We start from the raw sequence: 66,548 nt of genomic DNA, 5'->3' as shown, positions 1-66,548 counted from the left end.
GACGACTCTATGCCAAGCCAGCTAAGTGTATCGTTCCATTCTGTCCTATGGTGGAGACACCACTACCACTACCCATTTTATAGACAGGAAAACAGAGGTCAGGGGAGTTTAGGTTGACCCACCTCCTGGAAGCCCCTCCCAAGGCCACCTTTGCCCAAAGTCACCGCTTTCCCAACAAGCCCCTTACCATCCCCAACCTCAGGGCTTCAAGGGGTGTCTTGGTCTTCTGTCATCAGCCCTGCACCCCTGAGGAGTCCCTCTACCCAACTTTGGTGCATATTATGCCATAATTAATCTGCTTCCTCATCTCTTATTCATTAAAGCCATACACAGCAGCAATCGGAACCATTATAGGGAAGTGGATGACAGCCTGACCCCTGGCAGCATCCCAAGGTATCCCACCAGTCTGCTCGTCTCCAAATACCTCCAACCTCTGCATTGAACAGGGGCTTCCTCCTACAGGACAGAGTCCCAGATTCTTTCATGCTAGGTGTGCCCCTTAAGCCATGTGCACCCTGACCTCCAGAAGGCTGCTGGGGATTGCGGGTGAAGCATGTACAATGCACAGTGGTGACTCTTACCACACCACCTTGCTCTTCCCCTTGTGGCTGACCCAGAACTCCTGTGGCCAGACTCCAGGATAGGAGCCTGAGCCTGAAAAGGGGAGGAGACTCAGGGTGAGTGGGACATATATTGATGGCATTTGGCTCCCAAGGCTAGATTTGCCCAGTCTCCTGGCTTCCAAAGGGAAGCATAAAATCCCAGGGCTCCCTGGTGGTCACCGAAGAGTGAACTCAGGGTCTTCTCCTAGCAGGTACAGCAGATTGGTGGTCTCTCAGCTAGGGATGAGTAAGAGAATTCTGGTCCCTGAGGACCCAAAGTCTGGTGCGGGGCAAAGTTCTGGAAGATGGGGTACCCAGGCTTTGCCCAAAGCATCAGCGTTTGATTCATGCCCCTCTTCCACCCCTGCAGGGAATGTGGATCCTTCCAGAGCCACCCACCCAACAGTGACATCTAATTTGGGAGCACTGTTCGTACTAGGAGCCCAGGAAGTGGTCAAAACCGGGCCGGGGGTACACCTGGTAAGGGGACCTGGGGGCTGGGGAAGGTGGGACTAGGCGTGGCACCAGCTGTCAGCTGGAGTGGAAAGGAGTGAAAGGCAAGGCAGGCATCACAGATCCATTCTGGGACCACAGTGAGGGGCCTTCGTTGGACTCAGACTCAGTGCCCTTTATTGCTCTACCTAGGGCTCCCTGAGCCCCTCCTCTGGGCTGCCATGATCCACAGACAAGCAGATGTACTCCATTTCCCAGATGGAGTGTTTGAGGGCAGAGAAAGGTCAGCCCCACCCAGAGCTCAGACCTCCCACCCATAGGGTGATATGGAGGACCCTTTCACCTTCTTCCCTTCAATGCCTTCATCTGCTCTCTTGCTCAGTAATTCAGTCATTCAACACACACTCAACACACTGGGAGGCCAATTCCAGATACCTTCATAGATCAGCTAGATTCCCATTCCCCTCACCCTCACAAGATACACGTAGGGAAACTGAGCCCCGGGGAGGAAGGCTTTGTTCTGCATCACTGAGCTTGTTCTCTACGGCTGGTCTTGGAGACTGGGGATTGGGCTGGGGCTCACCGGGCACAGGGCCCAGGTTTTCTCATCTGTTCAATGGGTCCCATTGCCAGTGTCTTGCACAGGGTTGAAGGGCACGTTTTTGGTGCCTGGTGTGAGGAGGGGTTCTGAGGCAGTGGCAGCAGGTGGGCCTCTGAGACTGGGGTATTTTTAGCCAGGATTCCTGCTGACAGTCCAAGCTGGCCGAGGTTTGTTGCCAGCTGCAGAGACGCTTCTCCAGCCTACATCAGAACATCTGGGGTCTGCCCACCCCAGCTTAGCCCCTGCTCAGTGCCGTTGCCTCACCAGCCCATCCAAGTGGCTGGTTTCTCCCAGGTGAGGCTCTCCCAGGTCAGCCACTATGAAAACTGAAACTGGGCCCCAGGGGATGCAGCTGAGGAACAGGTAAGGGAGTCCTCGGTGTAGAACCATTGGCTACCCATGTCCTGGATGCAAGTCTCCTAGTTACCACTCTTGACCAGCCTGGGGGGCAGGTTCCTGGAAGGCTCCAATCAGTGCCCAGGCCCCAGGTCCCAGGCTCCAGGCTCTGGGCTGAGCATGCACAAGTTCATACTGAGGGTATACTGGCTGCTGCCTCCCACCTGCCCGTAGGCCTTTTCTGGAATGAGTGTTGAGTGGAGTGACCAGAGCCACCTTCCAAAGGCCGGGATCCTCACCTGGACCTCCGTGCCCAGTGCTGCCCACCTGCTCTGGCCATGGGGCCTGGCTGACTCTGCTGAGGGACATGTGACAGAACGACCCACATTTGGGCCCAAAGAACCCCACGACTACCTCCCTTTCCATAGGCAAGTGAGGACATCCAGATTTTAGGTCCTGAGCCTCTGCTCTTCTGTTGAGACACTCTTCTTCCAAGGCCAGGGGCCGAACCACAGCCCAGCACCCTGGACAGCACTGCGCCTGCGCACTCCACCCCCGGGCGTGGTCGGCCTGGAGAGCGGGGCGGGGGCGGGGGGCGTGCACAGGTCAGCTCCAAGAAGCCGGTGCTGGTCCCTGGGTGCTGCGTTTCCTCTGGCTTTGCTGAAGTCCTAACTGCTTGTTCTCTGAATAAATCAAGAGGCCCTGCCAAAGCAATTCTGAAGTTCACATGAAAGAATATGTGAGCAAAGAAACCCAGGAAAAATTTTAAAAATAAGCTAACCGAGGTAGACCAGCCATGTGGGATCCTAAAATATGTTCTAGAACCACAATAATTAACACAGCCCATGGACAGTCAGATGACAGGAAAGAAAATCCAGCAAGAGACTCTGGTGCAAATATGAGAAGGGAGCAGGTGAAATCCAGGAGAAAACAATGGATAATTCAATAACTAGTTCAAAATACATAATATAAATATAGGGTCTTGGGACAACTAAACATAGACATTTGGGGGAAATCTACCTCACTACTTGACACTAAAATAAGTTCCAAATGGATCAAAGCTTTAAAAGGAGAAACAAAACTGTAAAACTACTAGAAGGATTTAAAAAAGTCTGTAATTTTGAATCATTCTAAGAATTACGCAAAACCTAGAAGCCATAAAATAAAAGATGGATATATTCACTCTCATGAAAATAAAAGGCAGATGCCTGGCAGGGGGCACAGAATAAAAAGATAAACAACAAACCAGGAATACAGGCAACTCATTTCTCAAAGGGCCACTGTTCGCTGTAACAAATTTTTACAAATCAGTAAGAAAAAGACCAACTACCCAAGAGAAAAATGGGCCAAGACCTGAAATGAACCCAAAAGACAGGCTCAACTTCACTTGGAATGAGAAAGATGCAAATTTAAATTACAATGAGATGCTGTTACCCCATGCCCTGATGGGGCAGCAGAGTTCATCAAGGTGGGGTACTCTCTCTGGTGAGGGGCGCTGCTCCTGCAGCTACTGTTAGGAGGGAGGAGACAACTGTATGTATGGCTGGGGGGGATGAGTGAGGGGACACCTATATGTATGACTGGAGGTGGTGAGGGAGAGGATATTTGCAGGTAGGGCTCTGGGAGTGATGAGGAGGACACCCACTTTTATTGCTGGTGGGGGGAAGTGAGGGAACACCTGAAGGCAGGGCTGAGGGTATCAGGTGACTGGAGATGGGGAGGGAGGGAGATGCTTCTTTGTGCTCCTTTTATTCCATATCACAGGCCAGGGGATCCAAAATAGGAAATAAAGCATTATTTTAAAATAAAACAAATGACACCATCTTTTCTGCACCAATCTGGACAAGGCAGCACGCAGGGGCTCTCCTGGCTGTCCCAAACGTGGGGAGCTGCTGAAAAGCACCTGTAGGCACCTGCTCCCCCTTTGTCTTCATTTGGTGCTGTGCTGGCAGAGGCCTGCTTTAGTTGGTCTCTTGTTTTGCTTCTGGGGAGCAGTACCACGTTCACGTGGAGTTGCCCTGGTTGGCCTCTAGCCCTCGGTGCTCCTTGTTGGGTCCTCCAGCCCTCGGTGCTTCTCCTCGCCCACATCACATTATCAGCCCCAGCTGTCGCCAATTGTCACAGATGGCCAGCAAATCCCAGGCATCCCACAGACTGGCCACGTGTCCCTGAACAGTCCCTGTCCCTCCTAGCCTCAGTTTCTCTCATGGCAAAAAGGGCTGAGACCTATTTCATAGGAGGGAGAATTAACAGGAAAAGGGAGGACAAGAGGAGTGGAACATGGAGGGGAACAGCACCCCCGAGGGGGAGGTGTCCCAAAACAGGTCAAGAGTCCTTGAATTTGCAGGGCCTACCTAGGGATGTCTCTGTGGAGGTGCAGAGGTATAGATCAGTTGGGAGAAGGAAATGGTGATCTAGGGAGGGCTGCCTGGAAGATTCGGATTGCTAGCTCCTAAGCACCGAGCAAGCTGGCGAAGGCTGAGTGTCCATTCTGCAGGGATCCACATGGCTACCCTTTATCTACTCATGTCCAAGGTTGGGGGGAGTGCCTGAGGAGCTCTGGACAGCCCTAGGGCTGAGCTTCTGGGACCAGAGATGGGAGAGCCGCTCTTGCCGAAGCAGAGCACATGGCTCTCCCCTGCCCCATAACTCACCAGCTTGTCTTGTCCTGGCAGAGCTTTCTGGGGAAAAGGTCACCTTTTCAGTGGAGGGTGAGCTGGAGGTGGGAGGATGGCGGCACTGATTGGGGGGAATAAGAACTGGGGGAGGTACCTCCAGGAGCTACTCCACCTGCCAGGTCAGGAAACACACACCTCCTGTGTGGCCCTGCGAGGAGCAGGCTGGGTGCTCCCCCCTCTCCCAAGCCCCAGGACAGGGACACAGTATCTGGGGGACCCAGACTCTTGGAAGTGGAGAGTCCAGCCCCCAAAAGTATCTGGCCACAGCCAAAATCAGAAGGAAGGCTCTGCTGCCTGCTGGATCAGGGTGGGGATGTGACAGCAGCCTGGGCCCATGTCACAGATGAAGAAACTGAGGCCTGGAAGGTCTCTTGGGAGTAAGGAGTGGGGAAGGGTACCAAACTAGATGTGCGGTGAGTCCCTTTCTTTATTTTGTCTAGGCCTGCCTCTTGGGGAGGCTGAGATGCCTGTGGCCCTGGGGAGGGGGGTGGGGTGGGTGCTGGGGGAGGTATGAGCTGGAGGCCCCCCCAGCCAACCACACTTCCATGTTCCTTTGCTCTTGGGGAGTTTCAGTGACTAAAACTCAGGCAGATCATGGAATAGAAAGAGGACATCAGGTAAAAGCTAAGGAAATAGGAATAAAGGATGGGTTTTTGCTGATAATCACATATTAACATTGGTTCATCATTACAGATCCTAACATAAAATGTTAACAATAGATAAAACTGGGTGTGTGGTATATGGGATCTCCCTAGACGACTATCTTCCCAATTTTTCTATAAATATAAAACTGTTCTAAAATAAAAGTGTATATATATATATATACACACACACACACACACACACATATATATATATATATATATGTCTGTTAGCAAAAAATCTGGGATATACAGAAGAGAGCAGTGAGATCACACTCCCTCCAGTGGTGACCCAGACTGTGGCTCAGGCGGTTTGTTTGTGCCCATTTTTTCTCCCTGTGGGGCCTAGTCCCATAGCACCCTCCTCTGCCCCCCTCTCCCCAACACCTGTCCTGCCTGGGACCCCCTCTGAACTGCACTTCCTGGTGGTGGGTAGGCCCCATGGGTAGAATCCATTCACCCATTCCACACTGTTGGACATGAAAGTGAGTTCTGAGCTATCTGGCTTTTACTCTCCAGAGGTCCCCTGTCCGATGGGTTGAGGAAATGGCCGCTGCGCAGATGGCTGAAGGAGGGGGTGGCCCCATCTGAGCTCCCGGGTGGGGGGAGGGCGTGAGTGGTCAGTGGACTCAGACCCAGCTGGCTCTCTCTTGTGGGCTGTGATGGGGTCTTCCAGACTCTCTGGCCTCCTTCCATTTCTTCTGAGGAAAGTAGAATGTGCTGGGGGACCCCCAGTCCTGACGTTCGGACAGGCTGGGTTCAAACCCCCACACTGTAGCCTTAACCCTTCCTGACTGAGTGATGTGGATGGAATAAGCACCCCTTTAGCTCCCTTGAAGCAATAGGGGAGGTGGATCCTGGACAGGGCCAAGAGGGGTTCTGCTCATTGGTCTGGGGAGCCCAGATTAGCCTTGGTGATATCTGATGGCTCGTGTTCGGGAATGATGGAGCACTAGGGGGTGAGGGTGGGAAAGGCCTAGCTCTTTTAATGACCTGCTTTGTTCCAGGCCCTAGGATGGACCACACCAGAGGTCCCGAGAGTCTGACCCAGCCTCATCCCTTCCAGACACGTCCTAGGGCCCGGGCTCGGGCCCAATGGAGGCTCTTGCCATGGAGAAGGGGAACTGAGCCTGTCACAGTTTGTCAGGCTCCTATAACAAAACACCGCTGGTTTATAAACAGCATAAATTTACTGATCACAGTTTTGGAGGCTGAAGTCTGAAATCAGGTGTTAGCCCTGTCAGGTGAGAGCCCTTTTCTGTCTGGGTCATAGGCTTCCTGTGTCCTCCCATGGCAGAAAGGGTAAGGGACCTCTCTGGAGCTTCTTTTATAAGGTCACTAATTGGGGCGCCTGAGTGCCTCAGTCGGTTAAGTGTCTGCCTTCAGCTCAAGTCATGATCCCAGGGTCCTGGGATTGAGCCCCACATCGGGCTCCCTGCTCAGCAGAGAGCCTGCTTCTCCCTCTCCCTCTGCCTGCTTCTCTGCCTACTTGTGCTCTCTCTCTGTCGAATAAATAAATAAAATCTTAAAAAAAAAATAAGGTCACTAATCCTATCCATTAGAGCTCCACCCTCTTTGCTTAAACACCTCCCAAAGGCCTCACCTCCTAGTACCATCATCTGTGGGGTTAAGATTTCAACCTATAAATTGGGGGGCAATCATTTCGACCGCAGCAGAGCCTCCGAGGAACAGAGCCCAAGACTCAGACTCAGGTCGAGAAGACGGCAGCTGCACACCTTCTTTCTCTCTATGGAGTCTGGAGCCCTGACCCAGCCCTGAGGCACCCGTGTCCACTTAAACACCCATTTTTGGACCCAAGACACTAGCAGGCAGTGCCTGGAGATGGCTGTGGCCTCCTGTCTGATAGAATTGGGCCGAGTGGTGTCATCAGACACCTTGAACTTGCGTTTTGGACACTGTCTGGTCATGAGGGAACTCTGTATTGCAAAGGGACATCCAACCATCCCTAATTCCTTCCAGGAGTGGGAACCTACTCCTAGGAGGTTAAGGTAAAACACGGAGGGTTGCCTAGCTGCTGTGCTGGGACAGCCTCTAGGAAAGCTGCCCAGCTTCTGCTGTCCCCTGTCACATGGCCCTAGCTTGCACAACCAGTCCTGTTCATGTCCTTACCCCTTGACAAGGAAGATGGGTGCAGCGCCGAGGCCCAGGGCAGCTAGCCCAAGGTACAGCCAGCTCTTCTGCCTTTCTCTGGCTTCCTTCTCTCCATTTGTAAACTCCTAGGGAAGTGCCTGGTTGGTCCAGCCTGCCTGGGTTTGGGGGCAAGAGGAAGGTCTATGGCTGGCCCCCCTCACCAGAGTTCTAGGATTGGAGCAAAGGGCCAGAGTCTCCCCAAATAGATGGGGCATCCTGTTCCTGGGTCCACACATCTGTGGATATTTGTTAAAGGGTGGACGGCCACTTCCATATGCAGGAGAGGAAACTGAGGATTTAAGTCGTCCCAGATGTGCCCAAATGCTGCATTGAGTGGCAGTGAATCCCAAATGGCCACCTCTCCCTTCGCCATGCCGGAGTGGGTGGGAGGGAGTGGCTGCAACCAGCAAATTCTGCTGTGGATTTTTCTAGTTGCAGGAGTCAGAGGAGATGATTAAAGGTGGATTGCGGGGAGATAAAAAGTATGAGTGATGCACAGGACGTAGAGAAAGGGAGAGAGCCTCAAAGACCCTGCTATGCTCTCAATGGGGTGACTCAGAGACAGGCTTCCCACAGGGAACGTGGAGGAGTGGAGGGATGGGCTTGGTCCTGGATCAGAGGCCCCGTGGAGCCCAGCCCCCCTGCCAGCCCCAGGCCCTCTTGTGCTATGGGCATGGAGGAGGGGGCAGCGTCTCTGCGAGCTTGTGTCCCAGAGCCTCGGGGACCCTTGGGGAAGCCCAGGCAGACAATAGCCCACTGTACAGATGGTAAATGGGGCTGGATGGTGGGGAGGGTGAGTCCGGAGTCACACGGCTGCCGCTGTGTGATGTTGCTACACCCTCCATGTGCACCGGCGCCAAGCACCAGGCCAAGCTGCAGAGAGACCAAGGGGAACAAGGTCTCACTGGGGCTCAGCATACTTCAGGTTCCCCATGATAGCCAACTCTGAATAAGGTCCCTGTAGGAGCGCACCTGTTCCTGGGTGGGCCAGTCGGCCACCTGCACTAGAGTGAGAGGGAGTAGGTGCCCTAGCCCAGTCAGGGCTGAGCCTCTAGCTGGACAGAGAAAGGGGAGGGCATCTGCAACCATTCTGGCTACCCCTGCCCCAGCCTGGCCCACCAGGAGAGGAGGGAAACCTTGAAGTGCCAGGCCTTTGGATTGCTGTCTCCATGGCAACGCGTGGGCACAAAGGGCCGGGCCGACAAGCAGGCAGCGGCTGCGCAAAGCTAGAAGGAGGAAGGGAATCTTTTATTTATGGGGTGGGAGCGTCGGGGAGCTGGGCTGCGCCCACACCCATAGCTAGGCCAAGATCTTGAGGCTGTGCTTTCCGCCCCATAGCCAGGCCCCTGACCCAGCACCCTCCCAGCACCACTGAGATACTCTGTCTGGTTGGGAGGACAGAACATGGGCAAATGGAGGGCAAAGCCAGGCGCAAGAGTCCATTGTGCACGCAGCCTGAGAGATGACCCCAGAGGTCCCCCAGGGGGAAGGGAGTCTCTCTCTCCACTGCACTGAAGTCTCTATAGGGCACACGTGCTAGGGCAGGTGCATGCCAGGTGCTAGGGCAGGGGCAGGCAGTGAGGAAATACAAGTGAATGGGATGCTACAGAAACAGAACTTGGGGGGTGGGAGGGCTGCTTTACTAGGTACTGAAGAAGGATCTCTCAGAAGAGATCAGAAGGAGCCAGATAAGAGCAGGAGAACCAGTAGTGTGAGGACCCTGCGTCAGGACAGAGTTGGAAAGGCAGGAGTGAGAGGAGGCAGATCTACCCACTGCTGCCTGTCCTTCCCCCACACCTGGCCACTGGCTCCATGCCGCGGGCATCAGAGGTCTTGGGCACCGGGAGGGTACCTTGGGTCCTGACTACTTCAGACGAGTGTCATAACCCCATAGATGCTCCCCCAATACCGACCGACAACAGTCTCATTTCCTTTCCTTGTAAATGTCTCTACTGGGGTATTATCTTGTGAAATCAGAGGAACCACACTGGAAATCAAAACCAGCCATACGGTGAGCCATGCACACATTTTCTGGTTTGAGCTGAGGGAGGGAGGTGGGAGGGTGCCCACCCCCACGGCCTTCAGAGCTTCTTGACAAGCCAAATCATGGAGCTTAAGAGGGGCTTGTAGGAAATGCTCTGCCTGAGACCTGGCGTCAGGGTTCCTGAGAAGCTGCAAGTCCTTTGGGGAGCCTGGAGCCTGAGACCTGTGTAGCCCGTCTAAGCTTTTGGTACTTTCCACAGTGTTCTCCCCAACTCCTGTCTCCCCAGACATCAGCCTCAGGGCAATTTAAGGCACTTGGAGCGGTTTCCTTCCATCACATTTGCAGACAACACTCTTCCACTCCCACCTTTGAGCTGAGCTAGGCTGCCTCCCTTCCTGTGGGTCAGTTTGGTCTCTCATGTGTTTGACTTTGGGGTCTGAACCATGAGGTGGGGGAGGGAGAGCTCCAGGGGACCAGGCAGGACGAAAGAGAAAGGGAGAAGAGAAGGCAGCCTACAGGCCTCGGGACACGTGCTCAGTGAGCACACACCTGCACACACACACAGGGGGAGGAGGATGGCCAAGGTGGACTGGGAAGCTAGCCCAGAGCCTATCCTCCCCATGGGCACTGTGTCTGGAAGAGCACCCGCCTCTTCATTCCAAAGATGGGATCCTACAGCCCAGGGAGCCTAGAGGTTTGGTTCCCCAAACTACACTGCCAGTGGCAACAAATGGTGTATACCAGTTGAGCCACTGCCCACCATGGCAGGACCCCAACCCAGACAAGCCCAGCTCCTCCTGATGCTCAGAAAAAAAGGCTTGTGGCTACCAAGTGCGTCCCCTCCCTCAATCCCCCCACCAGATCCCATCCACCCTTCTCCCATCCCCACTGAGGGTTTTCTCTTGCCAGGTCTGCAATGAGGCGGGGACCCTGCCCACCTACAGATATGGTGGCGGGGGAGTGTCCGCATCAGAGCCACCCAGGGCTCGTCACACCTCTGCTGGTCTCTGGGTGGCCAGACTCACCCTTGTTCAGCTGCAGGCCCCTCACACTTCCTCCTCCAGAGGGGCTGCTCACAGGCTGCCAGGGTGGGCCGTCTTGCCTCCTGTCCACCCTCCCGGAAGCCACTGCCCGGAGATGCTCTCGGCTGCAGCCAGTGCCCCGCACCAGCCAGAGTCCCCATTTGGTAGGGTCTGTGGAGGAGGACAGTAGAGGAAGGGGTCCAGGAAACCCAGCGACAGGATAAGAGAGCCAAGGCTGGCACCAAGGGCAGGGGAGACAGCAGGGTTCCCTTACCCCCTCCCAGGAGCAGAGCCTGGTAGGAGGCCTCTGTCTGCACACAGAGCCTGCAGCGGGGCTCTTCAATTTGTTGCAAGTGAGAAGTTGTTTCTGTTACTCATCAAATGCTTTCATTACAAAATGCCCTTGTCCTTGAAAACACTGTGCTTTGGATGGAGCAAAGTGAAGCTGGGTTAGACCTGTTCCCTGTGGAGAAGGCTTGAAGTGACCATCCTGCCAAACCCTCACTCCATGGGGCTGACTGAAAGCCTGGTGTTACCAGGATCAGGGTTCTGGGTTGGGCCCCCAGGTGCACCCCAAGGCTCATTCACCACCATGGGCTGTCACTTACTCTGCAAATATTTGCTGAGGAACCCCATGTAGGGTGAGGGTATTAATCCCAACACCCTGAGGAGGGAGGCTGGCTTCGGGATTTGTTTGTACCCTTTCTCAGAGGGACCTCATATGTTTGACCAGCTTCTCGAACTCATCAGAGACCCAGCCGCGGCCACTGCTCTGCTGACCTGCCCAGCCAGAGACCCAGTACCACACACAAGTCACATCTGGCCTGGCCTGTCACCCTGGTGCTCTCCATGGTGGGTAGGGGGTTGCTCACGAGGGTGGACAAAATGTGCTGTGGGGCTGCGGGCCCTTGAGGAGGAGAGTGTGGACTGGGAGTTGGGCAGCGGGCACGGCCAGAAGGGTTTGGAGGGGCAGCCTCCCCTGCGTAATGGAGTAGGATGGGGGGAATGGTAGGGGTCCTTCCAGAGTCTGGACCTGAGGGTCTGGGTTGGGGGCATTCTCCTCTTCTATGCAATGACTTCCGGATGGATATCCCTGTTGGTTGGCACTGGGCCCTTGGGGGCCAATGGGCACCTCTGGGGCTCGTTGTGGGCCAATGTGATTGTTCTCAGGTGGGCACCACCCAGCCCGCCCCTCCCCTGTTTCCTCTGGAGGCAGAGGACCTCGCAAAGAGCTGCGGGGAGCCAATTATCCCCAAGGCAAGCGGGCTGCAGATAATTGGGAAGACAGGCTTTTAACGAGGCGGGCCCGTGGAACCGAGCGCTGGCGTGCGTCCTCCCGAAATGGGACTCTGGGATTCAGTGGCTTGCTGTGCCCCACAGCTAATTGGAAGCCCTGGTGTACCACTGTCAACCTAGGGAGGTGGCTTTTTCTTGGCGACTGAGGTGTGGCAGAGCAGATACCTGGGGACTCTCTTCTTTCTCTGAGATCTACAGTGGTCCTTAACCCAGAGCTCACCATGGCCAGAACAGCCCCTTGTCTGTGAAGGGGATATTTGCATTTTATCCTGCAGGCCAATAGGGCCAGCAGCCACACTCCCTCCTGGGCCTCCTCACTCCTGGTTGGGAAACAGAAGAGGAAAAACTAAAACACGAGTTTCCTATCAAAACAGAAGGAATGCTTGTGCCCTGCCCCTAACATGATTCCCCTGAACTGTCACAACAACCCCCCATGCCCCCAAGAAAAGAGAAGACCAGTGTGGTGAATCCTGGCATGGGTTCGGGGTCCTCTGACTGCAAACCCCAGGGCTCCAGGGTGGGGGGGCGTAATTCTCCAGCTCACTCTACCTCCTGGGGGGCATGGTTCTCCCAGGGAAAATCTGGCCACCTCTGACTTGAAAGGGATGTACGAGATCAATAATGAGGGACCAACACTCAGCAAAGATCCTGGCCAGAGTCAGGGGACAGTGGGCATAGAGGCAGTAGGGTCTTCGGGTACACTCCAGACAGGAATAAAAACTGCAAAAAGTTGCAGTTGGAGTCGGAACTCATTTGGCCTGCTGCAGAGGGCAGCTGTGTCCTGGGGTAGAGGCGATGGGGCAGGAGCGGGGGAGTGGACGGTGATGATACATCCACAGTGAGTCTTCGGCTCCAAGGAACAGAAAACGCACAGCAAACTGAGTGGGATTGTGAAAGGAACTTGCAGGCTTATGTAGTTGGGAGGATTTGCAGCAAGTTGGGCTTCAGGTGATGCTTGATCAAGGCTCTGCTTGATCAGCTCTGCTCCTTGGGTTCCCCTCAGCTGTGTTGCCCTATGGGCCCAATGCATCCCAGTTGCCCTCAGTCTCTATCTCTCACCTAGCCATCCAGTGGCCACCGTGGGCTCTGTTCTTATTGCACCAACCTGGACCATCAGCATATCCAGGGCAGGACACAGTGTCTTGTGTAGCCTGATCTGGACCAACTGCTATGGCAGGGACAAGTGTGTGCTGATGAGCTGAGCCAGCCAGGCCCTGGTCCTCATACCAGGAAAGGTTCAGGCCCAGCTATGTCCCAACTGCTGTAAGCAGGGAAGGGGTGGTGCTGATGCGGTTGGCAGGGGGGCAGCCGAGGTTCATTCTAAGTGCAATAGGTGGCCCTGGGAAGTTCCTCAGACATAGATGGGGGCAGGAGGACAGTTAGAAGCTTCTGTCCAGAACAGAAGCCAACCAAATGTGGAGGGGGGCAGGGAGGGGGGCAGAAGAGGGGGTGGTTGAAGGAGAATGGGGGGCAATATCTCTAGGGCCAGTAGTGCTGTTGAGTGGCTAGGGAGGAAAGGGCCAGGGCTAGTTTTAGAAGAGTCAGGAGCAGGGCCAACTGAGCCCAGGGGTGGGTCCTTCAAGTGGCCAGGCTAGAGATAGGACCATGGACCTCGCTAGTATTGGTGGTGGATCCTAGTTAAGGCCAAAACACTGGACGTGTTTGCCACAGAAAGAAGGTAGACATCGAAGGGAAGGGCCTGGGACTGAGGCAGGGTCAATGGTGGAAGCAGGGAGGAGGAGGGCTTGAGGTTGTTAACAGCAAATTCTGGAACACCCTCCCTGAGGCTGCTCTGCGAAGTTGCACTCCTGTCTGTGGGGGAGGACCAGGTGTCTGTCTACAAACACTACTGTGAGTGCCACCGGCTCACCTGCCATGCTGTCTCTGGGCTCTGGAAGTTACATTCTTCGGGATGTGTGGCACAGCAGCAACCTAGCTGGGCGGTACGGCCCCTGGGATGTGTTTGTCATGAGCACCACTTGAAACATTCTGGAGACTCAGCCCACCCTCTGGGGCTCAGGAGTGGAGAAGGAAAACCCTGAGTGGGGCTCCAGGCTTGGCCAGGACAGTGTCCAGGAGGGTGATTCGTGCATTGTGTGTGTGCGTATGTGTGTATGTAATGGGGGAGCGAGGCAGTGGAGAAAGGATCCCAAGAGCCTGGTGCTGGAGGCAGGCAGCAGAATGGCCTAAAGGAGAGGTAGTCCCCAGGCTACCAGCTTGCCTGGGATGGGGAAAAGGAAAGGTGAGCCTTGACATCCCCCTGCAGCCGTGGGTCAGGGTCTAGGGGTGGCGGAGGAAGGGCAAGGTCCCAGTGGGCAGGGGTGGGGCTGGGGGCTCTCTGCTCTGATGGCTCCATAACCCTCTGCTGCCCTCTGCTGGTCAGCTGTGCCATTGTAGGCTTGGGACTCAACCCACGGTGGGACTGGATCCTTGAAGCTGGAGCCCAGGCCCTGCTGGGGGCCAGCATGGGGTTGAACTGCTGAGTTCTGAGGGGGCTGGGAACCTGTGCTAAGCCCTGTACCCAGCCTCACTCCCAACAGGAGCACCAGGATGGGTTCTCTCTGGCAGACCGCAGGGACCAACCTGGCATGTGCCCGCTGAAGAGATGCAGCATCAGGAGGACCTCTTCAGTGGCCGCAGCCTGGGGACAGGAAACAGTCACCTTGTCTGCTTTGTGCTACGGCTCCCCATTCTTGGTCTTTGAGCTGAGGTCTAAAGGGAGGAGCCGCCCTCCCACTGTGGCTTGTTCTGGGTAGCAGGCTGGTCGGCGTGAGGACAAGGTGCTATGAAAGCAGCAGGAGCACAGGAGCTGGGAGCCAGGAGGGGTGGGAAGTCCCAGAAAGGAAGGTACGTGTGCACACACGAGCACATGCGTGATGTGGGGTGAGTGTGTTGGGTGGGCACAGGCAGGTGTGTGTGGATCTGTGCACGTCCATGCACAATGTGCGTGCATACATGTATGTCATGCCTGCAAAGAAAAGAGATTGGTGAGAGATACCCCTGCATTTCAGCTCTGGCTTCCCACCTCAGGTGCTGGGGTCTCAGACAATGTCATTGTGTCCACTGCCTTTCTGTCTGTTTATCAAGATGTCTACAAAAAGCTACCTGCTAGTTCTATAATCAGAAAGGAAATGAGCATTTTCAAAACATCTGGAGAGGGTTCAAAGCAAGACAAGGCCTCCGAGAGGCTGAGGGTGAGGCCTGGGTGATCCAGCACCAGGTCCCTGGAAAGTGGGATAGAGATTAAGGCTGAAGTGGGGCGGTACTGCAGGGCTCTGTTTTAGAACCATGTGTTTATATATTATATTTCTATATAGAAATATAATATATAATCTATAATTATATTTCTCCACTAGCTACCCTACAACCTCTGGGCTGCCAGTCTCTGCCAGGGCTCCTCTTGGCTGACCTTCTTATGGCCTGGAGGTGGGACATCCCCACTGTGCCTCACAGCCCCACACTGTGACACCTAAGACACCCACCCCAGTCCTCCAGACCCACCCCTGGCCCCTGGGGTTTGCCTGGGGTGGGCACCGTCACTCCCCAGGTTCAGGCCCCCCCCCACCCCAAGAGGACATGGGTGGGACCGTGGTTTCCTGCTTTCCCTTCAGCCTCACCAGTTGATGGGCTCTGGGCTGGCCGGGGACACAGTTCTCCTCCCTGCTACCTCCCCTTTTCCCCCTGCTTTCCCTTCCTGCCCCATGTGTGTTTAAACATTAATGGTGGGTGTGGGGAGGAACTGCACTGGTTTCTGTGATAACAGAGTCTAACACGGATTGCCAGCTGGACGGGTCTTATGCGTGGATGCTGGTTGCAGCCTCTTTGGGAGAGTGCCTGGATGCACAGGTGGACGTCAGCCATGTGCTCTGCCGGGGCCAAGGGGGCCAAGGTCATTGTCGCTCAGCACCTGGAGGCACAGTGTGTACCAACATCAGAGTGTGGCTGGTGTGGGGAATGTAAATCAATGTTGGGCTGGGAGACTAACCGTGGCTTCAGATGCACTAGTGCAGGAATAGGAGCAGGGGTGGGGTGGGTTGGGGAGGGTGGGGTTACGGGGGATGGGGTGCAGATGCAGAGGGGGTGCCAGACCAGCCTGGGCTCCTCATGCCCTGAGAACCTTTCCACGGACCCTGGGCGCCTGCAGAAGGGGCAGCCAGTGAACCGTCCTGGGAGAACCCATCCACCTGCTGGGTGTGGCTGGGCTTCTGCAGGGAGCAGAAGTGCTGATTGTGCACTGGGGCGTTTCCCAGAGATCAGCCAGAGGCCTTGAATAGCATCCAGAGACATCCTGGACAGAGTCAACCAATCAATCACAGATAAGGGACGAGAGCCTGGGTTGAAGGTCACCTGCTTGGGATCTGCCTGGTGACCCATATCTCCAACTGATCTGAATGATCACATGTTAAAAACCAAGCTGTAGGGTTATTTTATGGTGTTATTACCTTTGTAAAGAAAGGGTCATCCATAGTCTTGCCTTCCTTAGTTCGCGTGTTCTTCCTCCATTCCCACCACCTTTACGGACACACGAGTTCCCTCGTAAGGGTGTTCCTTCCCTGTGTATCAGTGACACGTGCCCGCAAGGCTAACAGCCAAATAGATGCTCATGTTCTCATCATAAGGATGCCCCATGATGGCCCCTGACCTTCAACCCCAGCAGTGACATTGATTCTATTTTATTTTTTAAAGATTTTATTTATCCTTTGGAGGGACAGAGAGAGAGTGAGAGCACAAGTGGGGAGGAGCAGAGGCAGAGGCCAAGGGAGAAGCTGACTCTGCATAGATCTCAGGAGCTTGATGAGGGGCTCAATCCCAGGACCCCAAGATCACGACCACAGCTGAAGGCAGATGCTTAACCGACTGAGCCACCCAGGCACCCTCAGTGGTGACATTTAGGGATGGCCTGAACCATCTTTATCAGGGGGTACAGGGTGAGTCCCTGGTCCAAACCAACCCCAACCCCCACTCCAAGGACCCAGTGGGCCAGGCCTGCTCTGCCCTGGTCTCTGAGCGACCCTCAGCCAGACCTGGGATGAAATGCCTCCCATGCAGCCCAAGGAGCCGGACCTACAGAAGGCCTGAAGCCCCTGGGAAGCTCTGGGGCAGCAGGCAGGATCAGAGGCCTCAGCCATGCTGTGTACAACTCCTTTCCATCCCTACTTTATCCAGGGGCCCTGTGTCAGGGATCCTCGTGAAAGTCCTGATGCACCTACTGCAAGGGAGCCCCTTGCCTCCCCACTATGCCCAGAGCACCATGAGAGGCCGTTTGGCCCCCTAAGTTTGGGAGCTGGACTGATGGTGACTGCTGGAGGTGGGCTCATCCCTACATGGCTGGAGGGAGAAGAAGGGCATGGGGTACCCATGGCAAAGGGTCAAAGATCAAAAGCAGAGACTGTGAGCCACCCCCCTGGGGCACTCTGCTCGCTAGAGGGGCAGCTCAGGTTGAGTCTGGCTGGTAGCAGAGGGCGTATCAGTTTCTCCATCTCCAAGTTTCACTGTGAACCCCTGAAGCCCCAGCTTTCCCTCACCGAGCCAGAGTCCTCCTCATCTCAACTCAGCTGTCGCCTCTAGGAAGCCCTCCAGTCACTGTATGGTTCCCAGGAAACACAGCCAGCACTGAGGCCCCGGCTACCTACCAGTTTGGCATACACAGCCAGGCCTGGCCCTGGGGAAAGAGGAAAAGCTTATCCCTGTACACTAGGGGCCGCCTGCCTTGGGAGGACAGACCGCCAAGGGCAGGGAATAAGACATTCTACTTATGTGAGGCAGCTGGCTGGGCGAGGGCCATTTCCACCAGTATCCAAAGCTATGAAAGTCTGGTCACGTAATCCAGACTCAGGCCAGCCTCTCACGAGCATCTAGGACTTCAGCCAGAAGCCACTGCTTTGCTTTTTCTTTCTATGACTGTTACTTAAGCACAGTACATATATTTTATCACAGAAGTCACACATACTTGTTGGGATAAAAAAGCTCAAGGTAGACAGAGATATGTAAAATAACAAGTGGTTGTTTCTGTCCCACCACACTCCCAGGAGACCCCCCCCACGGGGCTTGAGGCACAAAGCCACCAGAGCAACCGGCCACAGGCATCTTTTTGTATCCTGCCCCGTGGCTTTGGGGGAGAAGCCAAGTGTGTCCCCAGGGCTCTACTCCCTGGGGGGAGTCTCCACCTGAGCTGGGGTCATCATCACCAGGCTGGAGCTGAGAGGGTCTGCCTGGCCCATTGTCACTGACCAGAAGCTGGTCAACCCCACAGGACCCAGGGGGGACATGTCTGTGACATCCTGCCCAGATCTACAGTCTCTCTCTCTCTGTGTGGGGCCCCTCAGAAAGGGCTGCAGGGAGGCCAAAGTCAAGCTTCTCAGGATAGCTTTGTCTCCAAGACTTGGCCAGAACCTGTCACAAAGGTCCAGGTCCTTGGTGACCTGCCACCTCCCCTCAGGCAACCAGCCACCATATAAGAAACCTGTTGGGGGTGGGGGCTCTGTCACTTTCTTGTCCTCAGGCCTAGGGCCAGCAGCAAGTATCCTCTTCCACATGGGGCCCCTGAGCTCTAATCTGCTCAATTTCAAACCCTGCCTTGATCTCTCCAAGGCAGCAGGAGCTTTCCCCTGAAGCTCTACCCAGCTTGTGGGGACCCTGGTCTCCTGAGGCTTCCCTGCACCTCGCAGGCACCCCACACAGGTGGCAAAGGCATGGTCTAGATTGTCAGGAGCTTAGTGGGTGCCAGGCCTGTGCTAAACACATCTTGGCCCATCGACTCTTGGCAATGACCCCCAGGGATGGGTACTGTTCCTGTTCTCACTTCCCATGAGAAGTCCCAGACTCTCTCTGGTCCTAGATGATGAGCTGCGGCCCGGCTCTGTCATCCATGCCCTCCGGGTGCAGGGTTATGCCTGGGTCATAATGGGAGCTGGGATGGCTGTGGCCGTAATTTGCAGTCTTCCTACGGCATGCACACCTACTTTATCCTGTTAAAGGCATCCTGAGCCTGGAACCCGCCCCCCTTCTTCATGGGCAGAATTCTATTTCATTTACCACAAAGATGTACATGTTTATCCAGCCTCAACCCTATCATTTTTTTGCTTCCCTTCTGCTGCCAGGGGCTGAGCGTCCTTTGACTTTGGCCCCCTCTCAAGGCCTGTACCCCTCCTGGGCTCCCACATTCCTGCTTCCCCGGCTGGGATCCAAGTGCCTTTTCTCACGCAGGCATTGAAAGTGACCAAGCAAAATGGCAGGCGTGGCAGAAGGGGACTGCGTTCATATAAACACAGTACAGAGGATCTAGCAGACAATCTTAACTTCAGGAAACACAATCATGTTTTACTAGCTCTGAAAACAATGAATAACATCCCTTAGCCAAACAAAGCTCAGCAGAGTCTGCGAATTCTGGCGTGGAGTGGATAAGGGGATAATGGGCCGATGAGGGAATTTACACAACAGGGGAGCAAATACTGGCCTGTGTTTGGTGCAGGCCGATAACAGGAAAACCAGCCCCAAATTAAACAAATGTGAATGAATTCCTCTGCGAGCAGACAGAGCAAATATATCAGTAAAAATGGGTACAGAGCAAGTGGCAAAACGCAATAAATCAGAATGAATTCTGATGCGGTGCCACGATTTGGGTAGACGGATGTTTCAGGAAATATGGGTGAGAAGCATGCAGCAAAATCATAACTTTGACAGAGTTCCAATGTCAAGTTCATGGCTGAAGTGAAAACAAATATTTTACCGAGTATCCATATGAGACAGGACACAGGAGGAGTTCAGAGGGAGGGCTGTCTGGGAAGAGAGATGGCACATGACTGCAGCAAAAGGTGGGTCTGTAAGTGTCCTGTGATGGCTGAGCAGGCTGCCTGCTAAGGTCTGTCTCCTGGCTGGTTCTTCCTCGGGGAACCTCTGGACCTGCTGGCTGGCCCAAACTTGGTGGGGCGGGGTGACCAGCAGGTGACTGCCAAATGACTGAATCCACTGAAGTCTGGCCCTCTTGGATCCATTTCCGTCTTCAGAGCTGGAGGACAGGAGCCCAGCCCTCTGCCCCCATGTAAACTCCCACCAGGATCTCTGGACCGGGGGCTGTCCTTCCTTCAAAATGTGCCAGCCACCATTCCCAGCAGAATTGGTGTCTTAGCATTGGCTGAACACCTGTGAAAAACTCAGTTGTTTTATTTATGTACATATTCGGCTGGCTTCTTGAGGGCCAGCCTCATCTCTGCAGGGACACTCAAGAGTAGATCAACCGCCCTGGGGACCTGGTGCACGGTGATGCTCAGCCCTATTCTGCCTCAGTCTGGAGGTGAGCAGACCATCTCAGCGACCAATGTGTGTCCTGCTTCTGGGCCCTCTCCCCAGCTCATAGGCTTCCTTGAAGCAAATGCCCTGTGAACACTTCCCCTTTTATAACAATTTGCGTACTATACAACTCACCCATTTCAAGGGTTCAACTTTATGGTTTTTAATATAATTTGCCAGGTTGAGCAAACATCACCACTATCGAGTTCTGGAACATTTCATACCCAAAGTCCATACCTATTAGTAGCAACTAATTCACTTGTGGTCTCTATAGACTTGCCTATTCTAGACACTTCATGTAAATAGAATCACATAACCCATGGCCCTTGCGTCTGGCTTCTTTCATCTAGCATAGTGTTTTCTAAGTTTGTCCGCATGGGAACATGCATCAGTACTCTGTTCCCTTTTTCTGGCCAAGTAACACCCCACGGTGTGAATGTGCTGTACTTTGTTTCTCTGTTCGCTCATCAGTGGACACTCGGCTTGCTTCCACATTTTGGTTATTGTGAATTGTGCTGCCAGGAGCCGGAATTACTCGTCACTGTCCCCAAGGCTGTTTGCCCCCTGGCTGAGGGGTTGGTAGATGCTGTGAAAAAGGTGGAAATTGACTGAAATGGACTGAAATTTACCAGCTTCTTCATCCAGCTGTCCCCTGGAGACTGCAAGTGGTTTACTAGGCTCCAGAGTCCCAAAATAGTTGCCCGAGACAGTTCAGTTGTTCATTCATTGGGGAGATGACTTCCTGGGGGCTCCCTACTCCACTGTTTTGCTGCCACCATCTTTGAATCCTTCGCTTTTGAGCCACAGGCTACAGAATGAATGTTTTACTGTAAGACGTGAGGTGATGAATCCAATGTGATCTTCCACCTGCATGAGGCTGGACTGAGTAAGCCTAGGGATTGCCCGGGTAGCTGGGGTGCTGGTGCCAGGACGGGCCCCACCACTGACCACTGCCACAATGGCCACCTCATCTGTGAGTTTTGCCTGGACCTAGCCTTGACCTTGTCAACTTTATTTTCGCTTAGATTCCGCTTTGGTTATTTCCTGAGTCAGAGCAGGAATGGAGATGCCTGGCATGTTGGGGGAGATGCATGGGACCGTTAGACTGTGGGCATTTCATGTGCTCAATCATTTTGCCAAAAGAATATGTGATATGGATGGTCAGGAGCCTTCTCCATTATCAGGGCAGTGACAGGTGTCACAGCTGGTGGTGCCAAGGTACTCCTTTCTTCCTGTCCTGCTCCCTGAGTAGGAGCAGATAAAATCAACAGCATTATTCCCCAAATAGGCTGAGCATGGTACTGACTCCTGGTGGGGAGGGTTAGGGTTAGGGACCTTCTACTGCCCCGAGATTGCTGGCAGCATGTCACCAGCGTTGACTGGTGTGGGCACCTGTCCATGAGGCAAGACTGTGCCTCCTGCTCAGTTGCACTGTTTCCCCTGATGCACAATGCCTGGGGGGAGGCTAATTGCTAAGAATCTGGGTCCCATGTGGTACCTGGGTACAGATGCTCTTGGGAGAACATTGCAGCCTGGGCAGTTGGTATCACAACAGAGGAGAGAATGGAACATCGAAGGGATGTCTGCATGGAAAGCAGGAGTCAGGATGCTGGGCAAGGGCTGGGTTTGGTCCACGGTGATTCAGGGGTCAGGGCAGGCCCAGAAGTTGCATCTCAAACCCACAGCCAACAGCCTAGAGCCAGAGGGTCAAGGTTCCCACATCATACATGCTTGCTCCTTCCTTCATTCAATAAGGACACATTAAAAGGCAGTGTGGGGAATAGGGCAGCTGGCTGGGGCTCGGCAGGCAGGGTCACCAATGTGAAAATTAATAAAATGTTGCATGGAGCACTGCGAGTTATACTCAAACGATGAATCATGGAACACTACATCAAAAACTAATGACGTACTGTGTGGTGACTAACATAAGAAACAAATAATAATTTAAAAAATTTTAAAAAATGACCTAGATAGATAGATAGATAGATAAATAAATAAATAAATAAATAAAATGAACGGAAAGTGGTTTAGAAATGGAGTCAGGAAGCCAGCAGGGGGCGCTCTCACACCCAACGGGAAGAGGAGCTTCCTGCAAGGCTGGGCTGCTTTAGCTGCCTCAGTACCCCAGTAGGAGGTTTTTCTCCTCCTCCACCAATGCCCAGGGAAGGAGACTGTCGCAACTCAGCCACTATACTTCAGACTCCCTGTTTACTTCAAAGGACTTCTTTGTTCATAACCGTTCCTTCCAAATTGCCCTCTCTCCTCTATGAAAGAGTATTCCGTTCCTTTGTTCTCCAGACTTGCCTATGGTTTTGCCCCATCTTCCCTTCCCTGAATTGCCATTCTCTGCTTTTCCAGAATAAACCTATTTTTTTGTTGGTAAAATAACTGGAAGCTTTATTTTTAAGGTTTAAAGCCTGCAACTAATTCAAGAAGAGGGAGTTGTAGCCAAGCCGATGCCTAGTCAGGGACATGCCTGCCAAACGGACCCTGAGGAGTAGAAGGGAGGAGCCTGGGGTGCAGGGGGAAGGACAGGTATCTGAGAGCAACATGCAAACAGTGGCCTTGAGCTCAAGGGTAGGGGTTGGGGGGGCTGGCAAAATGACCAGCGTGGTTGAGAGAGGGATGGTGGGTGTGGGCAGGAGCCCGGCTGCTGATGGGTGAACCAGACTGAGTCATGCAGCTTTGCCATGATGGCAGTAGGGAAGCCCTGAAGGGTTTTCAGGAGGCGGGAAGATCATCTGTGAAAGGAAAGAGGGGGAGTCCGGTGGCCACCCCCAGCTGCCAAGGCTGACCTGCTCTTGGTGAGCTAAGTTTCTAAGCTGCTGAAGGGACCCCCGAGTTCCTGCCTTTAGGCCTTGACTCACCTGTCTCTTTTGTCTCTGCTTTTTTCTCTCCAACCTCAGCAGGAGCAAGAGTGCGCAGAAAAACCATGACTGCTTCAGGAAGCCTCCCTCAACCTAGAGCAGTGATGATGCTGTCCCCCAGGGAACCTGAGTAAGGTGTGGGGGAAGGAGGAATCGGGTGGGTAGAGGCCACTGATAAACATCTGCAGTGCCCAGATCTGCCCCACAACAAAGAATTATTCAGCCCCAAATGTCAACAGTGCCCAATGACATCCAATGCACTGAAATGCATGAAGCACAGGGTGAGCCTGTCCAACAAGGCCAGTGAGGCTGAGCGAGGCTGCCACCTACAGTCAGACCCAGCACCTGCCGGAGTGCCCCAAAGTCCTGATGAGATGTAGGAGGGGCCAAGGGGCGAGTGATGGGGAAGAGGGTGCTCTGGTGGGCCGTCAAGACAGGTCCCTCCCAGGAGATGATATTTGGAGCTCCGTTGGCAGGTCACCCACGATGTTGGAAGGGAGGGCATCAGAAGCAGAGAGGCAGAGGGGGGAAGGCTTTTAGGAGTGAAGGGAGGCCTGAGGGAGGTGGCAAAGCTAAGGCTTTGCTGTTAGCCCCATGGGCAGCAGCACTGAGGGCCTGAAGCGGTGGGGCTAGGAACCGTGGGGGCTGCAGGTGTTTCCAGGGGAACCTGAAGGTCCATGCCTGTGCGTTGGGTGGACAGTGGGACTGGGAAGACGGAAAGAACGGAACTGAGCAAGCCCCTAAGGAGCCCCCTCCCCCTCGCGCCCTAGGCCTAGGAATGAGGAAGAACAGCTTCCAAAATGCCCCTGTACGGGAGAAGCGGCACCGCCTTCTGGACTTGCTGGCTTCTACACCCTCCCCGCCTCAGCAGAGGAGCCCGGGTGTGCAGGTGCGCGATGGCGCAAATGCGCGGGTTCCGGACCCACAGGGCAAGCCTAGGGACCTGGGAAACCCAGGGGGAAATCGTATGACTGGTTGCGTATCCGGTCCCAGGAGGCGCGGGGTCTCCTAAGGGAAATATTGAACCGGGGATAAGCAACCGAGGCGACAGGGTCTCTTTGGGGGATGTGGCCACAGGCTGAGAAGGATGGTTTCAGGCGCGCTTGGCGCCGTTGGGTAGCCGAGGCTGCCGCAGAACACACTACCTTCGGTAACTCGCAGGGGTCTGGCCTCCTAGGAAGGGTCGCGGCTTGGAGCGCGGGGCGGGGCCTCCCCAGCGGAGGGCAGTGGTCCTAAGGCGGGGCGGGGCGAGACCTCCGAGGAGACCGAGCCGCTGGGGGCGCGGGGCGCGGTTTTCCTAGCAGGGGTCAGGGTATCTGGGGCAGGGCATCTGGGGCAGGGCGGGGCCTCACTACAGCCGGCGCGACTCCCAGCGCGGGATAGGTTTTGCCAGGCCAGGAGCCTCGAATCCTAAGGCGGGGCGGGGTCTCCCGAGGAGAGGGCGCGGCTCAGGGTGCGGAGCGCGGTTTCTCCGACAGAGCGCGGTTTCTCCAACCGAAGGCGCGGGCTCTGCGGCGAGGCGGGACTTCACTAGAAGACTAGGCACCAGGCACGGGGCGGGGCCTCCCAACGAGGAGGCGTGGCTCAGGGCGTGGGGCGGGTGTCCACCGGAGAGAGGGCGTGGCTCAGGGTGGGGGTGCGCGTCCTAGGGCGGGACAGGGTGTTTCGAGGAGGGGGCGTGGCTGGCGCGGGGCGGAGCCGGCGGGGCGTGGCGGGGCCCGACGGGGAGAGGCGGGGCCGGAGGGGAGAGGCGGGGCGGGAGGGGAGTACTTAAGAAGCTGAGAAGGGAGCGGACGCCCCGCCATGGCTGTGAGGCGCATCGTTTCTGTGTTGAGCCGCGGCACTTTTCGCATCGCCCCGCTGTCCACCGCGCCGGCGGCTCGCGAGCAGACTGCCGCAGGCCAGGAGGCTGCTCCAGGATGCGGGACTGCCGAGGCCGCGCGGCCGCCGGTGCCTGTCGTGGACTTCGGCAACACTCAAGAAGCGTACCGCAGCCGGCGCAGCTGGGAGCTAGTGCGCAGCTTGCTGGTGCTGCGTCTGTGCGCCTCGTCCGCGCTGCTGGCGCACCACGAGCAGGTGGGTGCGCGGGCGGGCGGGCAGGCGGGTAGGTGCGCGTCGCGGCGTGCAAGCAGGGACACGCGCCGGATCCTCTGTGTGTTCCCGGAAACTTCATGAAGTTTTACTGTAAAGCGCGGGCCCCTGGAGCATCGCTTGTAGCCGGGAAGTCAGGAAGGGAGGTGTTTCCTGCATTCCCTTTTGGGCCTCGTGAATTTTCCTATATTCCAGTCACTACTAACTAAAAACAAAGACCAGTTTCTGAAGTTTTAAGGTATATGCTCCTTGCAGTAATGCAAAGTTGTCACCAGAAATTTAAATGGAGTGTCTTCCGTGTTGCCCGAAGGGAAATCTTGGTGGTGTCGAAGGGCTCATGGCCTGGGAACAGCCATTCGGAACAGTGTTGGGGGAAATGGGAAGCCACTTGAACTACAACTTTTATTACTTCAACATAGTGACTTGTGGAAAGTGTGAGGGCTTTGGGGAAGTAAAAAGCAGAACACCATCTTAGCCACTGTCAGTCTGGACTTTTGGAAAAGACAGTTTTTCCAACTGGGAACAGTTTGCAGGGGTGCAGTTGTTGGTGCTAAGGGTCTGGAAGGCTCTTCCTCAAGTGAGACTGTGCTGAGTATGTGGTATTGCCTACCTTGGCCCCTGGAGAAGGCTGGGGAAGCTGGACCAAAGAAGAGCACCAAGCCACACTTTAGGCTTAGGTGAAGATGAAACCACAGTGGGTGGGAGGTGAGGGTACAGGTCACAGAGTCAGAGTTGGGAGGGTCTGAGGGCATGGTGAGGCCAGCAGAGTGTTGGACTGGGTCTTTCCAGAAGTTGTACTCTGATGCAACCTGGGACTGATGGTAGTGGAAGTGGAAGGAGAATGTGGAGGAGGAAGGGGTAGAACTGGAGAGGTAGAGGCTTCTGGGAAGCCATCTGTGTTTGTGGTAGACGTGGATGCCCTTTGGCAAATTGGTGGCTGTGGAGTGCCAGGCCAACTGGCGAGGAGGGTGGAAAGGGACACTCACCGGTCAAGGAACCTGGTTGGGGGGAAGGGGATGAAGGTGATGAGAACCCTCTGGGGAGCACCAACGTCTGAGGGGCAGCCTGAAAGGAGCAGCAAGCTCTGGGGGTGCAGTGGTCAGGAGGGAGGAGGTGGCTGGGGGGCGGGAACACCTAGGGGAGGGAGTGGCTGGCTGTGAGGCTTCTGTGGAGGGCAAGGACAGGGACTTGGCTCCTGCAGTTGAGGTGTCATGGGACTGCTGGGTGGTACTGCAGTGCGTGGGGCAGGATTGGTGCGGAAGTCCTGCCTGCCGCCATGTGGCTGGAAGGGAGGGAGTGAAGGCTTGGAGCCATCCAGGCCATATTTCTCCCATCTCAGCACTGAGCATTCTTCCTTTGGATCAAAGCCAGAGGAGAAGCTAGCAGAGCTGGAGACTATTGGGTACTGTGGGTGACCGCTGCCCAAGGGCCAGAAAGTGCTGGAGTGCAGGGACCACGGTGGGTGCCTGAAGGTGTGGGAAGGCTTCTCCAGGCTTCCCTCCCATCCCACCTGTGCCCCGAGGATGCCTTCAGGGAGCCCACTAAGAGTGCTCTGTGTGCCCCCTGGAAAACCTGTTCCACCCCAACACTGCCAGTGGTCCACTGGTGTCAGTGGCCTTGGTGGCTGGCACTGGAGGAAATGGGGCAATGGGGCAGACACCAGGCTGCAGGCTGCAGGCTGCAGAACCAGTACTTACTTACCCTGTCCTCTGTCCTGGGGTAGAAATTCTTCCTGCTGAGGAGCGTGGGTCTGTGCAGCTCCTGGGGGTGGGGGGCAGTTGGAGAATCATCAAATCTCTTCCCAGGGAGTGTCAGCCTAAACCAGCCCCGTTTGAGCTGCTGCATTGGTTTGGGACCCCCTCCTTTGCCAGAAGATAAGGGTTCAGAAAACTCAGGTCTTTCATGACAAAGGCTCCTGTGCTTGGGTGTAAGCCAGTGCAGACAGGGGTTAAAGAAGAGGAAGGGGACAGGCTGGATGGTGTTTGTGGCCTTGGGGGACAGGGAGGAGAGAGAACCGACTTTAGCCCTCCTTACTTTGCACACACCTGTTTGAGTATTTTTCAGTGAGAACAAGTATATGTGTTCCTAGGGCAAGTTTCTAAGCCCACGAAGGATGCCCCCATCTGGAGAAGAGTGTGGGCCGCCTTCCTCTCAGGCTGTGCCCCCCAGGGATACACCTGATGCTAGGAATTTTTTCAAGGGGTGGCTTTGCTCTGGAGTTAGCTTTGGAATTGCCAGCCCCGCCCCATGTGCTTCCATAGCCTTCTGTGATGGGCTGGCTTCCTATTGCCAGGGTGGAAGGGTGAGTGACCTGCTCAGTGACCTGGGCGGCCTTCCCTGCCATTCCCTTTGAGCCCCACCTCCCCTTGGGGAGCTGGTCAGTGCAAAGTGTGGGGGTGGGGGGAGGTGTGGGAGTGGGAGGTTACCAGCCCAGGGCTCCCCTGGGCCAAATTCCAACATCTGCCTTGCTCCTGCTTCTTTGATTAACATTGGCTGTGGCTGCTTTCATGCTTCACTAGCAGGGTTGAGTAGTGATGACCATGACCGTGGGGCCCACACAGCCTACGTTATTTACCGTTTGGCCCTGGACAGGAGAATTGGCTGGCCCAAGAGTAGACGGCTGGCCTGTTTCTGCATGGGGTGGTTCCTGACACCTCTCTGGACTAACACGTACCAGAGCCAGGTGATGGTATTCAGGTGTCCGATTGTGCCCCACCTACCACTGGGGTGAGCTTTGATATAATCAAGACCCTCCTTTTCCTCTGGCCAGGCTGCTGTGGCCAATGGATTTCCTGACCTCTGGCCTAGGCTGGGTGGGGCCAAGGCAGCCTGCTCCATTCTCCCTAGTCGGTCTCTCATTTTCCGTTACTCATCCTCTTTACAAAAACAGTGAGATGCAATGGAACGAGGTGCACAGAGAGGCTGTGGCAAGGCAGAGGGGATGGCCTGGAGACTCAGGTTTATTCCTGAGGGTCTCGACCAAGTGCCAACCTGTGATTCCAGGCATGTCTCCCCTCTGGCCAGTGTGGGGCTGCTAAGGATTGGTTTGGGTGTGAAGGTGTTTGATTTGCTCATACTTCTTTTTAGACAAGGGATTGTTCCCAAAAGAGGTTCTGTTATCCATTGGGTTTGGCAGACTTCAGGCTTTTTCTGTCTCAGAGCTAAGCCTGGGGGACAGTGGACACACAGGAATTCCCAGATGTGCTCTCCCATCAGCCTTCCCTTCCAGCCTCAGAGGACTCCGCTGTCCTCATTCCTTCCTGCCCTGGCTATCCCAGTGCAGGGGCTCTGTGCAACCTCTGTGTCTTGGCAAGCCCCCCACTCTGGATCTAAGTTAGCAGACATCTCCCACCTATCACGTCCTCACCCCTGTTCTGAATCACTTTGTGGAGGTGACTTTCTTCTTCGAGGTTCCTCCCCTACTGGGATATAAGCTCCTTATCTGTTTTGTTTAGCCTACCAGGCACAAAGCAGCGGCTCAGGACTTGGAATGAATGACAGCAGAAATTGGGGATGTGGCAAAACGTGATTGGAGGAGAAAGCTGAGTGATTTATGAGCAGCTGTCTTTCTCAGGGGCACGTCCACTCGAGCTATGGGTTCGCTGTGGCCCTGGATGATGGTACTGAATCCCCAACTGGTCCTACAGTGGGCTCCCATCTCCCAGACTCCGTAGATGCTCACCTGACTTATTGTTAGCCCAGGGCTCACTCCAGCTGAAGTTAGACTCCTGAATTTAGCCTGTGCTTCTCTGCTCGGCAACCACTGGAGGGTCGGCCCCTTGCCAGGCACTGTTTTAGGGACTTGGAATAAGCAGTGAACAAAACATTGAAAAATCTGGGTGCTCGCCTGCTAGGAAGCTGTATCAAATTCTCTTCCCATCCGGCATAACCCGCTGAGGTGTGGATACAAAGAATGTTATGATGAACACATGCCCTGAGATTCCCAGAGAGACCTGCTATTCATTTCTTTATTCACCGAGTGATGGTCAGACACCCTCTGGGTGCTGCTGGGGTCACCTGTGAGCATGCAGGGCGGGGAGGTGAGTGGCTGTTGGCAGGGCTGGGGGGTGTGCCCTGGGACCTCTTCCTCCACGAGGAGTGGATTGACAGTAGCTACAGACTGAGAAACGAGCTGCTGCCAGTTGTGTCCACTGCTAAACCAAGGCCGGGAGTCGAGTTTGGCCCAGGGGAGAGTGTGCCTAGGTTTTATGGTTGGAGCAAAAGGGGTGGGGGAAGCAAGTGTGTCCTGCTGGGGACAGGGGAGGCCGGGCAGCCAGGACAGCCCTCTCCTTCTGCCTTTCAGCTGCTCCATCTCGCCAGGAGACTTCTGGGGCAAAGGCTGTTTGAAAAGCTGATGAAGATGACCTTCTATGGGCAGTTCGTGGCCGGCGAGGACCAGGAGTCCATCCGCCCCCTGATCCGGCACAACAGGGCATTTGGAGTGGGCTCCATCCTGGACTATGGGGTGGAGGAGGATCTGAGCCCCGAGGAGGCTGAGCGCAAGGAGATGGAGTAAGGCGCACCTGGGCATCTGGTCGTTACCCTGAGGCATCCTGGGGCCAGCTGGGGCTGGGCTGGGAGAAGGCTCCCCCCAAGGCTGGGAGAGCTTGGTCAGCCTGCTCATCAGTGGCCTGCCTGGGCTCTGCCGAGGGTCCTGGCAGTTTTGTGCTGTGAGAATAACAGCTCTGGGCTTTCACAAAAGGCCTCCTGTGCACAAGGCTGGAGGAGGGGCGGGGACTGGGGAAGGCAAACCACGGTCCAGGGCCGGATGTGGCCTACCTGCCTGGTTTTGTGCAGTCTGCAAGCTGAGGTGGGGTGTTACTTTTTTTTTTTTTTTTAAATGGTTGAAACAAAGCAAGAATAATATTTTGTGATACGTGAAAAGTATTTGAAATTCAAATCACTTTGGCTCTAGAGGGGCAGAGTTGAGTAGCTGTGGCAGGTGCCATATGGCCCGCAAGGCTGAAGATAGATGCTGCCTGAGCATTTATGAAAGATGTTTGCTGACTCTGGCCTAGGAGGGGCTCTGGCTTCCTGTTGTGCTAAAGCATCTCTTCAGAGGGAGTGCTGACCTGCTGAACAGGGGCCGACTGTCTCAGCCTTGCCTAGCTCCTTTCTGTCTTCTTCTTCTTCTTTTTTTTTTTTTTTTAATTTTCTTTCATTTCTTAATTTTCTTTTATTCTATTTTTAAAGATTTTATTTATTTATTTGACAGTGAGTGAGCACAAGCAAGGGGAACAGCAGGCAGAGGGAGAGGGAGAAGCAGGCTCCCCGCCGAGCAAGGACCCTGATGTGGGACTCAATCCCAGGGCCCTGGGATTATGACCCGAGCTGAAGGCAGACGCTTAACCATCTGAGCCACCCAGGCACCCCACCCCCCCTTTTAAATACTTTACTTTTTTTAAGACTTTATTTATTTATTAGAGAGAGAGCATGAGCCGGGGAGGGGGTGTGTAGAGGGAGAGGGAGAAGCAGACTCCCCACTGAGGAGGGAGCCCAATGTAGGGCTCTATCCCAGGACCTTGGGATCATGACCTGAGCCAAAGGCAGGTGCTTAATCAACTGAGCCACCCAGGCACCCCTTCTGGAAGGGTTTTCTAATCAGAGGGTGGGCTTTGCCTGATGAGTGTGGAGCCTGGCAGGCCTGGTGTGTACCCAGGGGTCCCAGAAGGGAATGGCAGCCAGGAGCAGTGTGGCAGGCTGACCTCGGGTTTCCTCCTGAGGTCACCAACTTGCTGTAGGACCTGTTCTCTGTGCAGTGAGCATGGGGACAGATAGGTACCTCCCTGACCGACCCTCTGGGCCACAGAACAAAATTAGAGAACGAGGCCACCCTCTGCTTCCTGGACAGGTGGCCGCACAGGTGATCCAGGCAAGACCAGCCCTTCCTCTTTGCAAAATGCCCATTTCTATGCTGGTACTTGCACCCCTCCATGTCAGGCCTTTGCTTGCATTTGGGGCCCTTAGTTCTGAGAGCAGCTGTGCCTGATCATGTGAGGCTTGGGACAAGCCTGCTGAGTAACCTGTCCTGTCTCAGGCTGGGGTGTTTGCTCTGGCTTGGGGACAAGAGAGGGCGGGAGTAAGGAGAAAGGCATCACATGAGGCTCCTGCCCTGGGAACGGAATGTGCAAGCAGCAGCAGCAGCAGCAGCAGCGGATTGGCCTGGGGAGCCCAGCCCCTGCCTCACCATTTGCTGTCTTAAAGGCGGGGTTCTTCAGCTTGGCACCCCTCTGTGTACTCCTTGTGGGGCTGCAGCCTTCAGTGGGGCTGCCTGTTGAATGAGTAATGAGCTCTCTGTCCCTGCTGTGTCTGGGTTGAGGGCTGAGTGGTTTCACAGTGGGATTTTCTCCCTCTGGTAGGAAGGCTCCTTTCCCAGGGCAATCCGGCTGGCTGGCTGCCTGTTCTGCGGGGGGAGCATGGGGAGGTGGGCCGGCCTTGCCCTATCATGGAGCCAAGGAGCCTGTGGCCCAGGGCGACCCTGATGTTTGTGCCTCTGATGCTGTAAGGATCCCCACTTGGTGGACTTTGGGATGTGAATGTTGGCCCCTCCCATCCTAACATGGGGACCACCATCCGTCATTGGTGACAGGTGTCAGAGACTCATGCCCGGCTCTGCTGCCAGGTGGCCCAGTGCCTTTGGAGAGCTGTACTGTCAAACTGCCTGGCTTACTGGGTGTTCTCATTCTGGAGCGGCTCCGAACCATGCAGTCCCCATCCACACAACCCCCATGTGGAGAATTGCTTCTGTGCCCTGGTGGGGCAGGAGGCAGAGGTCTGTCTCGATAGTCTTGTCTCGAGGCACATAGACCGTGCTCTGGGGAGTGATAGAGAGGCCACCACCCCAAGTTAAGGCCATAGGAGTTGGGGAAGGGAGGGCACAGGTGGCGTTGGGCCTGCCCTGGACATGACCATGCGAGGCACAGAGATGATGGACTTGTCTGAACGCACAGGGTGCCCAGTAGCCTCCCCAAGGGTCTGAGTAGGGGGCTCAGGAAGCAGGAGGTGGGAGGCTGTAAGTGCTGGACAAAGAGAGTAGCCATCTAGGGCTGGGGTGGGAAGGTGTTTCCCAGAACACCTGCTAGAAGGCAGAGGACTGGGCCCTGGCTCTAGAAGAGCCCCACAGAATCTCCCCAGCAGGCTGAGAGCTGTGGGGAACAGGGGCTAGGGTATCTTCCGATGATTGGCTGTGAGAAGGACCCCCAGGGACAGCGTGGACCAGAGGTGTGTCTGTCGTGGCTCTGCAGACCCAGGGCTAGCTGAGGGTAGAGCCCCAGGGCACTGGCAGCTCTCCCCGGGGCTGGTGGTGCAGGGTGCACAGAGCGCCTGAGTGCTGCCTGGAGTCAGGGTCTTGGGGGGCCAGGGAGGTAGGTGTGCAGATGAGAAGGAGCCCCACTGCACTTCTCTGCGCTTCTCTCCCTCGGGTCAACTGCATTCCCCAGCGGAGACCCAGAGAGGGCTCTCCTCACTTTTTGCTTTTGTTCTAAAAGGCATCCGACCAACACATCCCCCAGTTTAGTGGGTGGAGCTTGAAGGCGGCCAGGGGGATGGACGGTCAGGCCTTCCTGCCACCTGTCGCCTGGGCCGCTGGGGTTCACCCTCCTCTGCGCTCTGCCCCTGGGCACGTTCTCTTCCCTCTTCCACATCCTGGGCTTCGCAAGTGTGTGTGTGTGCACAGTTGCGAGTTTCCCTGCTGGTGACGTGACCCTTCTCCCCTCCACTGCGCCTGGCAGCCGCCATCTTAGTCTTCTCGTGACCCACCCTTCAGGCCCGGTTGAGAGTGTGGCCCGGATCCTTGCTGGTGCCATCTGCTTGGAGACAGGCCACTGCCCTCTGACCACACGGCAAGGTGGCCAACCCGGTTCTCCTGCTCAGTCCACTGCTGAAGTGCTTCTTGTCTGGTCTGTGCCCTGGAGGCTCAAGGATGGAAGCAGCTGCAGCCTCTGCTTTCCTGCCTCTGGGCCTGCTGGCAGCGAGGAAGGGAGTGGCCCGTGCTCCCTTGTGCCTTTGGAGCCTGGCTGGGCTTGGAGGGCGGGCAGGCCAGTGCTGGGCCACTGGGGGCCTTTTAGATAATGATTTCCCATGTGAATGGAATGCGGCCCTGCCTACAAGGCAGGAACCTTGGAGACGAATACCTGTGTTTCTCTGAGCCATGGGCTGTGTGGTTCCAAAGATGATGGGGCCCGAGTCATGCTTCTGCCTGCTTGTACCTGGGCCAACAGCCTGGGCTGTTCTTATGGGGCCCCTTGTTCCCGGTGGGGATGTTGTTGCATGGGGCCGACCTCTCCCTCATGTTATAGAGTCAAATGTTGTCACACAGTGACACCTCACCCTCTTCTCTTCTAAGCATCAAGCACATGTGTCTAGCTGGCATGAAATGGCTCCTGTTCTCCATCCCCAGGTTGGGGCCTTACGGGCTGTGCAGCAGGGTGTGGGGGGGCCTCCCGCCCCTGGAGTCCTGGGTCCCGACCTGGGGCATCCTGGCTCAGAGTTGCCAGGTATGGGCACTGGGGTCACGCAAGAGCCAGGGTCCAAAGGGAGGGCTCCCAGGAGGGTGGCCAGCTGCCCCCGACTTGCTGTAGGAGCAGGGAGGTCAAAAGCTGCCTCGGTTGGCTCTTTGACTCGACTTGAGGCCACTGCAGGTGTGGTTATCTCTCAGCAGCATTGCTAGCTTTACCTCTGTCTCAAGTGGGTCGGTGGGGCGGGCGGGAATAGGTCTCCTTTTCCTGTGAAGTATGAGCAGAGCCTCAGGGACCCCAGGGTCTGAGCCTCTGGGAGGTCACTGGATAGCCACAGGGCTTTGGCTGTGCTCTTTCTGTGGGAACTGACTTAAGAGCCTTTAAATACAAAGTCAGATGACGGATGAAGCCCCTCGAATGCCACCCCCCAGGCCTGGGTAAGAGTGATGGTGAGCAGCTCCTTCCTCTGGGTGGGCTTAGCCTGGGACATTTGCTGTCCCAGACGGCAGGTCTGCTGAAGGGTGGGCAGTGTCCACTGTGATTCTGGCAGGGGTCCAGGATCGGGGTGCCGTAGGGCAGGGGCAGGCCTGATGGGGGTAGTGAGGGCACAGCTGAGGGACTGCAGGGAGGCCAGGGTGGCTGGGCTGAGCCTGAGTTCTGGGCAGAGGAGCCATGGTCTCAGGCTGGCCTCACTGTCCTGTCCTCATGAAGGTGGGGGGTGTTATTTGGGTCTGATGGGAGGGCTTGCATTTTAAAAGAAAAATTCTGGTTGTCGCTTGGAAGATACACTGGAGGGGCAAGAATGAAGAAGGGGGCTGGCAGGTACTGGCCGGAGATGGAGCTAGCTGTGGGCCCACCCAGGCAGGAGTCCAGAGCTGGGCCTAGGGCTCCTGGCAGTTGGAGGGGCCTGGATGTAGGGGGCATAGAGCAAAACGAGGAGCCTTGATCCTCACCTTTGGGAATTTTGTGCACTGGTGGTTGCTCGGGTCCATTCCTTCTCAGTCCTGGCTGGCCCTGAGGCTCTGTCTGTCTTTGAGAAGGAATGCCACCACAGCTAGCTTTCTTCAAGCATCTGTTCCATGCCTTGGGCTGTCAGCTAGTTGTACTCACTCCTTACCTACCCACGAAGAATCTGAGGCTTCTCCAGAGTGTAAGGCTTGGAGGCCCGGTGGGTCTGTGAGGCTGCTGCCCCACCCTGCTCAGGGGAGGTGACCCTGCAGGCCTGGGGTGGGTGTGTGGGGAGGAAGGTGGGGCACGTGAGTCACTCTTACCTGCCTGGGCTAACCCAGCCCTTCTCCTCCAGCCCTCCTTGTTGGGTCAGTTTCAGGGCTCAGCCTCTGGCTTCCTCTCACCCCCACCTGCTCAGAGGGAACCCGTGCTTGTCACTTGCAGCCTGAGGTGGCGTGACCCACCCTCACCCTCTTCTTCCTTCCCACAGGTCCTGTACGTCAGCTGTAGAGAGGGAGGGCAGTGGTGAGTAAGAGGAGGTTGCTCAGGACCAAATACTCTCTCTACTTGTCCCCTTCCCTGTTCCCAACCTCTCCCTGGGAGACCTTGGTTCAAGGGCACAGGCGAGACTGGGGGCTGAGGCTTCTCCCTGCGTGCGCGTGGCTTCTCCCTGCGTGCGCGTGGCTTCTCCCTGTACGCACCCAGGCTGTTGCCCTGAATCTGCTGACATCCTCAGGATGCTCCCAGGGGTCCTGGTCCCCTTGGTCCTTGGGGGGTCTGGCCTCTGCCCTTTTGGCCAGGTTTGCCATGTGACTAGGGCTCAGTTGGGGAGAAGGAACGGTGAGCATAGAAGCAGGGAGTGATGGGCAACACGGTGCAGGGAGGCCACATGGCCGCCAAGGAGCCAGTCCCCAGGGCAGGGGGCTGGGGGCCATCAGCAGGTCCTGCTAGAGGCCGGGGAAACCCTGTGTTTGCCCAGAGTTGGGCGGGACCGAGAGCACTGCATGCAGCCCATGTGTGCTCAGGCCACATGCCTGCCCCTCCAGGTACAAGTAAGAGAGAGAAGCAGTACCAGGCCCACCCGGCCTTTGGAGACCGCAGGGACGGAGTCATCAGTGCCCGCACCTACTTCTATGCCAATGAAGCCAAGTGTGACAGCCACATGGAGACGTTCTTGGCCTGCATCGAGGCTGCAGGTGGGGCCCCGCCCTCTGCTGGCTGGACACCTGCCAGGGAGGGCTGACCCCCCCATGTGTGGAGGTGCTGATGGCTGAAAGTGAGGCCAGGCTGGAGCATCCACCTGGGGCTTCCCCTCTGGGTGGCCTAGACAGTTATGGGGATGACTGTGGGTGACACTGGGGAAGCCGTAGGCTAGGCTCCAGTCATACCGGGGTCACGCCTGAGTCCAGCCCTGTCCAAGGAGCCCGGCACCCCCTGCCTCTTCCCGGACACCAGTGCCTGGATGGGAACCTCAGGAAGGCTGTCAGCCAGCTGAGCCGCCTTCCGTCGGGTCAGGGGCTCGAGCCTAGCCACATGTGGCACTTGGGTTTGCCAGTGGCAGCATTGTTCCAGGAGCTGGTGCCAGGGAGGACTCCTTCCCCACCCCTGCCCCCACCTCTGGGAGGGGTGCTTGCCCAAGGAGGCGAGTCAGGTGGGCATGCCCCAGCCCCACCGCATGGCCCCAGCAGCCCTTCCGTCAGTGGGCTCCATACCTTCTGAATGCTGGAATGGGTGGGAGTGAGTGGTGCTCAGAAGCGCCCTTGTGCGAGCGGGGCTGGGGAGACGCCGGGTGGTCAGGCAGAGACTTGGCCGTGCGGGTGGGTCCAGAGCAGGGGGGCGCCTCCTTCCTCTGTGCCTGCTCTACCTAAAGCAGACATCAGAGAAGTGAAGACGGGTCATGGGTTTCTGGAAGGGAGAAGAGAGGCAAGTGTGGTTGAGCACCCTCTGTGTCCACCCTCTATTCTGCTGGGTGGTTCTGGGTTCTGTGAACCTTAGGGCTCCCCCCAGCCCCATGGGCAGCCTGGGGGGATGGTATCATGGGAGAGGATTTGAGGCAGGGGCAGAATGACCCAGTCTTGTTGGCTCCTTTGTCCGCTGGCTTCCGGGATCCATGTGGCTAACCAACCCTGCCAAGTTGCCTGTTCCAGCCTCTGAGGTGGGGTGCGCCCATGTATTTATGGGCTCAGTAGGAACATCGTCCTTCTGCCTATAAGTGGTTAGGCAGCCAGCCCAGGATACTTGGCCACTTGGGCTCTCCCCTCATGTTCAAGGCCGGGTGGGGGGTGGTGGTGGCTGGGAGGGGCCCCTGGTGCCCCCCAACCTTAGCCTGAGCTGGCTGAGCTCCCACTAGGGCTGCTTCTGGGGAGGGTAAGAAGGCCTATCCAGGAAGCGGGGCTGTTGTGGACATGGCCGCAGCCCCTGCTAGGGCCGGGTGGGGAAGGGAAGAGTGATCTGCTGAGGCCTTGGCACCGTTAGCAATCTGACCACTGGATCATTCAAGGCACCGTCGTGGTCTTGGGACCCATCTGGAAGGGAGACCCAGTACTGTGTATGTGGTAGCTGATTGGTAGGAAGGGGGCCACGCCCAGCCATTCGCAGTCCGTCACCTGTCTGGTGAGAGCTAACTCTTGAGGGGCTCGGATGCTGGGCCCAAGCTCCTGGTCCTCCCCATCCCCCTCTAGAGCCGTAATGGTGTGGCTTCTTACAGGCCAAGCCAGTGAGGACGGCTTCTCAGCCATCAAGCTCACGGCACTGGGGAGACCTCAGTTTCTGGTAAGTGCCAGAAACTTCCACCCACAGAATTGGTTTAAGAACTTGGGGGTGCTGGAAGCCGGGCACATAGGTAGAACTGGGAGGGGGCCCAGGGGCTCTGTGGGGGTCTTGGGGGTGGGAAGCTGGGCATGTGCTGGAGACGATGGCTCAGGCCTGCACTCGTAGCTGCAGTTCTCAGATGTGCTGACCAAGTGGACACGATTCTTTCACCAAATGGCTGCAGAACAGGGGAAGGCTGGCGTGGCTGCAGTGGATACGAAGTTGGAGGTGGCTGCATTACAGGTGGGACAGCCTTGCCCTGGTGGGTGTGAGTGGGTGGGCACTGTTGGGGCTGAGGGGATGAGGGGAGCCCTGCCCAGGAAGGATCGGCCAGGTAGTGTTTGCGGTGGGTTTCCGGAGGCCTGTAGCATGCCCTGTTTGGCCGCCCACCACTGGGGGCTGCTGGGAAGGAATCCGAACAGAGGCTGAGGACATGCTGGGTGGGAGGATTTGGGGAGAAGGGTTTGCCTTTCAGAGTTCTGCAGAGCTGTTGGTCCAGGGAGGGGCACCAGGAATGGGTAAGAATAGACCTGTGTGTGAGGCAGGAACACCCAGACTGTATCCCGTTCACATTAATGGTGTAATAAAGTCAAAAGAGCAACAGAGATGTATGGAGGTTGGGGTGGGGGTGGGTAGGAAATGTTAGTGAATGGGGCTGGGGTGGGTTCATGGGCCTGGCAACTCCTTACTTCCCCAGGAAAGTGTGGCCAAGATGGGCATCGCATCCAGGACGGAGATTAAGAACTGGTTCACTACAGAGACCCTGGGCGTGTCTGGGTAAGAGTGGGCCCCGAGCCAGGAATTTGGGAGTATCTGCCCTGATTCAGCCATGGTTCCAGCAGAGCCCCAATGGTTTCTCCCAGTCCTGGTTGCCCTTCTGAAGAGCATGGGCCTGGGGTGATAATGCTGAGGGACCTTTTCCCTGAGACGCACAGGAGTTGACCAGGGAGCCTGCAGTCCACGGGACTGGGGCTGCAGCTAGCCCGGGGTTAGTCCAGACTATAGCTGGGTAGGAGTTCCCCTAACTAGCAGGGTTGCTCACAGAATTGCTTGGGTCCTGAGTAAGGGTGCCACACTCGGCCCTCCCCGGGACCCACATGGTAAGCTGGCAGAAGGTCGGGGCAGCTGAGATCCTACAGGGGCCCACACTTCATCCTGAGGGGTCTGGAAGCTGGGACTGAGATCACCAGGGCCCTTAGGGTGGTAGCAGCTGTCCCCTTACATTCAGGGTCTATCTCCTTCCTGGCCTCCCATGTTTGGCTCTTTCCCAAGCCTGACATAGCCCATGGTGTTTTCCATGTTCAACCCTGTTTTTTTTTTTTTTTTTTTTTTTAAAGATTTTATTTATTTATTTAATAGGGAGAGACACAGCCAGAGAGGGAACACGGGCAAGGGGAGTGGGAGAGAGAGATGCAGGGTTCCCGCTGAGCAGAGACCCTGATGCGGGGCTCGATCCCAGGACCCTGGGATCATGACCTGAGCTGAAGGTAGGTGCTTAACGACTGAGCCAGGTGCCCAGGTGCCCCTCATCGCTGTTTTTTATTATTTTTAAAAATATTTTATTTATTTATTTGAGAGAGATCACAAGTAGGCAGAGAGGCAGGCAGAGAGAGAGAGGAGGAAGCAGGCTCCCTGCTGAGCAGAGAGCCCAATGTGGGGCTCGATCCCAGGACCCTGAGATCATGACCTGAGCTGAAGGCAGAGGCTTAACCCACTGAGCCACGCAGGCATCCCTAACGCTGGGTTTTTAATAGCTGTTGCTGCCCCTGTGCAAGAAGGTTCTTGTTTTGGTTTCCACTTTGGTTTCCATTTTTATCTGTCTTAAAACTCAACACCGAGGCGGGTTTTGTGGGGGTTGGGCTTGGGGAGCTCTTTTAAGACATGGGCTGGTTTGGGAACTGGGCCCCCCCAACAGATCCTAGTGCCCCTGAGCTGATGCAGCTTCTCCCACAGCACCGTGGACCTGTTGGACTGGAGCAGCCTCATCGACAGCAGGACTGAGCTCTCCAAGCACCTGGTGGTCCCGAATATGCAGGTGACTGACCACACCTCACTCCTGAGCCCTGTCTCATTGCAGTGCAGAGCTGAGAAGGGAAATGTTCCCTGTCCCTTACCCTGGGGGGTTGCTGCCAGGGACCCAGCTGGCTGAGACCAGTGTCCTTCCTGGCCGCACAACACCCCTGTAGTCCAGAAGAAGAGGCCAGATCCCCGAGTGCCCCGCACGGGGGACAGAGGACCCCGTCATCTGTCCTTGCATGCTGGGTCGTCCCAAACCTCGGTGGCCTGAAATGGCGATAATCCTATTATCCTCCATCACAGTCCTGGACTGATGAGCTGGCTGGTTCTAGCTCAGGGTTTCCCTTGCCGTTCTCAGAGGGCGGTGGGAGCTGGGGTCATTGTGGAGGGGTCCCACTATGGGAACAGATACCTTGGGTGCAGGCCTGACCTGGGGCAGTTAGCCCTGTGAGTCAGAGGGTGTTGGCTGGCAGGTTCTGGGGTACCATGGTGCCAGGTGGCCTCAGGGCAGGGCACAGATGAGGGAAGGGGTGGGGATGAGGGGCCTTGCTGGTCCTGGGGACCATGCCCTGGGTATTGGTGGGGCCCTGCATACATGGGCAGGAGGGTGCCCTGGGGCAGGGGGTGTGGTGGCTTTGAGAGGTGGGAGCTTGGAGCCCTGCTGTGGCCTGACTCCATGCTGCCCCAGACAGGACAGCTGGAGCCACTGCTGTCGCGATTCACCACGGAGGAAGAGCAGCAGATGACGAGGATGCTGCAAAGGATGGACATCTTGGCCAAGGTCGAGGGCCCTGGGATGTGCACAGAGCATGGGGTGGGGAACCTGTCTCACCTGACCCCAGTCAAACCCTCTGTCTGACCCCTGTGCCTCTCAGAGAGCCACAGAGATGGGCGTGCGGCTGATGGTGGACGCTGAGCAGACCTACTTCCAGCCGGCCATCAGCCGCCTGACGCTGGCAATGCAGCGCAAGTTCAATGTGGGGAAGCCACTCATCTTCAACACGTACCAGTGCTACCTCAAGGTACAGCCCCTGCCCGCCATCGCCCTGCCAGCCCTCGGCTGGGGGGATGCCCCTTGTCTAAGTCCCATGCTGGTGTGGGGAGAGGCCTCTACCTGAGTGCAACTGACTCTGAGCAGGAAGAAAGGCCCAGGGCCCTGTCCCCAGCTGTGTACCAGCCCCTTCTCTGGGACTTGGATCCCAGAATGGGTGTCCAAGGGGTAGGGGGAAGGTGAAGGAGCCTTTTTACAGTCTGCTTGATGTGCCTTAAGCCCCAGATTTTGAAGGCCTCACAAGTCACTGTTTTTTGCAGCCATTCTTTTACTTTGGGTCCCATCGGATAGATGAAAGCTCTGGTTCCCTCCCTATAAAAAGACTTGCTCAGAATTTTGCATGTACCGGAGGCAGCCGGGGTGCTTCTGGGTGGGATTGCTGAGCACAGACCTAGCCTGGGTTGCTCTGGGACCAGGCAGGTCTTTGGAAGACATGGTGTGGGATGGGTGTCAAGGCTCTGGGGGGGGCGGGGATGTGGGTGGGTGGGTGGGTGGGTCCAGGCAGGTGCCCATAGCATGCAGCACCCCTGCCCTTGAGTCAGTCCAGGGAGACTCTCGAGTGCACCGTGGCTGCTGGCATGTCATCTGTCCCCCAACAGGGTTGTCCTAGGCTGCACAGAAGAATCCCCATTTCTAAGAAACCGATCAAGGGGACTTCCTCATCCCTGCTTGTCTCCCGGCTCCCCTAAGCACCCGTAGGTCAGGTGGCTGCTGCTGGCCCCGGTGTCCCACGGTGACTGTACCCTGCGAGCACCTGGGCCTCAGCGGACACAAGCTGGAGAGGGCCTCATCCTGGTTATCCTCAGCTGTTGGCCCCGGTCCCACAGGATGCCTATGACAATATCACCCTGGATGTGGAGCTGGCTCGCCGCGAGGGCTGGTGTTTTGGGGCCAAGCTGGTGCGGGGGGCATATATGGCCCAGGAGCGGAGCCGCGCTGCAGAGATTGGCTATGAGGACCCCATCCACCCTACGTACGAGGCCACCAATGCCATGTACCACAGGTGCGCCAGCCCTCCTTGGCCCTTAGGGCCTCATGGCTTCCTGGGTGGGGGAATGAGAAAGCAGGGCAGGGGTGCTGGTGATGGCCCCACATGACGCCCATCTGGAGGGGGAGCAGCCCTGCACATCAGAAGCCTCTGCAGGAGTGAGACCTATGCTTGAGACCAGAACTGATGAGCTCCTCTGCTTTTTAATTTACTGTTTCTTTTTTGGATCCCCTGCTTTTGTTCTTCCCTTTTCCAAAACTGTCAAGGTACATTTTTAGCACAGAAAAGCCTACTGAATAAAACTAAACTGGCCTAGTTCCCCCAGCCAGCTCTTGTTGACACTTAGGACAAGGGAGGGATATGCCCTTAGTGGCCCTCCTGACTTGTATACAGCCCATTTGCTTTTCCTGTTACGCATCGGGGTAATCCAGACATCCTGTGTCTGCTTTCATTCTGTTTGTGTGGCTGACGTTGCCATGCAGCAGGGACAGGCCGGGCCTGTGCCTTCACTCTAGGAGGTTGTGTGTGCTGCAAATTCGGACCCCGAGCGTCTGCCTGGCTCCTGCTTCCTCCCTGGTGGGGCCCTCTACTTTCCCAGAGCTTCCGCAGCTGCCATGTGCGCTCACATCAGCTTTGGCATCATGCATTTAGCCCCGTGGCCCTTGCTTTTCTACGAGACGCCCACCAGGATCCTCCCGTGTCTGCGTGCAGGCCCACGGTGTTAACCCAACAGCTAGCAGCGTGCCCCTCCGGGTCATTACAGTGGTGGCCTATGGCACACCTGGCCCCCGAGTGCTCACAGGGACATAGCCATGGCACATTCCTAGCAGTGGGGTTGTTGGGCCCGAGGATGTGCACCATGGCTGTCAGATGGTAGCACCCTCACACTGTGGGTGGAGGGAGGGCCCCCCAGTCCCTTGTGGACTCCTACCCAGAAGCAAAGCTGCAGGTGTCAGGTGTCTGGGGCCCTGTCAAATGTGTCCATCCCTGGGTGCTGCTCACATTGTCTCTCGTACCTGCGAGGTGCTGAGGAATGACAAGTGCAGCCTTGGTCCCACCGCTGCGGCCACGCTTGGGAGGGACGGGCTCGCCAGATGGCCCTGGGCCTGCCTGCGGCCTCTGCAGGTGGGGGCTCACGTGGCACTCCCCTCAGGTGCCTCAACTATATCCTGGAGGAGCTGAAGCACAACACCAGGGCCAAAGTGATGGTGGCCTCCCACAATGAGGACACAGTCCACTTCACACTGAGCAGGTAGGCACCCCCCCTCCAGCTGTCTGGTGCTCCCCGGTGGGGGAGGGGCCTGGGAGGCAGGAGTGCTGGCTTCAGTGTCCTGCAGGAGCCTGCCTCCCACGCCCCCCGCTGGGTGTTGGCGCTGCAGTGGCAAAAAGGCTATTTGCAGTTCCTCTGGTTTATAAAATTAATACCTGATGTATTAAGAGTTGCAAAGTCGAAACTGAAATTTCATTAGGTGATGTAAACAGCTTACTGAAATGCACAAATACGGCGTGTAACGTCCGCACCCCTTGGGGGACCTCTGGCAAGTCACCTCGTTTCTAAATAATTTCTCTCACTGCTTTAAACTGCATCTGGAATTTAATATAGTCTGTTTTCTCTTCAAACGCCTGTCCTGTGGAGCAAAACTCTGGTAGAATCCATACAAGTCAGATAGAGAAATAAGGTGAAGTAAATTCTTAAGTGTCCCAGTGTCATTACCCTGTTTTCGTGTGTTCTTTCTCAACCAAAGCAGCACCACATGGGGGGTTCTAGCCCCGATTGCCACCTTCCTGGGCTTGAGGCCCCACAGAAAGCACAGCAGCCCCGGTCTGGCTGGTCCCGGCCTTTCCCAGGTGAAGAGCAGGGCGCCCAAGGCCTGTGGCCAAGCTGGGCTCCGGGCAGGAGGACGGGGGAGCAGCCAGGGTGGGGCACTGCCTGACGAGCTGACTCTGGTTGCCCCCGACCCAGGCAGTGATGAGGCACTGGTTCTCAGCTTATGAGGGCTCTGCTTTTTCACAGCCCGAAACTGCAGCCAGAAACCTTGACTTCTAATGCACAGCAGTCATGGCCATCAGGCTGGGGATGAGAGTGCCAAGGCCACCCGGACCGAGGTCCCTCTACCCCCACCCGTCCTCCGGCCCAGAGTCCCTGCCAGGGTCAGGTCTGACTGCTTCCGTAGGGTGGGTGGGGAGGCAGAGTGGAGTCCCAGCTGGATAGGATTATTCTGCCTTCTTCCTCCATCCCTAGGCCCTTCCAGGTGCTCATTTCCTGCCTCAGCTGCCCCATCCTTGTCATTGGATGTCAGAGGGCTAGGGGCACCATTTGTGCTCAGCACAAAAGAAAAAAAGTTTTTTTAGGTCTAGGCTGACTTTTAAACACCTGGTAAAGTTATAACTCTTAAAACCTGGTTTTCCCTTAGACTTAAAAATATTACTGTGATGGAAACTTGATCAAAGCTTGAACCCTCAGGCACCAGGGTCCTCCATGAGACGGTGTACACAAAGAGCATCCCCGCACCCCTGGCCCGGCACTTGGGGACCTGCACCTCTGCACAGTGCCGGGCCTCTGTGTGGCTCAGCGGTATGGGAGGTGGTGCCCTCTTAGGTTTCTGTTACCCCAGCTACACAGAGGGCAGTGGAATCCTGAAAGCTGTAACCTGTCCCCAGGAAGGCTTCCTTCTTCCTGTCTTTTGAATGTTCCTGCCCAGGACATGTCTTCGCAGAGGCAGCCTCCTGCCTTGACCACGTCATCCCGCCTCCCCCTGGACTGCCAGCTGAGCATGCTGTCCTTTCCTAGCCTCCTAGGCCCAGGCCAGGCTCCACAGATGCCACTATCATGGGTCTCTGATGCCACATCAGGGATCTCAGTCTGACAGCCTGGGTCAGCCCTGACCACGTGGCAAAGCAACCCAAACAGTGTATTCTGAACAACAGTGTATTCTGTGGGCTAGCAGTGTGAGCTGGGCTCAGCTGGGGCTGCTTTTGCTGGCCTTGCCTGGGCTCTTTCTTGCATTTGTGGTCAGCTGAGGCCTGACTGGACCAAAATGGCTCCCCCTATTGGCAGGGGCAGCAAAGGGGGACTGTATCACGTGGCCAGTTTCCAATAGGCCAGCCCAGGCTTTGCCATATGGTGGCCTCAGGCTTTCAGAAGCCCTGGAGAGGGCAAGGCTCTGCCCACATCACATTTGCTATTGTCCTGTTGGCCAAAGGAACTCAGGGGGCCCAGCCTAGATGGCAAGTGGCAAGCCCCCACCTGCTGGGAGAAGCTGCAGTCACATGGCACAGGTATGGCCAGGGGTCAGCAGCCATCACTGCGGGAGCCACCGGAAGGTCCCCGCCACCAGTAGTCGGGTGGGCAGCAATATGGTGGCAGCTGTGCTCTAACAGTGTTCACATTCACATTCCAGTGAGGACCAAAGATACTTAAACAGGAGACCAGGGCAGCATGGTGGAGATTGTGGCCTGCTTTACACTGGGTGCTCCCCCGCCGCCCAACGTCAGAGCGAGACTCTGCAGGAAGGAGGAAAAGGGCTTGTGGGATGTTCCTTATGCCAGGGTGAGGTGTCCTCAGTGGTCCAAGAGCCAGGGGCCTGAGACAGTGAGAAGAGGGGGACCCTGGAGACAGCGAAGCACACTCATGGCCGATGGCCTGGGTGTGTGTGTGTGTGAGGATGACCCAGGCTAACACGCCCCTGGAAGGAGGTGGAAAGACGAGGGCGGGTTCCAGAGCGCTGGTGCAGATATGTGGAGTCTGGACATGTGGATACAGGAAGCTGGAGGTAAAAATGTGGGAATCCTCAGCACACCCTGGGAATTTCTGTAAGATCCTATGAGGGGGCATGTGAGGACAGGAGGGGATGCTGGACAGGGTTGGGGGCCACCCACCCCAACATCTGAGCAGCACTAACAGAAACAGCCTCATCTATTCTAAATGTTCCATTAGCCACACAAAAAAAGATAATTTCAATAATACCCTTCAGCTAGCCCAGTATACTCAAAATGTTACCTATATTCAGCATTTCAGAAAAATAATGCATTCTTTTTTCCAGTTTTCAAAATTCCATGTGTGTGGGATACTTACAGCCCCTCTCAGTTTAGGCAAGCTGACTTCTAAAGACTCTGTGGTCACCAGTGGCACCATCCTGCTCTATGGGACAGAGCAGCCAGCACGAGGAGGACAAGAGACCGGGTCGGGCTGAGGGACTGAGGATGTGGCTCTGAAGCAGAGGGGCTCAAAAAGGGGCAGGGGAGGGCCTCCCCAGGCCACCCCTTGGGGCAGGCTTGCCTCGCTGGGTCAGGGTACCAGAACAGAGGTCAGGGCAGAAGAGAGGGAAGGGGGAGAAAGTGTAGTGGGAGGGGGAAGAGGAACTTGGTGGCCATGGGCTGAGGTGGGAAGAGGGCTGATAACTTGGTTTGGGCAGCACGCAGTCTACACCCATGCCCGTACTGCAGGGGATGGAGGCTGTAGTATATGCATGAGGACCAGGTGGCTGGTGGCGGGGAGGGGGCTCACCTGCCACATCGTCTGTCTGCAGGATGGAGGAGCTGGGCTTGTACCCTGCGGATCGCCAGGTGTACTTCGGACAGCTCTTGGGCATGTGTGACCAGATCAGCTTCCCACTGGGTGAGCTAGGTCTTCCTGGGGAGCAGGGCTGGGGATGTCTGGGGCTGGGACTCACTGCTTGCGCCCGTGTACAGGCCAGGCGGGCTTTCCCGTGTACAAGTATGTGCCCTATGGCCCTGTGATGGAGGTGCTGCCCTACTTGTCCCGTCGTGCCATGGAGAACAGCGGTGTTATGGAGGGCGCCCGGCGGGAGCGAAAGCTGCTGTGGCAGGAGCTCAAGCGGAGGGTCCGCACAGGCAGCCTCTTCCACCGTCCAGCCTAGAATTCATGGGCAACCATCATCTTCCACCTTCACACTTGGCCTCCAGCCCTGGCCTGGGAGGGGCTCTGGGCGGCCCCAGGTCGTTGCCACTGCTATAGCCCAACCCCAACCTCACACGGACTCACTTTTCATGCCTTGACTGAGACCTGCTGGAAGTGGGGCCTCAGGGCTCCTCTGGCCCCAGCTCCAGATGTGGGTGCTCAAGCTGTGTCTGATGCCTGCTGGAGCCACCGTGAACTGCTAGGACCTGCCTTTCAGCAAGTGGGCGCGACCCCCATCTCTGCCTGCCCCCATGACCTTGGACCTGAAGTACCACCTTCTGCCATCCAACCCACGCTCCTCCGAGCCCCACAGGCAGGCAGTCGCCAGGCTGGGAAAGCCAGCCTTGTCAATAAACCACTACTTCTGCAGCCCTTAACTTCGTGCCTGCAGTGCCCTCTCCCTTGCACCGTCATGTGGGGTCAGCAGCAAAGATGGAGTGACTCTGATGGCTCTGCCTCCCTGGCACCATGTGTCCCTGGGGACCAGGCCCACCTCGGGTGGGGTGGACCCACCAATCCTTCCCTTCAGGCTGTATCACAGGTTTGGCTCTGTGGGGTGCTAGATACTCCCACCCCTCAACTCCAAAACCCAAGATGACAGGAGGGTCCCTGGGCTTGGACCAGGGCAGACAGGATGCTCCTAGGGGTGGGCTTGGTGCTTCTCTACCTGGTGATTCTCTCCCTCAGACTCTTCTGACTGTTCAGACCAGAGCAGACTCATGGCTGCCTGCCCCCATGTCCGACCTCCCAGAGCGGACTAGATGTGGTCCTAGTGTCCTGGGGCTTACCCTGGGGGGAATGTGGCATGGCTGAGCCTGCAGCTCCATGAGGGAGCTCCAGAGGGGGTGCCCCTGGGAGAAGCCTCCATGACAAAGGGGGTGGGGTGGAGCACATCTGCTGTTTCCTCCCCACAAGCTACAAGGTGAGGGCCCTAGTTGGGCCCCGGTCATGGCAGATATCAAAGAGCTAGCACACAAGTGACACACAGGCCACGCTGAGGTACCTTTATTTCTCTCGGCCTCACAAGACTTGGCGCTTGGAGTGTCTCCCACTTAGTTTGGAGGCTGCACCTGCCAGGGAAGGGGCTAAGACCAGAACATGGGGCATGGCGATGGTGGGGATGTGTCCAGTGGAGTGAGAAGGTGCTAGGACCTCCAACCCCACTCTCCCCTGACTTCGGAGCGGCCAGCCAGCAGAATGGACCAACTCTTCCTTTACCACACCATCCTAGCTCTGGACCAAAAAAAAAAAAAAAAAAAGGTGGATGGCAGGTGCAGCCAGGGTCCACCTGGCCTCTCCTCAGAGGGTCGACCCCTCCTGCAGGCAGCTGGGAAGGTGGTGGCCAGGTGTTGGGAAGATAAGTCCCACTCAGCTTTGTGCTGCCTGCGATGACAGGAACAGGGCTGTCTTCTCAGCCATGATGGGCGGCAGGTGACTGGTGGAGAGCCCTGCTGGTCACAAGGCTGTCTTCCCCACCTGGCAGCCCCTCTGCTGCAGCTTCCTGATGAGCTCCAACAGGTTCATCTGTAGTGTCAGCTCCTAGGATGCAGAAGGGCTGCTGTGACACCAGAATGCCGCCCGGTATCTTCTGTCCTGGCAAAAGCCCCCTTTTCCCTGGGGCCCAGAGGCAGATACTGGGGCCTACAGAGTGCCAGGAAGTGAACCTGCCAGTGATTCCTGGCCATGGCTTGCCAGAAAGGCACAGAAGCAGGGATGTCAGCCTGCAACAGGGCCCACAGGTACCCTGGGTCGGTGCAGAGGTGTACGCAGGGGCGGAGCACATGAGGGCCCTGTGAGCAGCAGGCCTGGGGAAGGTGGGCAGTACCCCCACAGCCAGTTGGCTTGCCCTCTTATGGGCAGAGGCAGTGTGCCCTGCCTTACTAATTCTTCCCTCCTCCCCTCTCCTCACACACTCTGGGGCTGGCTCCCCAGGGGCCAGTGATAAAACCCCAGAGGGAACTGGGCCTTTGGGAACCAGCACCCCCTGGGCTGGGCCAGGGCAGGCCCCTGAGAGACTGACCTGTGGGTTGGTGGTCACATAGAAGCCAGCAACCCCAGCCTTCTCCAGTGTGCTCTGCTGGTCTGCTACCTTCCTGTCCAGCTCTAGGACAATCTTCTGGTCCATTGCTCGCTGCTCCTCACGGATCCGGTGTTCCACTGCCTGCACAGTGAGGGCGGCTCAGAGGGTCAGCCCCTTGCCCATCGCACACTACCTCAAACACACACTGGTGGCCTGCCACTTCCTCCAACCGTTCCACACTCCCAGTGGCTCCAAGACCACTGATGGTGCCCTTACTGCATGCAGGTTGCTCCCTTCTTGGCTAAATGAACCCTGCAGAAGAGCTCAGCTGCCCTACCCGGAATGCTCTCCTTTCCAGGACCCCCAGCCAGGTGTCCTCCCTTTGCTGGGCCAAGCCTTGCCCAGCAAGGACTGCTCGGGACCACCATGAGCTGGCCAGATGCCAGGTCCACTTCTGCTTACCATCAAGTTGCCAACTATCTCTGGGCCTTTATACATGTTCCCTCCCCACTGGGGCCGTCCGCTGATCCCAGCTTGGTACCTCTTCCCTGTGCACCCTGGCTCCAGGCTGCTTGGGACCCTGTATAAGCCTTTCTATGCACCCCCACCACCCATAGCTTCTTGCTTACATATGGGTCTCCTGGTTGTCCTGAGCAATCTGGGAGCAGACTGGGTCTCTGCTGGCTGGCCCCACCATCCCACCATTGCCCTGAACAGGCCCAGCCCTTAAAGAGCTATGGTCTTGGGACGCAGAGGAATCACACTCTCTACCTGATCCTGCCGCATCCCAACCCCCACAGCAAAGAGCCACATTTGGGGACTCATCAGGCCTCCAATGGACCACCCAAGTTGAGGCCCAGAGCAGCTCTCTACCACAGCCCAGTCAGCACAGCCCAGGTGATACCCACCCGGCCCAAACCCCTACCTCCAGCTCACGCTGCTGAGCTGCCTGGAGCACGGGCAAGTTGTGGGGTCGGCAGGCCTGCTGGGCTTCTTGGTGCTTCTGTCGCAGCGCCTGCCTGAGCACTAGGAGGAGATGAGACCAGAGAAGTCCAGCAGGTGGTGGGGGTGAGGTGGAGGTGGGCAGGCACGGAACAGTTCTCGCCTCGGCACCTACCCTGGCTGTCCCACCATGGGGCAGCCAGGCCAAGGTGCAGAGGTGAAGCCCTGCCTAATGACCCAGCCTGCCTGAAGCTCTATAATAGAAACGGGGTGGAGTTTGGGGGGATGTCTAATCCCCTGGCTCACTCAGTCTTGCCCTCACCCAGGGCAGGGCCTTTCTCCAGCAGTGAGGGTCCAGGGGACTCTTCTGGAAGGTGCAAGGCAACTGAGGAGGGTGAGACAAGGCAGGCTGGCCAGGGCTGTAGCCAGTGCTCAGAAGACCAAGAGGAGTGGGAGACTGTAGTCCAGAGGCTTCTGGGTTCAGATGGCCATAGGCCAGCAGTCCTGGGTGTGAGCTGCCCATCACCCATGCGACATTCACTGAGATGTCCAGGAGACGACCTAGGCAAAGTCTGGAAAAGGACTCCTCTGTGGAGATAAACATAGATCACCCACAGGAGAACAAGAACTACTCACTGACAGCAAGACAGTAAGTGACCATGGCTGCCTGCGTTTGGCAGAGACTCAAGCACAGGCAGAAGAAGTGGGAAAGTGGGAAGTAGGAAAGCTTTACGGCGGCCAAAGGGGAAGGTGCATCCTGATGGGAGGCTGCTGGAGAAGCTGGAGGGGGGCCGAGGCAGGGAAAGAAGAAGAAAAGATGACCCTAGACACCTTCTTATATCAGAAAGCAAGGAGGTACTCCAAGAATGATAGGGGCACATCAAAAGGATAGAGGTGGCAGCCCACGAGCTCTCCCACTGACCAAATGTGGCCGGGTTTGAACATTACAAAGAATAATGAGCTATATTCTTTGGACTTGTGACTGTATGCATCCCACACCTCACCAGAAATACTTACAAAGACCAGCCATTCTCACGGCAGGAAAAAAAGTAATACGAATTCTATAAACAAAGCAAAGCAAAACAAAACAAAACTCTTCTAGAAAACAGAAGAGAACACTTCCCCAATTCACTCCATGAATCCAGCCTTACCCTAATATCCCATTCAAAGACATTAAAAGAAACTACAAATCAATGTCCATTATGAACATAGAGGCACAAATTCTTAACAAGAGTTTAGCAAATCAAATCCAACATAAACAAAAAGGGTAATGCATCCTGACCAAATGGGATTTATCCCAGGAATGCAGTTTATCCCAGGAATTACCAAATGAGTGTAACTGACCAGAGTTAACCAAAAAGCCATGTGCCCATCTCCAGAGATGCAGAAAAGGGGATGCAACAGAACCCAATGTCCACTCCTGAAACACTAGTTTTTGCCACAAATGTTTAAGCTGCCTATCATTGTGTCTTGACCTGCTGTCCAGTTTACAGGAAACACAGAGGATGGAGAAACGGTTAAATGACAGCATGAGGAAGCAATGTGGCAGATCCAGAACGGGGACATTCTACAGGTAGAGTGCCCCAGACTCTTCAAAAACTCAATACCATAGTGAATGGGACTATTCCAGAAGCACAGAGACCAAAGTAACCAACTGCAATGCATAAACCCACACTGGCCTCACGAAGCGAGTTTATGACAAGTTGGACAATGTGACAGTGGACTGAAGGTCAGAAGACACCCTGGAATGGTTAAGTTTTCAGGATGCTATTCACCGGGCTCACATGGGAGAGTGTTCTTGATCTAGAACACTGGTTCTCAATCCTGGGCCAAGGTTGATCACCCAGGATGCATGAAGAGAGTTCTGTTTGTCACTGGGGGAATACACCACTGTCATCTAGTGGGTAGAAGCCAGGGATGCTGGCTAAACGGCCTGCAATGCACAAGACACTGTCTTACCATTAAGACTTGTTCAGCCACAAATAACAATGCTGCAGTTGAAATCCTCAGTCTGGAGAGATGCTGAAAACTCAAGGTGAAGCCCTACGGTGTTACATATATTTAGGGGTTATTAAGGCTTGGGCAAAATGTTAATTACTGAATCTGGCTGGAGAGGATACAGGTATACACTACTCTTTCAACTTAGCTAAATGTTTTAACTTTTTTTTTTTTTTTTAATAAATAAGTTGGGTGAAAACAAAATAACAAAGGTGGGAAACTGATGGGGCAGGGAGAGATGCCCAACACACCATGGAGGAAGGTACTCCCAGAGACCCCTGAGTAGGGATGCCTAGGCGGGGCTAAGGCTCAGGAGGCTTTGGCTTAGGGTGTGGTTCGGGTCCCAAGGGTGCCACAGGGCATAGTGCAGGGGAACTCAATGAGCAGGTGGTGGTGTGGCTCTCTGCGCTGCCGAAGGGGAACTCACCCTAAAGGGCACGGCAGAGCTGTCAATACTTTGGGACATCACTGGGGGCGGTCAACCTCTACCGCTGACCGCCACTACCGGGGATCTGTCGGCCTTGGGCCTTCCTGCTTGGAGGAGGGTGGAGACACAGGAAAGTCCGGGCAGGGAGTGTCTGGATATTATGATAACAAGGGGCTGTGCAACTGAAAAAAATTTAACTGCCTTAACCCCTTTGTCACACACACAAAAAAACCGCTAGCAGTCTCCGAGCCCTTGACCTGGTCAATTGCAGGGACATCATCTGAGCGACACCCAGGTTAGGGCTCGGCCTGCACAGAGACCGAGAGCTAAACTCCCGGGGGGAAAGCGTGCGTCGTCCCGCCGCCCCCGCGCACCTCGGTGCTCATTCTGCAGCCGCAGGCGCTGGTTGTACAGGCTCTTCTCGGTGAGGTGCTGGATCTCCAGCAGTCCCTGCACGATCTCGAACACGGTGCCGTCGAGAAGCGCCAGAGCCAGGTCGCTGAGCGTGGTGTATGACAGGCGCTGCTGGAAGGAGCTGCGGGCAGAGGGGCGCGGTGAGCGCGGGCGGGACCCAGGGCCATTTCAGCCGCCCGCTCCGCCCCGCGGCCGCGCACCTGGGCAGCTCTTTCACGAGGCTCTGCAACGCAGACAGCAGCTGGTAGTGCCGTTCCTGCTGCCGGGCCCCATCTACCGCCTCCTCGAAGACGCCGGTGTAGCGCTCCATAGCGCCCCAGCCCCGCCAGCCGCCGGCCGGAGCAAGGCGAATCCCCTCTGCGTCAGTTCCTAGGGTGGCGCGTCCCGCCCACTTTACGTCCGGCTGGAACGCGATGCGTCCCGCCCCCTTTTACGACAGTTAAGCACGGCGCCGCCACTCTCTTCACCTTCCAGAACGCGGCTCTCTCCGCCCCTTTCCCGAGGTTCCTTGGAGGGTCCTTCATTATCCCCGCCTCTTACTGTGCAGTTTTGCCTTCGCGACTTCAGAGGCGGAACACCACAGCCTGGAAATCGCGAGATCTCAAAGAAGCCCGCCCTGCCCGCACAGACTCCTGTGCAGACTCCTGTCCTGTGGGGGAAAAGGGGATTGGGAAGGGCCTAGTCCTGTGCTTGCGCCTGCCGGGGCGCTGGGTGGCCACTGCTGTCGCAACCTCCCGTTTGCTTTTTCCAAAAAGCGCTTGAGTCACTGATCCCCGAGCTCCGCCAATACAGGCGGTATGACCTTGAGCCATTTTCGTCACCTTCAGGCCTCGGTCTCCTTGTTTTCCATTCACTGGACATTTGTCTGTGTTAGGTTTCCAGAGAGCCCTCCACCCCAAACACACACCCACCTGCGCGGGGTCTGGGAGCTCCAGCAGCAGCGGCACCTGCGATCTGGAGGAAGCGCCTGGCTTCGACGGTGATTGATCCCCGCTGCCTTTCCCAACCCCAGCACCTTCCGGGAGGATGCCGTTCCCCGCCTCACCTGTGCCTCCATCAGTGTTGTGAACATGTCAAAGAAAACCTGGCCCAGTGTCTCAGTCCGGCCTTGAAATAAGTTTCCTGGAATCCACAATCACGGGTTTTCATAAACCACAAAAATCTATAAACCAAAGTTTGCATTGCTAAATGTCTTGCTGGGCTCATGGGGCCGGGGGATTCGCGCCTTGGAGAACGAGCATTGGGTCTTCCTCATCTCAGCGGGTGGAGGGTGTTCAGTGCTGCCAAAAATTGGGACGGGGCTGCTGTATAGCGAAATGTAAAAGGAGGTAGACTCCTGAAGAAGACAACCGGAAAGAAGGTTTGTGTGGCTAACTGAGGCAAATGAATCCAACTGGCCATGGACAGAATGCCCAGACCTCTGGAGAAGAGGGCATGCTTACCCCCTGGGGACTCTGTAGGGTCAGGGCCAAGGAGAGGAGTCAGCCTAACTTAGGTCATTCCCTAGGATGATCCCTTGATGAAGACTCGTTGACGAAATTTTGGGCACGCTCCTCTGAGTGCTCTTCTGACTAGGCCTGGTGCTTGATGATGTGGGAAACAAAGGCAGATGAAAATTAAGTTTCCTTACTACTTACAGCCTATCGACAAGTCCTTGAAACAGGCAGAGTGACAGAGTGACAGGGGGACTCAACTGCCTCAATATTAATATTTTGCTAAGGGCAAAAAGCAATCCTAGCCCAATCCTCCCTCTGCCCTGCCCCGGGGTTCCTGTAAGTCTACTTAACATACAAAAGTTCCTTTAGAAATTTCCTTTATCTCTAAATCCCCGCCCCCACCCAGGTACATGTTGGCCCCAGCATATGGCCTGATGATACACATCTGAAGGGTCTTATGACTAAGGTTTTATTAGACGGTAATAAATGACATTTTCCCAATGATAGCTGGCCCCCTCAAGGTCCTGGAAGCCTTGCTTCCAAGTTCCTTACAGACTTAACGCTATCCCTAACCTCCTCCCCATTTGAAAGTATATAATGGGCCACTCCTCGTGACCCTAGTGCAGCTCTTTCTGCCTACGGGTCCTGCCCCCATGCTTTAATAAAACCACCTTTATGCACCAAAGATGTCTCAAGAATTCATTCTTGGCCATGGACTTTGAACACTACTGTTCTTTCCTATATCACTTGGCTTTGTCTTCAGCCTGCCTGGTTCAGTTGTAGCAAGAATCCTGTTAAGTCAGTTTAGAGAGAAGCCCTTACCTTTGATATCTGATTGACCTTGAAACTGGTCAAATTCCTTGTCCCCTACTCAAGAGGACCCATGTGGCTAGGCGGCAGCAGCCAAAGGAAGAGTGTATTGGGGTACGTGTTCCAGAGGCTCCTGAGGGCTTGTCCTAAGAGCAATAGGGAGATCTAAAGGTTTAGGGGCACAGACATGATCAAATTTGCCTTTCACAAGTTACTGGGCAGCTACCATGGTGGGATTTGAGGTGACAGGGCGTCAACTGGGGAAGGGTGGAAGGAGGGCAACATATGGAGGTGGGAGGGTTTTAGAGCCATCTGAGGTTCTACTGAAGTCTCCACATGGGTCCTCACAGTTTTCTCCAGGGTGTTTCCTTAGTCCAGGCAGGGTTGGCTCTCCCTTCCCCACATGTTCTTGTGATCCCTTTGGGCCTGGAGCCAGGAATGAATAGAATGAATGAATGACAAGCAGGCACAAGCCACAGTGGAGAGCACCCTGGCACCCTGCACTGTACTTCTGACTGGTGACAGGAGCCGGAGCTCTCATGTGGGAGCTGAGCAGCTGCGAGTGGCTGTAGGAATGGACTGAGTCTAGGCCTGGGTACTGTCACCTCCCTGGAGATCATTGGCCGTGGGCCATCACAGCATCTGGGTGAGGGTGCCCACCTGAGTCCTGGAGGAGACCTAGATGGCGGGAGGTGCTGGGATCTCAGTCTGGGCCCACCTCTTGGTTCCCCATCTTTGAAGGGCACCCTCATGAAGCCTGGGTCTGAGATAGAAATTCATGCTCTGGCCAAGTGGGTGACCACAAAGCTCCTCTGCCCAGGCAAGCTTGGTGTACCTGGTTGCTCCAAGTCCTGAAAGTCCTGGTGGGCAAAGTCAGGCAGGTCTGGGTTTGGAAGCTGCTCCAGAGCCTTGCTCTGCTGCTGGAGCAGGAAGGCCCCCTCTGGCAACCATGGCCTGACCTGCATTAGCAGCACTCCTCCCTAGTGTGGACATAGGTCGTGGGTCACTCAAAGCTGCAGACTCCTGGGCCTCCTCTGGGTCACCAATGAGGGCCTGGTCTGGAGGAAGAGGTTCTGACCCCCCTAGCTCCTAAGCCCCTAGATCCCTAGGGCTGGTGGTGTTGGCACCCTGGGAGGTATGTCTGCAAAAACAGGGGGCTGGCATGTAGATGGGACATGCAGACAAAGGCATGAAGGCTGGTATAAGGGACATGCAGACAAAGGCAGACAAAGGCTGGTATAAGTATTGGTAGAACATCTGTGATCCTTCTAGAACACTGGAGGAGGCCTGCAGAGGCCTCTTTCAAGGCCACTTTTCACTCACCCCCTGATTCCCTAAGGGCTCTTCTGAGGTGGGTGCTCCCTGCCCAGTCACTCAGAACAGAGTTGCGGCTGATAAAACCCTCTGCTGCCATGGGGAATGGGTTTCTCAGTGTTGGGGTATCCCACCACCTGTGCTGCGCTTCTGGCCCTTTTATTTCCTTGTCATCCTTTTTGGTGTGTGGGGCAAGGACAAACATGCGATTGGTTTGTCAATGTGTGCTGTAGATTTTCATGAAGTTAGTATGTGGAGAGTCAGCTCATGTTATTATAGAGGCTGACAGGTGTGCCGTGTGCAAGACTGAGACTCAGAAAAGCTGATGGTGCAATTCGGTGTGAGTCTGAAGTTCTGAGAATGTCGAAGCCGATGGTGTAAATTCCATTCTGAGGGCAAGAGATGTAATAATGAGTTGTTCTAGCTCAAACAGCAAGTCAAATAAAAAAAGGTTGAATTCTTCCTTCCTCCCCTTTTTTTCATTCTATTCAGGCCCTCAGTGGGTTGGATGGGGGCCACACACATTGTGGGGGGGCAATACCTTTTGGAATTGATTGATTCAATGGAAATGCTGCTCTGACCTGGAAATGCCCTCAGACATATCCAGAAATATTGTTTAATCTGGACTTCCCGTGGCCAGTCAGGTTGACACATAAAATTACCCGTGACAAAGTCTACCCCTTGTCAACGTGGCATCCATACACATCTCAAGAGGCCATGATTCTGCCTAATGTAATATAACCTTTGCACAATGGAAAAGGCACTAACTCCTTCCCTAGAAGTGGAGATGTTTACTTTTCTCCTCAGAAGGTATCACGTAACTTAAACACTATGAGGTGGAATTGGCCGTACTTCAATCCCATGATAAAAATTGGTACATCTTATGCTACACAACAAGAGCCCAAGAGAGGGTAAAAAAGATACACACAAACTTATTCATAGTAAAATAAGGAGGAAATGCTCATGATTATGGTCCTCGTTTCTGTAACCGATCATGGGGCCATAGCTGGTACCCACAGTTACCTTCTTTCACTCCCCTTCTATATTCCCTTTGCCTTTAATGAGCGCTTCAGCTGGTTTTGTTCTTTACCCAGTGGGTAGACCCAACCCTTCATTCCTGCCTATTACTTGGGTCATTGCAGTTTTACATTAACCTGGATCACAGGGCATGGTGAAACTGAGAGAGGCCCTAAGGGATCTCCTGTACTCCAGACATACTCTATCTTACTTCTATCATGGAGTAGTAGTGCAATTTTCCCTTGGTAGTCAGAATTAGTCACCCCAGGCAACACCACAATTCCTTTCCTTTGTTTATTTATTCAGAGGCATGAAGAGACCAAAGTGGCCGAGTGGCAGTCCTAAGCTCCAGGTCAATGGAATCGTTGTGTCTCCTGGTGGTAGCTTTTCTCACCTTGTGTTTAAAGACCTTCTGGCCAGCAGAACGTGAGGCTGTGGGACTGGGAATCAGAAATGTTGCTAGTGGGTGACCTAGGGTAATGGGAGTGGTGCCATTCCTATTTACATCCCTTGCTTCCTGGACCTATGACTCCTGGACAAACTTCCTGGACCTATGACTGTTGGACAAACAGCACCATATGTGGGTCACTGGTTCAGAGAATATACAACCTTCTGGAGAACCATGCCTCAACCCCACAAAGTATTGCCACCTAGCTGGTACTGTAACTGAGTCTTCAAAAGACCACTCTAGCATCCTGTCAAGCCAACTGGTTCAGTATGGTGGGGAACATGGTAAGATCAGTGAATTCCATGAGCGTGGGCTTACGGCTGCCCTGCTGGGGCTGTGAAATGAGTTTCCTGGTTGGAAGCAATGTGGGGTTGTATACATGACAGTGGATAAGGCATTCTGTAAGTCCATGGGTGGTAATTTTGGCAGGAACATTGTGTAGGGAAGGCAATCTGTATCCAGAGTAACTGTCTATTCCGTTAAGGACAGAATGCCACCCCTTCCATGGTGGAAGGAGTCCAGTGGAATAAACCTGTCACCAGGAAGCTGGCTTATTACCCCTGGATAGTTGCACAATATTGGGGCTCAGTGTTGGTCTCTGGTGCTGACATATTGGGTACTCAGTGGTGACCATATCCAAGTCAGCCTTGGTGAGTAGAAGTCCATTTTGCTGAATCTATATATAACCATCATCCCTGCCACCATGGCCACTTTGTTCACAAGTTCAGTGGGCGATGACAGGGGTGGCTGAGCAAACAGGCTGACTGGTATCCAGAGAAGGGATCATGCTGTCCCCTCAATGATGAAACACTTCCTCTGTTGAGGTTATCACCGTTTGGTGAGCATTCACATTGGACACAAGTATCTTCATTTTTATTTATTTTTTGCCTGTTCAGAAAGGTGTATCCACACACTTCTTTTCCCAAGTTTTCCACCAGTTTTCCAGTCGTGTTCCTTCAAAATTCCTGGCTATCCAGCCAAGCCATTGGCCACAGCCCATGAACTGGTACTGGTACATCTGGTGCTTTCTCCTTCCTAGCAAAAAGCACAATGAGGGGCACTGCTGGACTGCACACTGGGAGGGTTTCCCTTTACCACTGTCCATCGGGGAGGGCCCCAGAGAGGGGCTGTAGTATGTTGCTCTCCTTTTCCAGGTGGTGCCTGCCCATTGTGCAGAACCACCTAGAAACCACACCCACATCATCAGCATCGGAGACTCCCCATGCAGGCCATGGGTGCTGGCTGGGAGAGAAGGCTATAGCAGGAGTGGGGACTGTGGGCATTTGGGCCACGTCTTCATATATTGTGCTTTTGGGCATGATCAGGCCCAATGACAGCTGTACACTTCCACTTGATAAGGAGGTGCTGCTGTCATGCCTGTTACAGCTTGGTGGATTAGATGGCATCCATGACGGGGAGCTCAGAGGGCATGGTGACTCGGTAGCCACAGTTCAGTATTCAGTCTCTACTGAGACCCAGTAGCAGGTCAAGAACTGCTTCTCAAAAGGAGTGTAATTATCTGCAGATGATGGCAGGCCTTATTCTGAAATCCTGAAGGCCTGCGCGGCGGTTCACCAATAGGTGCCTACCAAAGGCTGCAAACAGCATCTGTCTCTGCCCTTGCTGGTTCAAGCCCCCTGGGGTCTGCATGGGCACTGGCAGGGATAGGAGGTGAGCACACCTTAGATGATACTCCAGGGACTGCCAGCCTCAAGGCATAGCCTTCTCATTCTGTGCCAGGCCCAGCATGGCCCACTTCCATGCAGGGAGGAGGGGTGGGGAGCTGCCTTCTTCCCCAGAGCCTCTCTGGGTCCCTCCCCTCTAAGAGCACCCCTTTTGGACACTCTTGGGAAAGACCATCCATGAGGTCCTAGTCCAGGTGGATGGGGCCTGAAGAGCATTCTGAGTCAGGATAACTGGGGTGGATAGGTGTCCTCTGGGCATGCTGGTGGCTCCAGGTTTGCAGGGCAGGTTGGGTCTGGGGAGGAGGGCTGTACTTAATGCCACTGCAGGGTAAGCTGAAAAATCGTTACAAAACCAAATGTAATGTGATATGCAATTTACCCCCCCTTTTTTGTGGTAGCATGTGGAGGAAAATGTCTAAATGGCTTAAAGTGTAAAATTATTAGTTCAGGGGCGCCTGGGTGGCTCAGTGGGTTAGGCCTCTGCCTTCGGCTCGGGTCATGATCCCAGGGGCCTGGGATCGAGCCCCACATCCGGCTCTCTGCTCTGTGGGGAGCCTGCTTCTCCCTCTCTCTCTGCCTGCCTCTCTGCTTACTTGTGATCTCTGTCAAATAAATAAATAAAATCTTAAAAAATTTATAAAAAAATTAATTAGTTCAAATAAAGGAATGAATCAGTGATTTATAATAAAGTGCAGATGAATCTCAAAACTACAATGCTGAGTGTAAGAGGTCAGATATAAAGGCCATATATTATATGGTTTCATTTTCATGAACTCTCCAGGCAAATCCATGGATACAGAAAGAAAACAGATTGGTGGTTGCCAGGGCCTGGGGAGAGGGTGGAATGGGAAGTAACTATTTCATGGGAGGCAGTTTCTCCTTGGAGAGGTGAAATGTTCTGGAATTCGGTAGTGGGGACAGTTGTACAGCTTTGTGAAATCGACTATAAACCACTGAATTGCTCATTTTTAAGAGGGCGAATCTTATGGTATAGGAATCATATCTCAATTTTTAAAATTGGGTGTTAAATAAATATGTACGTACATTTAAAAAAATAGTTCACCTGGGGAATGGGTATGACTCTGTCTGGTTCCCCCCACTACTGAGATCCAGGAAGACCTTCCAAATGAGAACAAGCACCCTTTGTTCAGAGCTTACCCTACATGGCCCCCGCGGTCAGCCACCAGCATGTGCAGACACTCCAAGGCAGGCAGAGGAGTGGGGAAGCTTTCTGGTGAAAAAAAAAGAGGAAGGCATGTCCTGATGGGAGGGTCAGGCTCACTAGAAGAGGGGCATGATTCGTGAGGCAGAGCAAATTTGGCTTTCTCCCATTTGCTGTGTTGGAAGACAGAGCAATATCGAAGGAAAGGGTTGATCAAGTCCTGACCGCTTGGGACCAGTTGTTGCAGAGACTGCGGTCGGACCTTCCAGGCTGGGACCTGCAGCTTGTGGGTCAAGGCCTTGCTAGTTGGAGCAAGCAGGCTCCTGGGCGCCTGAGTAGATTTAGAACATTCTGTGGACCAGGGTGCCTGGGTGGCTCAGTCGGTCAAGAGTCTGCCTTAGGCTGAGGTCATGATCCCAGGGACTTGGGATCGAGCCCTACATCAGGCTCCCTGCTCAGTGGAGAGACTGCTTCTTCCTCTCCCTCTGCCTGCCACTATGTCTACTTGTGCTCTCTCTCTGTCAAACAAATAAATAAAATCTTAGCACACACAAAAAAGTAAATTCTGTGGACCAAATAGAATATTACTCAGCCATAAAAAAGAATGAAAGTTTGCCTTTGATGTTGCAAGGTCCATGGATGGGCCTTGGGGCATTATGCTAAGTGAAATAAGTCAGGCAGAAACAGATAAATACTGTAGGATCTCACAATATGTGGAATCTAGAAAAACAAAACAAAACAAAAGCAAACTCCTGGATATAGAGAACAGATTGGTGGTTGCCTGAGGAGGGAATGGCGGGGTTGGGGGAGCTCCAGGAGGGCCAAATTGGTGAAGGGAGTCAAAAGGTACAAGTTTCCAGTTATATAAGTGAGTGTCACGGGGATGCGTTGTACACCACGGTGACTAAAGTTAATAATAACATATTGCTTATAGGAAAGTATCTAGGAGAGTGGACCTTGAAAGTTTTCATCACAAGAAAAAAAATTCCTATAAGTATGTATGGTGACAGATATTAACTGGATGGTGGTGATCTGTTTGCAAAATATACAAAGATAAATCAGTACATTGTACACCTGAAATTAATATACAATATTCATGTCAATTATATTTCAATTCTTAAAAAATTTCGTGGACTGGAATCCATGATTGATCATTTTAAGTCAATCAGTATTCTTGGATAGAGAAACTTCAGTGTTTTTATAACTACGATTAACCAGAAAAAAACAGTAACAATTATGATAATGACGAATGATGGTAACGTCAAAAGTAACAATCATCACTCCTATAAATCTCGATTTCCATTCTCTATGCCAGTAAACCCCTTCAATCACCTATCTTCATAATGTATTTTTCCTCGGGGTCCGCTAGGGGTGCTAGCGCTTCTCCCGGCCCAGCTCAGTATTTCTCAGCCAGGAGTGTCCTTCCAACTCACTGCCTTGGGCAGGGGCTGATCCGTGTCCCTGGAGTGAGACATGGAAAAGTTCCCTAGAAGGTGCGTCTGAAGAACGGGCCCCAAAGGGGACAGTGGCCACGCTGGGGGTTCCCTTCCCAGTACTCAATGCGGCCCTGTGAATGGGGTCTTGGAAAATTTTTTGAGCAGCGTCTCCAACGACTGGAGGGAGTCCAGCAGTACAGGGCCCGGCCTGTGGACCACCTGCGGTGAAGGGCACTTTGCGCTGGTGGATCCTTAAAGCGCCAAGCCAGCGAGCCTCTCGGGAGGGTGGCGGGAACGGGCACTCCCTCCCAGAACTGCAGGTCCAATCTCCGGCTCGCTCCCAGTCGGCTCCGAAAGGCCACTAGAGCGATCCCGCCCTCGCTGGTGGTATCTCGGGGCTTTGCCTAGGGCATCGCAGCACAGTCAGGATCCCTCGACCTTTTCAACCCCAGCTCCGGGAGTAAACTATATAAAAGGGCCGCGGGGTGGCGCAGTACCACTGAGGTGGACCGCACCGCGATGGATCCGGGTCCCCAGAACCACGAGGGAGCGCCGCCAACCTTGTGAGCCTGGCCTCGTTGCGGTTCCCAACGACGAGATGACGGGAAGCAAGACGTGGAGACCCAGTAAAGCCCTCCGCAGGCTTCGTATCGGTCATCCTGGCCAGGCCACAGCTCCGGAGAAGGGACTTGGAATATTTGGGGGCGTTCCGAAGAATGGGTCCCCCACAGACACGCGCAATGGGTGGGGCGTCCTATCTAGACTCACCCGTGGGGCTCAAGCTGGTCCCCACCTCCAGAAAGGGACTCGGAAAAGCGGGACCCACGCAGGCCCGCCTCCAGGCCCCGATACACCTTCCAAGCCATCTGTGTGGGTAGGGCCGGTCCATGTCTCTGAAGGGGAACTTGGGAAAAGTTGGGGGCACCTCCGACCACCGGACCCCGAGAAGGACTGCAGTCCAGCCAGGGCCCTGTACTGTCCCTCACAGACGGCTCCTACCGGGTGCCACTACGAGTGGGAGCTTGGAAAATAATTTCAGCAGGTGCCTCTGACAGCTGGGATCCACGCGAGCTTGCGGCTGAGCCTACGATGTACAATCCGGTCCTCCCCGAATGGCCGGGTCCCACCTCCCAGAGGGAGAGGGGAAAAAAATGGATAGCATGAAGACCCAAAGGCCGGGTCACACGCTTTCCCGTTACCCCGCAGCGGCTACGGTTGCTTTTCGAGGGCGAAGGGGCACCAGCAGGTTCTGGTCCACACCCGCACCCGGGAGGACAGCGACATGGTCACTCCCCCAAAACCCTGCCTGTGCATTCTCCGGCGAATAGATGACGCGCCAATGCACAGATTCCCAGCAGGACCGGGAAGATTCCGCTAGCGCCTCCGGCCTTCTGGAGTTCTGCGGTCGCGCGTTGGCCAAACCCGATCCTTGCAGATTTTCTCCGGTATTCCGGGGGAAAACTATGTAAAAGCGGCCGCCAGGTGGCTCTCGACAACCGTTGTTAATGTCAGAGGGCCGTCGCCAGATCTTTGGCCAGCAAGGTTGCACCGCCGCCACCCAAAGGCTCGATCACCTCGGGGCGCACCCCGGAACGCATCTCTCCGGCGGGGGCGGCGGGGAGGGGCGGGCTGTGGGCTTGTAACGCATCCAGGGGCGTCCTCCTGGGAGCACAAGGGGAACTTGGAACATTTCTCGGAGAGGCTAGCAGACCGGGCACGCTGCCTAGGTTCTCCTGAGCAGCTCAGGCGGTGCCCAGGCTCCCGGGAGACTTGGTCCATTCTGTGGGGGCTAAGGAGAGCAAGGACTGGGGAACTGAAACGTTGAAAGTACTCCTAGAGAACATGGATGAATATTGTCATTTATAATTAGGGAGTGGGGAAGGTCTTTCTAAAGCCAGAAAGCCGAAAAGCAAATGATCAATAACTTGACCTCACAGTTTAAACAAAACAGGTCTTTGCACACAGCACAAGCAAAGTCAAATGACAATGGGTGGGGAACATTTGTGCAAATACATGTAGAATACGATATTGATTTCAGCGTTACTTATTATAACAAAACTGGGGGAAAAATACTTAAATAAAATAAAAATACTTAAATAAAATAAATTAAAAATACTTAGGAGGGACCAGGTTAGGTAAATTCCAGGACATCAATACGGTGAATTTGTGTTTTACTTTATTTTTAGTTTTACTGTTTAGAAGAGGCAGATCTAGAGGTACTGACATGGGAAGATGTTGATAATGACCTGCTAAATGAAAACAGCAAGTGATAGAACTTCTCTTGAAAAAAAAAAAAAAAAAGCACGTAAAAAGAATACTTGGGTGGGGGAACCTGGGTGGCTCAGTTGGTTAAGCAGCTGACTTTTGGCTTTAGCACAGGTCATGATCTCACAGGCTGTGGGACTGAGTCCTCTGTGAGGTTCTGTGCTGAGCAGGGAATCTGCTTCAGATTCTTTCTCCTTTTCTCTCCTTCTCTGCTCCTCCCGGCTCTTGTGTGCACTCTCTCTGTCCCAAATAAATAGACAAAAATCTTTAAAAAAAATACTTATATGGAAAGGCAAAGGAATTAGAATAGCTACAGAGATTTTGAAAAACCGGAATAAAAATCTCCTGTATCTTAAAAGTTATTATGTAGTTACTAAATGCTGAGTGGTATTGGCAGTAGATCAATGGAACAGTAGAAACCCAAACGAGTATGTGCAACTGATTTTTGGCAAACATGCACAAGTAATTCCTGGGCTGAAAGATGGTATCTCCGTCAAATGGAAATAGGGCAAGGGGACACCCACAGGCAAACTGAACTACACTAAAACCCCTGACCTCACACCTCAAACAAACATTAGCACCAAATAGATAAAACTCTTATTTATAAAATGTAAAACATTAGGAAAAAATTCTGTGGGAAAAATTGGGGATCTAGGGCTGGCAAAGAGATTTTAGACTTGACACCAAATGTGTGACCCATCAAAAGAAATGGACAAATTAGAGCTTATTAAAAGTAAAAACCAAGGTTTTGTGAAAGATCCTTTTAAGAAGACGAAACAACAAAGTACATTGTGAAGGGAAGTGTTTACACATCCAAATAATCACACGAATGAAGGGCAGATATCCGAAGCTACAAAAACTCTCAAAATGCACTGGTGAGAAGCAAACAGTCTGAGTACAAAATGGGCAAATGACATGAAGAGGCATGTCACCAAAGAGGATACAGATGATAAAGGAGCACATGAAAAAATTAAAATCACAGTGAGGTATCATGACATATCTACCAGAATGCCTTGGACAAAATGTAGGAAAACAGTCTCAGATGTTGGTGAGGACATGGAGAAACTGGTCACTCACGCACCGCTGGTAGGGTTATAAAGATGTTATAGCTACTCTGGAGGAGGCCCTTCCCCCCCCCCCCCCCCCCCCCCCCCCGCCCTGGCTCTACAAATAAGCAAACCACAATGATAAAAACATGCAAGTATGACCCAGAAACTTAATCCCAGGCATCTATTCCAGAGGAAAGAAAATGGATTCAGGGCAGTCGATGATTAACTCAGTGGATCTGGTATGTTTAGAATTTGCGCATTCCAAAGAAAGGTCTGATCTTTACCTGGCTCCTGGGAGAAAATCTCTAAGCCCTTGTAATGTCTTGCCTGAAAAGAGTGTCTTTGTTATATTGGGGCCTTGGATGTTTGAAGCCAGTAAGGGACTTATGGTGGTGGTGGTGGTGGTGGGGATTTGGGCCATGCAGAATTATTTTGACCTCTAGGAAGTCACCTTCATGGAGTCCTGTGAGAGTCCTGTGAGTCTCTCCCTGCCGCCCTCCACCCCCACCGAAATTCAGAAATGAACACATTTCTTTTGCCTTTGTTCTCCATGTCATTATGTTTGGGGCTAAATGAGGTAGCACTTCACAGTGTGGGACCCAGGATGACTATGTTGCAGAATTTCTTTTCCTTTGGTGTCTGTGGTTCTTGGTCATGCCACTTTTAAGAATGAAGAGGTAGATCAGTTAAAGGGTGGTGGGCAGAAAAACAAAGTTCATTGAGAGATAGTACAAAGCTCCCAAAGAGGGAGGGACCACCCCTCCCTCCCTCCCTCCATCATGGGTCTTTCCAGGGAGTGACGCATTCAACCCAAGAATGGTCTGGAGGACCTTACCCCCAGGTCCAACAACCCTATGTTCACACAAAATTCTGGACATGAATGTTCTTTTTACTTATTTTTATTTATTTATTAGAGAGAGTGAGAGAGCGAGCACACAGGCAGTGGGGCTGTGCAGAGGGAGAGGGACAGGGACAGGCAGACTCCCTACTGAGTGGGGAGCCCGATATGGGGCTCATTCCCAGGACCCTGAGATCATGACCGGAGCCGAAGGCAGATGCTTAACCAACCGAGCCACCCAGGCCCCCAGAAAATGAATGTTCTTAGCAACTCTGTTCATCACAGCCCTCAAATAGGAAATGACACAGAGGTACTTCAAAGAGCGAAATGTTAAATAGTTGGGTGAAGGGGTGGGCGACTGGGTAGTTGTGGAAATGGAGAGAAGTGTTTATAGACACACATCAGAGGAAGAATGGACTGGAGAGGGTAATGGATTGTCTAGGGCATGGGGAGACACAGGATGTATAAATGTTTGGGGAGGTTGGATCAGGGTCGTTAGGTGAACAGTGGTAGATTCTATTTAGACCCGATGTCTGGGGGACCACCAAGACAAGGAAGAAGGGTTTGTTAACCTTGAAAATAAAACTGTCTGTTACTTTACCAGCAAAGTGGATTTATTTGGGAATAGAAGGGAATTGCAATTCAGGGCACCCGAGCTACAGCAAAACTGCAGGCAAGTCTGGAGAATGAAGGGGAGGAGTGCTATTTTATAGAGTAAACAGGAGTTGGGAACGTCTGTTATAAACAAACAAACAAGAAATCCACTGGAGTAAACTGGGAGTCTGCAGTACAGTGACTCCTCATTGGCTGTGTTGTGACAGTCTTTCATTGGCTGGGCTGTTGCCTGCTGGGCTGGAAAAGTAGACTTCTTCCTTTGGGGAATATAAGGTGAATCTATTCCTACTGAGAGCTCCAATTTGCCAAGCGTGGTAAGGTGTGAGAGCTCCCCCTTCTGGTGGTCCAACTCCTTTTAGTGAGGTTTCCCTTTATTCATTTTCCCAGCTTGGACCTCATTCATTCATTCATTCATTCATTCATTTATAAGATTTTATTTATTTATTTGAGAGAGAGAGAGAGAGAGAGAG

At 54.6% G+C, this 66,548-nt stretch overlaps 2 protein-coding genes across 2 annotated transcripts; one reads left to right on the top strand and one right to left on the bottom strand.

Annotated features, from left to right (window-relative positions):
* Positions 1-24,700: 24,700 nt before the first annotated feature.
* Positions 24,701-46,579, top strand: PRODH (proline dehydrogenase 1). The gene is made up of 14 exons (XM_047697231.1): positions 24,701-24,996; positions 29,315-29,523; positions 34,906-34,940; positions 35,462-35,611; positions 37,123-37,187; positions 37,353-37,469; positions 37,924-38,003; positions 39,180-39,261; positions 39,931-40,023; positions 40,118-40,264; positions 41,121-41,296; positions 42,435-42,533; positions 45,811-45,899; positions 45,974-46,579. The coding sequence occupies exons 1-14, from the start codon at positions 24,724-24,726 to the stop codon at positions 46,159-46,161; spliced, it is 1,803 nt and encodes a 600-aa protein (XP_047553187.1). The 5' UTR covers positions 24,701-24,723; the 3' UTR covers positions 46,162-46,579.
* A 612-nt stretch (positions 46,580-47,191) lies between these two features.
* DGCR6L (DiGeorge syndrome critical region gene 6 like) lies at positions 47,192-52,398 on the bottom strand. The gene is made up of 5 exons (XM_047697232.1): positions 52,204-52,398; positions 51,964-52,124; positions 49,148-49,248; positions 48,223-48,363; positions 47,192-47,741 (listed from the first exon to the last, which is right to left on the bottom strand). The coding sequence occupies exons 1-5, from the start codon at positions 52,311-52,313 to the stop codon at positions 47,658-47,660; spliced, it is 597 nt and encodes a 198-aa protein (XP_047553188.1). The 5' UTR covers positions 52,314-52,398; the 3' UTR covers positions 47,192-47,657.
* Positions 52,399-66,548: the final 14,150 nt, after the last annotated feature.

Source organism: Lutra lutra, chromosome 12 (genome assembly GCF_902655055.1).
Source record: "Lutra lutra chromosome 12, mLutLut1.2, whole genome shotgun sequence".
In the NCBI taxonomy this organism is placed as follows: domain Eukaryota; kingdom Metazoa; phylum Chordata; class Mammalia; order Carnivora; family Mustelidae; genus Lutra; species Lutra lutra.
Note: the sequence above shows the minus strand (reverse complement) of the source record. Positions and strands in the feature narration are given on the sequence as shown.

Excerpts from the sequence above, each read along its gene's own strand:
- DGCR6L (XM_047697232.1), bottom strand. The coding sequence starts at position 52,313 with ATGGAGCGCTACACCGGCGTCTTCGAGGAGGCGGTAGATGGGGCCCGG. Across the intron at positions 49,249-51,963 it reads GCTGCAGAATGAGCACCGAG|TGCTCAGGCAGGCGCTGCGA; the intron begins GTGCGCGGGGGC and ends ATCTCCTCCTAG. Across the intron at positions 47,742-48,222 it reads ATGTGACCACCAACCCACAG|GAGCTGACACTACAGATGAA; the intron begins GTCAGTCTCTCA and ends TCTGCATCCTAG.
- PRODH (XM_047697231.1), top strand. The coding sequence starts at position 24,724 with ATGGCTGTGAGGCGCATCGTTTCTGTGTTGAGCCGCGGCACTTTTCGC. Across the intron at positions 37,470-37,923 it reads TGGAGGTGGCTGCATTACAG|GAAAGTGTGGCCAAGATGGG; the intron begins GTGGGACAGCCT and ends TTACTTCCCCAG. Across the intron at positions 39,262-39,930 it reads TGGTGGTCCCGAATATGCAG|ACAGGACAGCTGGAGCCACT; the intron begins GTGACTGACCAC and ends ATGCTGCCCCAG.